The sequence below is a fragment of the Papaver somniferum genome, unplaced genomic scaffold, assembly GCF_003573695.1.
Source record: "Papaver somniferum cultivar HN1 unplaced genomic scaffold, ASM357369v1 unplaced-scaffold_132, whole genome shotgun sequence".
NCBI lineage: Eukaryota > Viridiplantae > Streptophyta > Magnoliopsida > Ranunculales > Papaveraceae > Papaver > Papaver somniferum.
Window position 1 is genome coordinate 23595540 of NW_020622381.1, and position 72089 is coordinate 23667628.

Consider the following 72089-nt stretch of genomic DNA (forward strand, 5'->3'; position numbering starts at 1 on the left):
ATCGCGAGACAAGGTGACCCTCTTTTGCCATATTTATTCATTATTTGTTTTGAAGTCTTCTCATGGAATCTTGTTCAAGATTAAGAAAAGGGTTTAATCAAGGGGATGTAAATTACAAGACAATCTCCTTCTATCTTTCACTTATTCTTTCCAGATAACAACAATATGTTTATCAGCGTGGACAATAAAAAGTTTGCAATCTCATTACTATCTTGAATAAATTTAATTCTTTTTCAGGATACAATCAACTTCGAAAAATTAGGTATCTTTTTCAATAAGCTTCTCCTAAGTAGACACTGCAGAGAGACAATAGAATTATTAAGGGTTAGACGAATTAGCCTACAAGAGAAATATTTGGGAATCTTGTTGTTAAAATAAAAAATGCACTCATTCGAAGAGTTAATCGATATCTATATAAAAAATCAGTTGGGGAAGTGAAAACCTAAATGGCTAGCTCAATCTGGGAGATCGATCCTAGTTTCAACTTCTTTAAAACTGGAAGTGATACGGAGGGATTTATTGTGGGAAAAAGATGAAAGAAAAGGCATTTATTTCAAAGCGTGGGATCCTATTTGCAAAAGCAAAGGGAAAGCAGGCCTGGGTTTCAAAATTTTAAAAGCGCCCAATCAAATCTCTTCAAGAAAAACTGGCATGGAGAATTCTTCATTCCGAAGATCTTCCATAGGATAAGGTTTTAAATTAAAGGTACTTCAAAAATAAGAAATTACTTCAAATTCGGTACATCAAAACGGTACGCTGATTTGGAATTCCAACTCTCAGGGTATTTTTTTAATCAAACCTTACTGCATTTTGGAAATTGGATCAGGTGACTCGGTGTCTATCTAGTTTGATAAGTGGACTCCTGAATTAACGAATCCCTGATCCCAAAAAATGACTTAGTGGGTAGAATTCCTTCTATGGTAATTGAGCTAATTGATCAAGATACAAGAATGTGAAATTTTGTTGTGCTAAACAACCTTTTTTGAGCCGGATATATCTGCAAAAGATCGCTTTGGTTAGACTTTCTTCTCATGTAATCAGGTGGACAGTGGACACTCACAAAAAATGGTGTTTTCTCAGTCAAGTCTGTATACAATGTAATTCGAAATCCACGATCCATCCAATCTCTCCTGAATTATGGGGTTTTCAAGTCTCCGTGGAATCTACTAGTTATCCCGAAAATTAAGCTCTTTATTTCGAAGTGCTTAACTGATTCTCTTCCTACGATGGCGAAGATTGCCGCAATACTTCCAAAGGTTCCCAACATGTTTTGTTTCTATAAACAACACCCTGAACATTTTCTTCATCTTTTCCTTCAATGTCCTTCCTCAAGGGTGGTTTGGTTCAATATCCATGGGAGCTCAAAAAAAAAGAATCGTCCAGAACATAAGGAAGGATCCTAAATTGTAGATGAAATTTTGGTTGTTGAATCAAAATTTCCCTAGTGGAGAGGAATGGAAGTCAACTATTGCCACAATGTTGTCGAAAATATGGATTGCCAGATGCAACCTCAGGTTTTACAATCTAATTCTAGGCCAGGAGACGTGTCTTCAGAAGCTTTAAGCCATATTCAAGCTCATATCAAATTTTCGACCAAGAAATTTTGAAAACCATCGTGAAGTCTTACAACCCTCTTGCATACATCATATCCATGGGGAACCTTATGATAACACAATTTTTGTTGATGCTTCGTTTGATAAAATTAATTGTGATTGTGGTATTGGACTATTTGTAGATGATAAACATGAATGAACAACAAAGGAAAATCAACCTTCACAATCTTCAGAGATGCAGAACAAGGAAAATGCTTAACTTTACTTGAAGCAATTAAATGGCTAAAAGTCTCCAAAAAATTTCAGTAAGATTCATTTATAATTCAGCAAAATCAATTAATTTAAAAAATAAAAATGTTAACCAGATTAGCTGGTATAACAATAGTATTTTAAATGATTGTAAACTCACACTTTCTTCTTGTTTTAATTCGTGAGAATGTTTGAATGTTTAGAAGAGCGGAAATTTTGTGGCTGATAGGATTGTTAAGCATGCCAAACATTCCAAAAATGATGGCTCTTCTTGGCACCTTCCGTTAAACTCCATGTTATCTTTGATGTATCCTTCCCAATCTTTTTATATATTGCGCCGTTCATTTTAGAAAAAGAAAACTATCTCTTTCAAGCATTTTATACTTTTGAACCGATTGAAGTTTAGACTACTAGGATTCTAGAAGATATGATAGGTACATAGATATGTAAACACGATCTGAGTTTAACTGTTTAAGTCAAACGGCTATAGAAAAAACGGCCAGTAATGATAGAGAGTTGACGTCTCTCTAAATGAATATAAAGTTCAACTACGAGTATTTGGGAGTTTAATAACTTAACCCTTACTTGTTACGCATAGTTAATCAAAAGATTATAGTTATAATTTAGTTAATTTTCAATATAAAAGATTATCAGTTCGGAGCTCTTTGAAATTTTAGTATTCAGCTTGAGTTATGAATGCAATGACACAATTATTATTTTTTTGAAAATGAAATGACACAATTATTATTTTTTTGAAAATGAAATGACACAATATTCTTCCAAAATTATAACATTATTCCGCATATTTCCAATTTGTTCATGTCTCAGTGACCCCACATCTTCCACACGGTTCATTTGGGTCAAATTGGTACACGTACGCGGTTGTCATTTGCCATGTAGTTATTATGTAGTGTGTGCATCATATGTGCGTAGCAGTAAGAAACTGAGAGGAAAGAGGAAACTAATGTTAGCTGGCCGGTTAAAGTATATATGCTGACTATTTGTTAGAACTGTTGTGCACTATGATTGTAGATTTGTAAAAGACTACCTAATAATTTATGTCTGGTGGCTGCTCGTTTAGGCGATTAATTTTGAGGAGGATCCATATACATTTTTATATGGAAAAGGTCGGACATGATTTGCGCTATTTTATCCGTAAAATCCAAATGACAATGAATTTAAATATAGTATTTTGATGATATGCTCCTATTATAAGACGTTACATTTCTGCAAAAAAAAAATGAATGCAATACGAGATAGCAAACCTCACCATCTACTGATCTTAATTTCAACCGTTAGTTTTGAACGGCTGATATTCAAAGGGGTAGATGATGGTTTTATACATCTCGAATTGTGTTCATTTTTTTTGTAGAAATGTAGAGTCTTACAGAAAGAACATATCATCAAAATATTATACTTAAATTCATTGTCGTTTGGATTTAGCGGAGAAAATGACGCAAATCATGTCTGACCTTGTCCATCTAAGAGTGTCCATGGACCCTCCCTAATTAATTTTTAACTAAGATCTAATAACTTGTATCTAATAAGTTCCAGTAGTTCTGTGTAAAAGGCCCCGGATCTTTACCCAACTCATATGGGATAGGAATTTGCCGAACTACGTAAATCTACAATGTTAATAAACTAGTCGCACTTTACTTATTACTCCCTCCGTTCCAAATTAGTTGAGCTAATTAGTTTTAAATTTTGTCCCACAAATAAATGAGCTATCTCACTAATCAAGGGGATATTTCTAAAACTACCATTTTAATTGATTATTGTTACTATAAGAAATATGTATAATTTGATAGACATGTTTATATTCGTTACGTAGGTGTTGTAAAATGCTTTTCAATGGTATAAAGTTTATGAAAAACCGTGGTATAGTTTTAAGAGATAAATCATTTCTAAGATTTACTAGTTATTATCCAGAAGGGTATAATTGTAAAAAGTACTTAAACATACTCCCCTTTTCTCCTTGCCTTAATAATTGTGCAAACTACGAAAAGCTCAATTAATTTGGGACGAAGGGAGTATTACTTATTACTCGTGCTATGGTTTAACTTGCTATGCTTATTTGTTAATCTGATCGCAGATCCAATTCGACGCGATCTATAAAAAAAATTAGTTGTTACAACAATAAAGAGAACTATAGTCGAAAATCTCAAAACTCTCATGTGGTAATTTCAAGCCAGTTACCCGAGAAAATAAAAAAAAAATATACTACTTCCGATTTTGGAATAGGGATACTATGACTTTTTCATTTTAGTCTAAATATAGGTCAAATCAAAGACAATATCTCTTTTCTAAAAACGGAGGGAGTATTATTTTAACGCAGGGACTCGATTCCTAGTTCATTGGCGTCATAATTCTAGTCCATCTTTGAATGAATGATCTAAATGCCTTTATAATATGCTAATTGACACAACCAACACAAGTTATTGATTAGGACGTAATAGTATGGGATTTGTAATTATTATAGGATTGGCACGTAAAGATAAAGTCAAAGAACATTGTCTTAAACCCTAATATTAGATTTAGCTAACAACAGAATTCAGACACTAATTTCTCTTAGCACTCCACATTCTAACCCGTAGCTCTTGTACTATGCTCTTTTGGAACGTTGTGAAAGTCAATGTTGAGATTATTAATCACATGTTGTGTGGGTTATCTAAGATCATGCAGTTTATAAGCTTTAGGTAACCCTAACCTAGCAGGACGGTTTTCGAGGTTAGTTAGGCCCATGAACTTCAATATGGTATTAGAGTAGGTTATTTGTTTGACGAGTCATTTGACCGCACCTTCATTCTGCGTCACCCGATTTATTATCCACGTTTTAGACCTGTTAGAGCATTGCTCAGTTGAACCCGTCAAGCGTTGGTATGTCAAGATTGGTTGTCATATTTTAGTATCAAAACTCAAAAGTCACTTGATTAGATTACTAGATTCAGCTTCGTTAGGTTAGAATAGAAAGTATAAAAATGTTGAGACATACAAGTACTACTCTAAAGACGTATCGACATCAGCGAAGACATCATCCTTCTACTTGAGCTTAGTATTATAAGAGTTGAATTGTTTCCATTTCTATATTGTTATTCTCAAGTCGTTTAGATTGAAAACATAACATGCAATGTTATATACATGAAACTCTAGTATTAGAGACTTGATCATTTTATTATGATGAAAGTGTCAAGGAAGAATATGCAAGTTGTTTTACAATCTTGGTATATAGAATTAAAAAGTATAACGTTAATCTTTTGAACTTCGTGTTGCGACAGATAATCTTGGTAACTTATTACTAGATTGTGTAATGAACTTAGCATTGATTACATGCCTAGAAAACTATGTTTCATTACATGAGTTTAAGGAAGCATACTTACGAACTCGTTTCATAGTTGCAAGAAATAAAAAAAGGATTAATGGTTCGGATTTCAATGAAGATCTAAGACATGACTAATTCCTACTTATATTGGGAGTCATGGTAGAACCGATCCCTACCTATATGGGGAACTAAGATAGAATTGATCCCTACCTACATTGGGAACTAAGGTAGGCCGATCCCCATAAGCAAAACTAATTTCTCTTGTCACGTACACTTTAGGGTTTGTGTGACTTTGAAAATTGGGTTTGCAAAATAGGAAAGTTCAATATATCCACATGGTGAGTAATTTGAACATGTGCACAAATCTTATGTTTCATTGTTCAAAGATATTCCTTGATACTCAAGGTGAGATCCCAAACTGAAATGTTTGAGAATCTTTTTAGTTAATTATCTTCTATGCTGCCTAATATTGAGTTGTAATCCAATAGGGATTTCGGTATGACAGTTGGATATTGGTTGGAATTACACAAAACCGAATTTTGGTGCTTATTGCATATCTTGAGAATATTTTCGGTTATGGAAATTCCTTGGTGTTCAAACTACCTTGGTATATAAATAGTGAAGTTTGTTCTTCTTACAAACTTATCCTGAGACATTCACTTCATATTATAGTCATTGTTGTAACCGACTAATAATATTACTTGTAATGCTATCTTGGAGAGCAGGATAGCCTAATTAGGCGAAATCTCTTATGTCTGCTAGTTTAAAGACTTCTTTGGAATCAAGAAGCGTCTACTAGTACCGTTAGTGGGAAACTAGAATATATTATTTTAGTTTTGGATTATTCATTTGATTGACTAACGGTTGTTAAACCTTGATTGCACCTAGTTTGATTATTCCTGAGAGCCCTCTCTTCTAACATAAGGTCATTCAAACTAGATAAAGGGATTATTGGTAGTTCATATCTGTCTTTAGATCCTACGTTGACTTGTTATCATCCAATTAACAGACTTTGTTATGTGTGTGATCGATAATAAGTTGGAATCAATTTTGTTTATGCAGGTACAAAAGACGCTGAAGATTTGAAGACAAAAATATTTCTTATTAGTTCCGTATCTTTGTGATTTACCTTCGTGCACAAACTTGATCTACTGGGATCCTACTATATCTCATTTATCTTTCATAAGCAATTGATTGATACTTGTATTAGATCTGCATGCTATCATTTTGCGGTATTCTTCACTATCCGAATTTGATAGTTTGTAAATCTAGATCTGATTATTCCGGTAATATAGATCTTGATTGATCTTACCCAACAAAAGAGTCTATTAGATTAAACGGAAGAGCCTTTGTTGAACTCCACATATAATCTTTTATTTACTTCTTGAGATTGGAAGAGTGGTTACCGAACAGATTAGTCCTTTACTGTTTCAGAAGACGATCCAAAGAAGTTGAGTGCTTGAAGTCTTCACAGCGGCTGAAGCAACTTAAGATAGTGAACTCTATCTTAGGATTCGCGTGCATTGGCCATATTGGTTGTAGGCGCAAGAATACTGAGGAAACTAGGTAACTAGGGGTATTTACTTGGTACCAACTATACGAAGTTGGTAGTGTTCTTTGTGTAGCGGCTTAACTCTGAGAGTATTCAAAACTGAACTAGGTCCCAAGGTTTTTCTGCATCTGCAGTTTTCTCGTTAACAAAATCTTGCTTTGTCTTTAATGTGAATTTCCGTAATTATAATTATTGTTTTAGTTATAATTAAAAGTAAATACATTATACGTTAATCCAACACTTGGGTTGATCCCTATAGTGGTGTTTTGTTTCGAAATAATACTATATACCAGGTGTATACCTTGTGGTTTGCTCTCTTCTTCATAGTCTCTGTCTATATTTGATCACGCAAGGTATTGGACTTATAGGTTGATATCGAAAAGATTGTGGTGTACTTGGTACCCACGTCATTTCAAGACCCACCGAGGCTACATGTGAGGGGCGTGTTGAGATTATTAGTCCCACGTCGTGTGGGTTATCTAAGATCTTGCGGTTTATAAGCCTTGGGAAACTGCAACCTTGTAAGAAGGTTTTTGAGGTTATCAGAGTAGGATATTTATGTGATGAGTCATTTGAACGCACCTTTACTCCGCGTCACCCGACTTATTGTCCACGTGTTAGACCCAACGAGGCTACATGTGAGGGGGGTGTTGAGATTATTATTCCCATGTTGTGTGGATTATCTAAGATCCTACAGTTTATAAGGCTTGGACAACCCTAATCTTGCAAGCCGGTATTCGAGGTTAGTTAGACGCATGGACTTCGATAGTCAAAATATTTTTTAACTTTCTAAACCCATATATTGTTCTTTTCTTCCTCTTTGTTCTTTGAACAACTAAAGCCTTATCTTTTGCATTTCTTTTTTTTTTGTCTCGGTCTATCCAGGCAGTCATGTGTTTCATTATTTATTGCAACAATGTTCGTTATCAACATTCATCAACATAGCAAAGAGACCGTTGAGCTATGTGGAATTGGCACGTCTATTTTAGGGTCGTGTTTGCAGAAATTGTGCGTCTCCATATCGTATATATCAGTTACAACACGTTTATAAGTCATACATAGTTTAGTATAGTAATAATTTCCAACATCTTGGCATATATGTTATGTTGGAGGCGTAAAATGTGTCGTGCCAGCATGTTTACGGCACAACACATCATGTTAAAGTTCGTGCACAATACAACACATGATCCATCATAGGCACGAGATTGAACGATATAACATTAGCTTTGTATGTTGTGTTGTGATGTGCTAGACTAATATATACATCAGAGCATTATACCATGTGGCAGAGATAAGCACGTTACGCAACACAACACAATATGCTAGAAAGCACGTCATAACATGCATATAGAACTGCACAATTCATGTATATCTCACATAATAGTCTTTATTTCTAATTCATTTTCGACATTTTATGATTGTTATGTTGATTTATTTCTATAAGAATAAAGATAATATCAAAATATCAAATAAACATTTTCTCTGGAAAATATAAAATAAGTGTGTCAACACAGCATAAAGCGGTTATTTTCTGGCACAACACGACCATAATCTGTAACACGACATAACACAACACGCATCATACTAAGTACGTGACTTTGTAGGATGGATTGTGCTGGGACGACATGTTTTACACCTCTAGATTATGTACTAGTATATATATATATATGTGTGTGTGTGTGTGTGTGTGTGTGCATGTGTGTGTGTTTATTCATTTATAATTTTTGTGTTTATCCAAAATGAATTAATATTATTGAGAAGTTACATCCACAATATACAATCAATACTTCTTATATAAAAGAGGATTTTTATCCTGACATGGCGCTACAGATCTAGCGACAAATTTTCTTTAAAATTCAAATGGCATCTGGAATATAAATATGGAGAATTTGTATTTTATAAGAAACGGTAATACTAGAAGATGCGCCATTTTGAAATACCTCTTTGTAAAGATACGTGTATTGAAACGCTCTTTTAGTTACAGATAAATGTTTCTTTTGAAGACCACTTTCGATGAACCTTATATACCAAAATTATTTAAAACACATCTTCTCTCATAAAACTTGTCATCAATATCCTAGATCGTTAAATTGTTTGGAATTATCTTCGCTTCACTGTAGGTAGGTGGGGTTAAATATCTTGTGAATCGTCTTTGCTTGGTTGTTGGTTAATTTGATTCTCTTCCAAACAAAAACAATGAAATCTGTTAATCTACAGAAGAGCGATTAAGAACCGAATAATAGGTTTTCGAAAATAAAGTTAAGCATAAGGAAATGGTTGCACCAGAAGCACGGTATATATTTGTTAGAGAAATTTCTGATTCTGATAGGATGCAACCACTTAGGAATCGTTTTGTTGGTTTTCTAAATTATAGGTTTGCATGGACTAGGGATGATATTTTATTATTTTTCTACAATATCGGTTTGCAATTGTCCTCCCTAGTTTAACATATATTTTTGAATGAAATATCCTCGAGATAAGGTGAAGCATATTTGTTAGATTATTAATATACAATGTCAAAGAATGTTGTCCATTGCCAAAGAAGCAATGCCAATACAGTGCCATTTTTATGATAAAAATTAGTTAAATCATTTTATCATGTTTCCTGCTCAACGAGCCTTCCCGTCCAGACAAAAAATATTTAAATCATTCATCTGTGTATCCTTCATGACAAGCTTTCAAATCCGGAGAAGCAGTATCTAAATAATTTTGACATGTTTCCTCCGAGGTGAACTTCCACGTTCTAAGAATAAACAGTTACCATTTCATCATGTTTTCTCCGCGACGAACTTTCAAGTCCGATCAAGAAGTTGAAAAGGATAAGGTACCTCGTACACCACCAAATTTTTTGTTCACAAGCCTAAGGATCCTTGTACCTAATTGTATATGAATGTCAATCTAATATGTACTCAAGCTGTACAAGATCTAAATTCTAACAAGAACGAGTCTTGTGGTTTGTATTTCAAGACACGAATTCAACAAGAACAAGTCTTGTAGGATCTAGAAAATTTGAGCTAGAAAAACTACCTAGGTTGATGAACGTACTACTTGTGATATACAACCGTAAATATAATACGTAAAAATAACTATATATGACACCATAAATTTTGTTAACGGGGAAACTACAATCTTGTACAAGAATCTCGGGACCTAGTACAGATTGAACACACACCGATTTAAGTTATTACACTTCTTGCCTACTATAATTTGCCTACAAATTATAGTCACCAAATTGTCCTGCTTTAGTTGTATTCAAGCACCTTCAAAACTCCTATAAGAATCTCAGTTCTCTTTAGAAGTTGTTATTGTAAATATTCTAGCAGAACACCAGTTCTCTCTAAAAGATGCTTCATATTTCTTCGTTAATATAAGTGCTACCATGCTTCTAACACGACACCTATTTGATTTTCTACAAACATGTTTCAATCAAGGTATTAAAATCTATTTACAATAAGATGATTTCTAGCAAACCTCAAGGATCTGGAATACTTACACTCTTATTAAAGAAATCCGATATCACTACCACCTCACAAGAACAATATAAATTAATCAAAAAAGAGTTTAAATATATATCTTGTGGAATCACAAATTCTGAGACGAAGAGAACTTTGTGATTCTTATCTATCTCGTTCTTGATCTATAGTTCGTGAACTACAATAACAGTAAGAACAAGATTTGGATACAATTACTATCAGGTAAATATAGTCTGACCCGGCTTCACAAATTCCTAAATGAAGTCTTCAAATTTGTTAAAATTAATATATTTTCACGAAGAAACCTAAGTTCTAAAGGACAATTCCAAATTAGCAACTAGACCAGAGTGTCAGGGATTAAGAATTCCAGTTACAAGAGTCCTTCATTTATTTATATAGATTATCAGTGCTTAGGGTAGCATTGGATTCAAGATAAGGTTGCTTAGAATTTAATATAAATGTTTTTTTCTAATTAAATGAAATTCCAAGTTAGGAAATCACGTAATCATGTGAAATTTTTTCTTGAATCAGATCGAAGAATATGCATACCCATGGTCTGGTTGGTTATGTAACCATATGCACAATAAATGGTTCACTATGAATTAATGAGGTTCTGAACGTTCAATCAATAATATGGTGTCCAAAAACATTAAATACTAAACAATAATCCATATTCCCAACAAGATTTTGTGAAGAAATGTATCTTAGAAGTGTTTATGAGAGATTTAATAAAAGTGCAAAGATACGTTAATAATTAGTGTACAAAAGTACAAGAGCTCCTTAACATTAGTGTACTTTTTTCTTTTGAAAAAGTGTACAGAATCATGTCCAAATTGACATAGTATGTATAACCTTGGAAAGTTCATGACCTTTTTCCTTGACAAGATATGAATACCCGGGTATAAATACTCTGCGGTTCGTGTACTTTTTCTTTTGATAAAAGTTTTCATAACTATGTCAAATATGACATGGTGTTGGAGCTATTAAAGTCAAGTCTGGGACTACGGTTAAATCATGATAGTTGATTATCAGATATCACCGAATACAGTCGACGATTGAAAACTGAAGGAAAAATGAAGACATTTGCGAGAACTTCATCAACAAGAGGTATGTGAAGACTAACTTATCCAATTTACTCAAAGTATCTACTATACTATCTTATGAGACTACGTCGTATGATTTTAGTAGATTTAATATTACAAAGAAGAAATTTTGAGGTCAAGCTTGTCTTGTGTAAACTCTCGAAATATGATTTAAGAAATGTAAATTCATATATTTTTAACAATAGTTAGGAATTATTTATTCTTCACAAACTATTTTTGTTGGAATTGATCTTTGAAATATTTCCCAAGTAAAATAGCCCACGAACTGTTTTAGGTTTGTATACCATGTACGTATACCTTTACCATTGGAAATATTTTTGAAGTTAATATGAGAGTGAAAAGTTCACGAACTTTTTGGGGTATGTATACCATGTACCCATACCATTTCATATTTGAGATAGTTCTTTAGCCTTTTCTTATCAAAGGTAAAGTACACTAACTACCAAGGAGTATATATACCTAGTATGTGTACCATGTTATATTTGACATAATCTGAAATTTTTATTCTAAGACAAAAGTACACGAACTTCTTAGAGTATATATACCTCGTCTTTGGACAAAGGGAAGTTCACGAACTGTCCAAGGGTATGAGAACCCGGTTTGCTTACCATGCCGTTTGCATACCATATCTATTTCGGTATGTTTTGTATAATTTTCGTTTTTACAAAAAGACATTATTTGCAAACGAACCCTCATACTTTTGTACACTAATTATTGAGGCATCCTTGCACTTTTGCTGTGTCCATCATAAACACCTATATTCACAAATTCTTATTAGGATTGTGGGTTATTGTTTAGTCTCTCGGCTTACTCATCTTGTTAGGTCTGGGTTATCCGAAAAAATGACGAAACCGGTAGCCGAACCACCCCATTTTTGGTTAAAGATGCTTCAAATGCTGGTGTTTGTTTCTTGTTGCAAGTGAATGCAATGAAAAAACTCGAAAATAACGAATAATGAGAGAATTTTTTAGTGTTATAAAACACCATTGTTTATTGAAAGTTTATGACCTTACTTAGTCTAGTTGAACAATCATTGTGCACGGTTTTGTAACCAACCAGATCATAGTGCATATTCTTTTTTGTGATTTAAGGTAACCTTTTCACGTGTTTACATGAATCCCATGCAACCTTAGCTTGAATTCAAAGCTATCTCCAAAAATAGAATTTTTAATACCTAACACTCTGGTGACTAGTTGTTAAGTTATAGCCATCCTCTATAACCTAGGTTTTATCTGGTGATAACGTATTAGGTTACAATTTTGAAAACTTCACTCAGGGGTTCGTGAATCCCGGTCAGAATATCTTTTTCCTGACATATTTTTTATTTCAACTGTTATTGTAGTTCTCGAACTGATCATGAACAAGATAGATAGAAATTATGAATTTCTATTCGTCTCAGATTTTGTGATACCACAAGATGGATATCTAAACTATTTTTTGATTTGTTCTTGTGAGGTGGTAGTTATATAGTCTTCTATTTCATAAGAGTGTAAGTGTTCCATATCCTCGAGGTTTGCTAGACTTGTTCTACTGCAAACAAATTTCCAAACCTTGAAAAAATATACTGAAAAGGCGAGGGTACCCAAATATACCTCAAGCTAAAACTTTTCCTACCTATAAGTCCTTTCTCCGAAAGTGATTGTCTATGGACTGAGTCGAGACAATGCAACTAATCGGTTCACACTCCGTGTGATCGTCTATGGATACGAGATCGAGACAATACAACAACGAAGTATGTTTACTTGATAAGAGGTTCGAACTTAACCAAACACAATAGGATTACTATCAAGTAAATGTGAATTAACATTTGTGTAATTTACTTTAAATTATAATAACAACAATTATAACTGCGGAAAATAAAAGTTAATGACACAGCGAGATTTTGTTAACAAGGAAACCGCAAATGCAGAAAAACCCCGGGACCTTGTCCAGAATTGACTACTCTCAGGATTAAGCCGCTATACAAAACAAAACCAACTTCGTATAGTTGAGACCAAGCAACTAAACCTATAGTTCACCTAGTTCCGTCTGTATTCCCACGCCTCCGACTTATGAATAAGTCACGTACTTGGAACAATTCCTTTGGTTCGTATTCCAAACAGTAAAGGAACAACAAATCTATTTGGTAGCAACTCTTTTCAACCAAGTGATGTGAGTTCGACAAAGGCTCTTCTGTATGTCTCAATAAACTCCTTCGTCAGGTTCTTAGATCTATCTTATGATAAACTACCGAAGTAATTGTTAAGATTTTACAATCAATACTTTTAATCACCAAGAATTGTATTGATGCCGATATACACAACTAATCAATCTAATCTACCACAAGGATAAACCGATTTAGTTGGATCCTCTTATACCGAAATAAGTATTGTGCACACCAAAGATTATGAACCCTAAATCAGAAATCTTCAATATCTTCTTTGTCTTCAAATCTTCTTAGATCTTTGGTTCCATATCAAATACTATTTTCTTGATTTATTCTTCCTCAGGAATGGCATCTAATTTTTGTTTATCTTCTTCATTGATGACCTATGGAATCACTTCTAATAACTTATCATCATCTTCAACAAGTTGAAATTCAAATTTCTTCTTAAAATGATTAACTAAAAAATCAGCAATCTTTGTTTGATCTGAATTCACATTACCATCATTGTCTTCCAGCTCACTTATCATATTTGTAGCATTCCTAATCTTCATATTAGTATGAAAAAAACTTGTATTAGTTGCTCCTTCTTTAATCCATTTGACTCTAGATTTTTTCCTCAACAATGTATTAGCTTGAACCTCTCTACTGGCATGTTCATTTTGAGTTGTAACTAGTTCATTAAGAGCTTCATCATCAAATGGATTATTGTCATATATTTGAGTTACTACCTTTACTCTTTCTTCATCTTCTTTTATCTTAACTTGAACATCTCCAAACACTCTTCAATTCCATTCATTTAAGACCTTTTTTAGTTCTTTCAACTTCTGTAAAAACTGAAAAGCAGGATATCCTACTACTGGATTTGCCCAACAATCTGCTACTACATTCAAAAAATTAGGACGACTGAGCCACATTTTCTGAAATTTTCTTGGAACATTCTTGGACTTAGGAATGCTGGCACACCCTACTAGCAATGGAGCATGAACTGAAACTATTCTCATACCAACCTTGTAACCCCAATCATTATATAACTGTAGCCATTTTTGATTGAAAACTACTCTGTTCAATGTACATAGAATTCACACTGATTATTGCAATTTGACCATGAGTATTGCAACCCAGTTTTAGGAGCATGAAGTAATTCACACTGATTAAGACAATCACTGAATTCTAATATAGCATTTCTATTTGGAAGCTTACCACCAATCTTTTCATCTTGAGAAACTATTGCATTAAAATCACCAAGGACAATCCATGGTTTGTTGAGATCACTTATTAACTTCATTTCAGACCACAAGAATCTTCTTTGAACCACCTTAATATGTGCATGTACACCTGATACTAAAACATCACTAACACTGACTGTAATCATCTGACTGGAAACTGAAACAACTTGTGGCTGAGATATACATTTGTTCCAAAATAACCAAATATTCCCCTTCCTCCCAGGACTGGAATTGTGAATTACCATTTTCTCCATTCCTGGAAGATTTGATTTATAACAAAAAGAACTACTGCAATAAACCTTAGGTTCAGCAATCCAAACCAAAAATGGACTAAAATTCTTAACTAAAGACCAAAGTTTGTCATGCGCCCTTCACCTTCTTAGGCCCCTGACATTCCAATACATTATCTTCATTGTTTTAATGGAGGGTTTCTGGTACCTCCTTTACCAGGATTTTTCCTAAAATTATACTTATTTTTCAAAGGTGCTGGATTAGTTACCTTTATATTTGACATTGGACTTTTAGCACCAGATGTGCTAGCTGAAGATGTAATCATTTCTTTCTCCACCACTTTGGCCCATGAAGTCACCTGCACTGGAACATTGATTACTGTTCCATTTGTGCCATCTACAAATTTAACCATGCTATTATTTATATTATCCTATGCAACAGCTTCCACATTTTTAGGAACTTCCATTATTATTGCTTCAGTTATTTATACAGTTTCATCATTCTCCAAAGGACTAAATTTTCTTTGTTGTAAAATACTTCCTCCACTTGTTTTTGTTACTTGAACTGTATCTTGAATAATATCTACTATTGAATCTTCTATACTTGGAGAGTCACAAATATCAAAGGGTACTGGAGTAGGTTGTTCTCTTGGAATAGACTTATCTCTTACTAGAATAGTTGGATGAACATGATCTTCCTTCTGGCCACTAAGCTTCTTATTCTTCTCAAACTTAGATTCTGAATTAAAATGCCCAATAATTCTGCAATGAGAACAAAATTTTGGACAATCTGGAATCAATATATCTTGAAAGAAACCTCTATATTTAGTTCCAATCCATACTTTACTTGGAATATGTTTAGCAAAATCAACTTCAACCAATACATTTGCATAATAACCAACTTCACAATTAGCAGTAGCATTATCAATTTTAATTGGAGTCCCTATCTCTTTATAAATCTTGGAAAGAACTTTTTCACTCCAAAATTCCAGACCTAAACCAGGGAAACGAACCCACACCATTGCTTTAGACGTTCTTTGACTTGCTGGTCTAAAATTTGAAATCCATTTCCGAATCTGTAAAATTTGATTCAACACTTCCCACTTCTGAGATTTGATGTATTGATTATCTTGTTCATTATCCAACTTGATTGTGAAAAACCTCTTCCTAAAGGAATTAGTTTACAGTCCCCTACCAATTTCTATTGTTTCCTTCAAATAACTGAAGCATCAACAAACTTGAGTTTTTGTAAATCAAGTCTCCCAATTAACGAGAACCTCCAAGGATTTAAACTTTCTTCAAATAAAATCGTCAAGTAATTCAATCTAAGGAATTTTATTAAAACTTTTTCCATTACTTAAACTATCCGTTTCAGATTTATTTTGCTCAACCGAAGTGATTTTAGGACTAGAATCCATTAAAAACACTTCAATTAATACTCAACAATCATTGTAAAACTTAAACAAAGAAACAATAAACGAAAATAAGCACCTGAATTAGTGCTATGAAGCACTGGAATCGAGATCTGAGAAGAAAAAATTTCTGAAAAAAGTCGTCGAGTCACGGAACGATTCGCAGAGCTCAACTCAGCCCGAGTAATCCAAACACCATGAGCATCTTGAATAGTGTCAATCTTGTTTCTTCTGGTTATGCATTTAGTAGATTTATGAAATAATTTTGTGTTCTCATCTCCCAGCTTGATGGATTGATTTCTACTTTTAGTTTTCAAGAATTTCTCTTTTATGTCATGTCATTCACTGATCTTGCTTTTTGCATTGTTGAGCACCTGACCTTTGTCTTGTCTGAAGTAGTTGTTATGGAGCCATTCCAAATGATTTTTGTAATCTTGAATATTGGTTTTGATGTTACCATAGACTTCTTTGTTCCAGACTCTGATAATTAGCTTGATGTCCTTCAGTTTTCTGGCAATAAGGAAAGCAGTTGATCCTGAGAGATATTTATTCCAGCATTCTGCAATGATTTTCCTGCATTCCTCATGGTCAAGCCAATGGCCAGAAAACTTGAAGGGGATTTTACCACTTTTCCAGTGGGGGTTGTAGTGGAGAAGAATAGAATAATGATCGGAACCAATGACAAGCATGTTGGAGACCGCGGTGTTGAGAAATAGAAGAAGCCAGCTCTCTGAAGCTAGGCCTCCATCCAATCTTTGCTCAGTAACGTTGAGTCACTTCTCTTGTTAGACCAAGTAAGAAGTTTCTAGTAAAACGAATATCAATAAGATTCGGCTCATCGATTTTGTTGTTGAAGAAGTTAGCCTCAACAACGTCTATAGGACATGTGTTGTTCAGAATCATGCAAGAGAATGTTATTGTCTCATATGATTAGCCAAGAAAGATTATTAGATATTGCATTATTTTTAATCATTTTCCAAGAATTACCATAATAGTCAGTGAATAGCCAAGGAGGCAGGGAGATAATACAAAATATCCAAAAGAAAATAAAAAATGGGAATTAAGTGTTTGACCCTCCCCTCACTCTCTCTTACTCAAATGGCCTTTGGCTTAAAACTCAATTTTAAAAAAACTAACCCATTTTATTGAAATGACCTTAAAAAACCTGGCTTGATTGGGGTATACCCAGATTAATTGGGGTATAGCCAATTTTAAAGGGACTCTTTTTAAGGGTTTTAGGGGGACTCCTAATGGGTAAATTACAAAACTACCCTTTCCCATTATAATCCTAATTATCCTAAATCAGTTTTCATTCTCTTCATTTCATCTTCTTCTCTTCTTCTTCTCCTCCTCAAACACATTACCGGCTCCTCCATCCCCCATCACCGAAACTCGTCGATTCGAAAACTCCGATTAATCTTCATCAATGGATCCACCACGGTAGAAGGGAACTCGTATGAAAGAAGCATGAGTATAACCCTGGAATTGCAAGTTTGGTTCAAAAGAAAGTGAAGAAAAAAACGGTTGAAGAAGAAGAAATCGAAGCCGCTCAAACGGAAGAAATGGTGCGATCAAGAAAGTATGGGCCTACTTAAAATCACTCCAGTACTTCAATTTCATGTTTGCATGTCAAATTAGGTCAGAAAAATCAAATTTGTGAATTTGCAGTTATTTGGCCGGCAGGGTATTATGTTATCGATCATGCTGACATTTCATATTTAGTGCTGGCCAGCAAGCTATTAGGTTGAAGAACTTGCCGGCTGTTTAGTATATGTAACTTCTACTAGCAGGGTCGACAAGATATTCAACCTATGACCCTGCCGGAGTCAGTTTTTTTTTAAGTCGGGTTGGTTATATATTTTTACCTTGCCGGCTATATTTCATTTTTTTTGTGTCTCCCGATGCCTTGAATTTTAAAAGTCGGAATGTTATTTATATAAAACCACGCCGGCTGTTCGTAAGCTGGCAATGTATGGGTAATGGACCTTGCCGACTGGTTTTGTGGAAAATCCTTGTATCTACTGTGTTCATATTTGTTATTAGCCGGCATGTTATGTGAATAATACCCTGCCGTCCTCTTTTCAGCCGGCATGCATTATTTAGTCGACCCTTCTGACTTTTGTGTAGCCGACAGGGTTATATTTGTCGACCCTGCCGACTTATGTATTGTTTTCTTTATCGTTCTTGTTCAGGTTGCAAAAGGCAAAGAAGAAAGATCTGAAAGCTCTTAGCCCTCCTTCAAGACCTCCTCGTGTTGGTGAAAAACTCTTGACTTCAACACATCGAGGGGCATACGTTGTGCCGGGAACGCTCAAGATCCGTGTACCGAATGATTCTGAACCACCATATGAACCCAGTGATTCATACGATACTCCAGATGAAGACCAATCAATTCAATCTGGTAGAAGAGGTGATGATGATGATGATGTTGATGAAAGCACTCTGGCTGCTGGAGGAGGTAACAATGATGATGATGGTGATCAAGAAATGCCTAATGTTGGAGGAGGTGATGATGATGATGATGATGATGATGATGATGATGATGATGATGGTAATGGAGATAAAGATAAGGAAATCGAAGAAGAAATTATTGAAGAGGCAGTGGAAGAAGAAGAAGAAGAAGAAGGCGATGGAAAACAAACTCTAGCTATTGTTCAACAAACTGAAGCTTCAACTGAAACCGGAAAGAAGAAGAGGGTGATCACTAAACCAGCTAATTCCCACATGCCTCCCCCTCACTTGATGATTACACTGAAAAAAGGTGAGCTTCCAAAGGGGACCCCAAGAGATGGTGGAAATGTTCTTTTTGGATACAAAGACTCATGGGCATGTACGATCCATAATACTATCGTAAGTAATCTCAATCCATCTTTGTTCTTTATTCAAGTGTGTAACTATCTTAAATTTGCGTCAAGTGTTTGTATTTCTTTTCATTTTGTTTTTTTTGGTATTTAGGATCACAAGCATGTCGTCCGTCTCATGAGGCGCCAAGCTTCGTGTTCAGTGACTAATACTTGGGATCTTAATCTAGAATGTAATGAGGTGCAAGTGATTGTCAAGAACTCCGGGTTGTGGCCTGCGGTGGAGAGTTCGAATATTGAGCATGATAGAGTTACCGTATCTGCATTCTGTGAGAGGTTCTACGGAGAGACTGATACAATATTATTCCCATTCGATGAGATGACGATAACTCCCGATGATGCTCATCAAATTCTAGGCCTCGAGGTTGAGGGAAAAGCAATCAGTGAGGGATTCGATGATGATTTTTCTTTCAAGAATATTTACAAATTGAGCTAGAAATTGTTCGGTTGGAATCAGATTGAGACGGAGTCTATACTTGAGAAGAAGGATGGTCGTCTAAGCAAGAAGTTTAATCTGAAGAAGTTGAGGGACACATTATTTGACACCAATAAAATCTTTGATAGGGAAGGAAGTGTGAACCCCGTGCGAATCAATGCTACCGCGTCAGGTTATTTGCTATACGTCCTGGGCAAATGTATCTTCCCCGAAAGTTCCGGAAACTTGGTCGACGCCAGTTATATGCAAATATTGGATCCCTTAGATAAGGTGCATGGGTATTCTTGGGGTACTGCGGTGGTCGCCTTCTTGAACAATGAGTTGACAAAGTGTTCTAGGGCACTCACTGCGCAAGTTAACGGAAACACATGTCTCTTCCAGGTAATTTTATTGTCTAAATCATTTATATTTGCAAAATTCTCGTAAGATAAGATTCTTACTAAACTTTTTTTTTTTTTTTTGCATAGGTTTGGATATATGAGCACTTCCCTTCCTTGTTCAAAGCCAACTCCTACGTCAAAGTGGATGCGAATGTTGTGGTTGATAAGCCAAGAGCGCAAAGGTACAGTTTTAAGGGTACTCAGGATAAGGACATGCCACAAAATCTTATCAAACTCTGAATCGCCATCGAAAAATTGACTGTGGATGATGTGTTATTTGATCCATATCGAGATGCTAGAAATCAAGGTTTAATCCAAATGAGAGATGAAGTTGCATTATACTATGGACCCTTAATGGCTACGGATGGTGGATATTCAATGTACGATCCACATCGGGTAATGCGACAATTGGGTTACGTCCAAGAAGAACCTCATTTCGATGAAGAAAAGTCGTTCTTTACTGTGAACAGGGCTGAATGCACCACGTCCCAAAAAACTATTAACGTCTCTTACGCTCCAGCACCAACTAAAGAACATTGGGACGAAAGAAGAGGTACCTGTAAAATCGATGTGAGTCTTTTGGATGAGGTGACCACCGGTCATGAAGCTAGTGAGAAATACATGACGTGGTACTTGGGTTGGGCTCGTCTTACTGTGATTAGGGAACCGACTGCTGAAGATTTGGCTCGTAAGAGGAAGATGGCATCGAAAGACCCAGCAATAAGTCTTAAGTCTTTGTAAGTATTTTAGAGTTTCTCTTACTGTTTTAGGATTACATTATCGAATCATTCTATTAATTGTTTGTTGTTTAATTGAAAATAGAAGGAGCAATTGAAGACCTTTGTGAAGGTGTTGTGTTGCGTGAAAGATAGAGGAGAGCCTTTGTCGATTGAAGAGCAAAGCAAGCATATTGACTATGCTTGCAATATTGACAATGAGGATGCCCATGAATTGTTCAAGCAAGCTGATGCTGAAGTAAAGAGGGAAGAAAAATCCAGGAGGGAAGCACAAGCCAAGATGAATGCTGACAAAAAGAGGGCTCGTAGTGGTCGTGGTGGTGAAGATAGTAGTAGTGGTGGTGCTCCTAAATAGGGTCGTGGTCGTGGTGGTGAATGAATGCAGTCTCTAGTTTATTTCTGGTTAATCGTTGGACAAATGTTTCTTTTTAAGGTTTATGGGACATGTTTTCGTATTTTGGACAATAAGTGTTGGATTTCTAGTTGTTGAATGAATGGTTTTTTTAGCTATGTAAAGTTTCAATACATATGTCAGCATGCTTTTTTAAGTTACAGTGCCGCCCACACCAGGGACGACAAGGTTTTGAACTGTCAGACAGCCGACCCTGACACCAGAAATTATTTGCATACCAGAGTCGGCAGGATAATTAGATCAAAACCTTGTCGGCTGCTACAACGCCGACAGGGTATTATATTATAGACCATGCCGGCTATGTGTTGCAGCAAATAGCTTCTCCTGATGCCTAAAATCATCAAAGGTCGGCATGGTTATAAATTTTGTTCCTTTTCGACCACATCACGGCCGGCACGCTAGTGACCAAATACAGTTCTGACGGTTAAACAGAAAATTGCATGTTCTCGTGATGCCTAAAATCATCAAAGGTCGTCATGGTTATAAATTTCCTACCCTGCCGGCCATACCAAGGCCGGCATGCTAATGACCAAATACAGTTCCGGCGGATACACAAAAGAAACTGATCTCTTGATGCCTAAAATCATCATAAGGTCGGCATGGTAACAAAATTTCGACAATGTCGGCCAGTCTTAGTCGGCATACTAGGTAAATAAAACATCGTCGGCGGTTTTAAATTTCAAATTTTTGCAAGTACAATTGCATTGATTGATTTGTACTTATACACTATAACGGCCAAATTTGGGCACCATCCTATAAATACACTACTTATCTCCACAAAACAACACACAATTATTTGCATATACTCTCCAAAGATCATATTATCATACACTCCATCTAACTCACCCAATAGCTCTATACATATAACAATGGGTTCATTTGATTCTAATGAAGATTTGACAATCACCAAAGCTTGGTACACGGAAAAACGACTTAGACGTCAATCCTCCGAAAGGGTGGATTCCACAACCTTTTGGGCTAAGGTACACAATAAATTTAGCCAAGAGTTTGGGAATCCTAACGCAAGAAGTGTTCAACAAGTGCACGCTAGGCACCAAGTCATCGAAAACGCGATACTTGCTTTTTTATCTCTCAAACCTCAGATTTTTAACACTCGACCCTTCACCTTGTCCATTGAACAATTTGTGAGTATTTTTATGGTTTGTTTTACGTGACCCATGTTGTTTTATCTTCCAATGAAACACCACTAACAAATGTAAGTTTGTTTTTGTGTTTTTGTAGCACGAAGTCGTGAAAGCGCGCTACTTAGAGGAAAAGGGGGAAGCATTCGCTTTCGATGCAAGCTATCACTTCTTGGCAGAAAGAATCCCGGAGGATAACCCAGACTACTTGGATGTTGTATCGTCTTCTTCGGAGGAGGAAGATTAATGGCTTTAGAAGTTTTCGTATAGGTTTTGTGGGTATACCTCTATGTAAACCCTCACGAGACTATAACTCGTCCACTATGGTCACCTAGGGGTTCAAAGGCTTGATGCACATGCTAAGTGCATTCGTTTTTCCGTCGACAATGAGTTGTATTTTATGTTTCAATCAATGTAGTAACCAAAATTGCATGAATAAAGTGAATTGCATCTATTAGAATTCAGTTTTTTTTTTTTGGATAACCAAAGTCGGCAAGGTTATAAGATTACTACAGTGCCGGCTAAATTCTAACCGGCGGGGTAAGAAAGTTAATAAAGGCCGACCACATAAAGACGGTAGGGTAATAAATCAATACCACGCCGACTAACTACGCATTTATAACAGTCTCCTGTGCGTCAAAAATATTACAACCGACATCTTCTTCATTCGTATACCTTGCCGGCCGCACTAAGTCGGCACTTTCTTCAATCGTCGACCTTGCCGGCCTACTATGCTCGGCATGATCTTCACTAGTCGACCCTGCCGACTTTTCATACTTTCAGAACTGAAAGTGTGGATTTTTTCTTTGATTTTGTGTATGATTTCATACAACAGATTTTCAATCACCTTTTAGAAGTGTTTCGGTTGTGTACTTCATTTTCGTTGCAAGAGATATTCTCAAAATTAAAAAAAAATCTCATCAAAAATCATCCCACAAAAGTTCAATCAAAAACAAAATTTCATAACTTCAATTCTTAAGTTTTAATCTATTCAATCAATCTAAATTCAATTAATTAACCTAATCAGAATTTTTAGTGTTGATTAAACAAGGGCATATTAGCCATTTAGAAAATACAAGGTTAAGGGGTGGCTTGGTTTTACTTCACAATGACCAGATTTTGTCTTGTTGGGTATACCCCAATCAAGCCAGGTTAAAAAAGAAGGAGGGTCATTTGGATAAAGATGTTTGATAATGTTATCAAATGATAAATTATATCATTTAAGGGTATAATAGTCATACCAACTTAAACATAACATGTCTCACAAATCATACGTAAGAATTCGACAAATTTTATATATTTGGAAAGCTTTTTGAAAGGGCTACACAACGAGCGTAAATACAACTACCAAATTTTTATTTCATGAAATTTTTTATTCTCTAAATAATTTTTTTAAATTTTCTTCATATTTTGTAGTGTGCAGACAATATGCACACTAATTTTATGTGCAGGAAATATACACACTGATTTCTGTACATAATTTTTTAAATTTTCTTCATATTTTATAGTGTGCAGGTAATATGCACACTGATTTTATGTGCAGGCAATATGCACACCGGTTATAATATTCCAGGACCACTGAAATAATTTGCAAATTTTATTAAACAACCCTGGGACCAAAAGAGTAAAAGACTCATAATTTCCAGGGTCATAAGAATAAATTTCTCAAAAGAAAAAAAAGACATCAAACTAATATTTGGAAACTTGTTTTCCCCTAAATTCTTTAGAATGGTGTTTGTTGGACGGAAAAGATGGAATCTATTCTGGTTGGTACAGAATGAGATAGAAGGTGTTAATAATACCAAATGGATCTAAACATCCAAACCCCGGAGATTTTCTTCTCTTAATATAATGTATCGAAAGATTTGGATTTTGATTCTCACAACTGGAGATCTGAAGTTGTCTCCTAAAATATGTAGATAGTGGCTTACACAATTCATCAAAACTAAACCTTGCTCCTTATGGACATTATAAGTTGTAAGATCACCCCCACTCATGTGCAGGCCCAAAATACTTGGGAATAAACATAAGAAGAAAATGATTGTACAACGAATTGAAACAAGAAAATAAAAAATGTATTAAACGCAGAATCCATGGTAAAGTTGGTGAAGGTTGTTATCACATTATGTACCATACACACATTAGTCCTGGTGCAACGTCAAAATCTGTAACATGTTTATTTTTGATATCCATTTTTTGTAATTCTGTAACATGTTTATTTGATATCCATTTCTTGTAATTCAAGTTTCCAACCCGAATTTCCTGAGAAAACTTTACCCTTTTGCAGCTTCTAACCGGAACAACTTTTTTACTTGCGCTGTTGTCATGAATGCCATCAGCTATGTTGTGATGCCATATTAGATTCTGCAACATGAACTCTATGCCGTAAAATGACTCTACCTTCTCAAGCTATATCACCAATGAGCAACATGTCACTGCACCACCACCACACAGTTTAGTTATACATGTCCCATGGAGAAACGCATTTTAGTGTTTGAAAAAAATACACACAGAAAACAAGAAGCATTTTTCTCGCTAGCGAGCAATTGAGAAGTTACATTCACAAAATTAATAGCCATACTTAGGTGAAACAAAACTCTGTTTCCATTAATCATTATTATTAGAAAAGCGTCGAGGTAGTAAACACTAAACAGTAAACTCTGCAACTACAGTAGGAATCGTTGTAGCTGTTTATGCTTCATCGTACGTATTAATTAGTGTGCAGTATACTAAACGTCTGTTAAATTATATTAAGATCAGAGCAACTATGGTCAGAGAACTTTCCATATCTATCAAAAATTTATATAAATATATTTCTTTATCAACTTGTAACAGAAAATAAAAATGTGAATGGAAAATATTCAACTGCCTATGATTCTAGAGCCTTAATCGACACGACATATATGCAGTTTAGCAGATATCAGGTTACAGTGATACACATAATGTTTGTTGAATATACAAATGTAATACTATACGTAATTTTACATGAATGTTATATTGAACAGACCTTATGAATATGATCAAATCTGAGTACAATTCAATCTTATAATCAAATTGTTCAGCCGTATTGGAATGTGATAGCTACCTAGTCATAAATTAACCTACTTAGCATAATATTTTGTCACTAAAAAACACTTTCAAGAGTTTTGAAAATGTTAAAAGGTTGTAGTGTGAAAGTTCTGGTATTCATATAATTCGCATCTGTCTTATCTAAACAAAAGAAAACCCAAAATAAAATAATGAAAATGATAAGCACTTGCCGCCATCCTCTCGCTGACATAGCCAATGGTGCATAAACTATTAGATCTTGTATTAGATTGTGATCACTATGTAATCTTACAGATAGATTGGTGGTTGCATAAGTGTCCTAGTTTATGGCAAACAAGGTTAGGGTCCACAGTGCTCATTAATCATCTCAATTGTACATGGGGACTGTTTCATATATTCTACACCTAACTTTGTACTTCTTGTTTCATATTGAGGTGGGTAAGGATAATATAGTTGAACTAGCCAGAAAACGAAAGAACACGACTATGATACTCAAATGCAGCTCTAGAAATTATAATTTTTTGATGTGTTCTTACTCAATCTTGCAAGATTTTCCTTTTAGATGCTTCAAAACTTGTGATGACACTTCTTGGGTAACCAGCTATTGCTAGGTCGCTGTCTTAAAAATAAGAAGAATATAATACTTGAGAATCCATAGAGAGTATTCAATAATGTACCCAGCATTCACAAGTAAATTGTGATATCTGGCTACTTAGTTCAGACTTAAGTGTAATGTAGATGTATCTGGATGTTGTGGAAGATACAAAGACTATGTCAAATCTACGTTTAAAACCGTCATCTGGGTTAGACTAGGTAATGAGATATTTTAGAATATGCCATGACTTCACTTTGCAATTAACAGGAGAAGAGTCACAAATTTGTCGTTTCATAGCCCAAATGATTCTTCCTGAAGGTTCAATCATATTAAAATTGCAGAGAAAGCGTGCTTGCCTAAACAAGATTTATTTTATCCGTAGAAGATACAGTGGAGATTTTAATATAGAAATTCCTGAAGATGACACTCATATCCGACACGAAGTTTCGCTGTCGAGTAAAGCTTAAAGCTATATAAATCACAAACTTCAAATTATCATATGCTAATATTATATAAAATGTTTGAATATTGATAAGACAAGCATAAAAAGGTCGATTATGAATCAAGACTTGTAGGTATTATAATGGCCACTTCTTGTGTAATTCTAACGTGGCCATATTGTACTCGGCTAAGAATTAAATTATTCAATAAAAGTCTCCATTTTGTTGGTGTTAAACAGTGATATCCGGGTTTAAACTTTCCATACATGGTTTCTGTCGTTATGCTGATTGAAAAAGTTTAGTAAGTTTGGAGAATCTAATCATTTCTCATTCTCTACCCGAAAGGCGAGACAGATTAGTGGTTATTTGCATAGGGATGTCGGTTTCCTCAAATAAGCTTATTTTTCTTAATCGAAATTTTGTACTTTGTGAATTGAAGTCTCTCTTCTTCCCCTTCATCTCCTCGTCCACTTTCTATCTTTATCTATATTTGAGATGTTGTATAAATGAGGCACAAGGTATTGGGGTTCTCGTTATTCATATTCACTAAGTTTTTCAGTTTTCTCAAGCAAATTCTCCCACCTCATTCAGCTAAACAAACATGGAATAAAGGGAAACCAATATCGAAGAACAAACTAATTTCATTTGAATACTTAAATCATAATATAATACTAAATGAACAAATACATGCTTTCGTTTCTAGTAAATATTTGTAGTCAGGATAAACATACCTCTTCTCCGTTGCAGTCTACTTGAATGAGTGCATTGGCTCTGCAGAGGCTTTCGTACTCCACCAATCTAATTTAGATCAAGTCTTGAATCTTAATGCTTTCTGTGCAACAAGTTTACATCATTAAGAAACATGTTCCAGTACACTAACACATTATTTCAAAATACAAGCGTGCTAATTCCGCAGATTTCTGGTGCCCAAGGTTGAGATGGATCATTTATTGAGAAACCATGTATTTTTGTGTTCTGACTCTAGACAACCTCACAGGCAGATATTTTTATTTCCCTTCTCTCTCATCAAATGTCTAACCTCTGTTACTTCTTCCAGCACACCTGCTTGTGCATAATGCTCGAGAGTGCTATGTATTCACATTCTTGACCTCCAGCATAAAAAGGTGATGTGCTTCTTCCCTCCCAAGTTCTGCTTCATTAATGAACCCTCCAAGGGCCCATGGTGATGCACATACTAACACTTCGAGCACAAGGCATTGTTTAAATTGACTCCTTTGCTTTTCTAAGACGCCCAGTTCGCTCATAAAGATCAATCATGCATGCCAACTGATGTAGTTCAGGGACCAAACCACTTTTTTTTTTTCATTTTGTTAAAATATCATATCCCTTAATCCAAGAAGCCTCTATGGTTGCGAGCTGTTAAAACAGCTGTAAAGCATACATGATCAGATTTCAGATCCTCTTTTTCACAAATTTCTCAAATAGTTCAACCCCATCTTCCTCCCTCGTAAGCTGTCACCAGATGTCCCTAAAACATTAATCTTCTCAATCTTCTCATCACAAATTTCACGAGCGTAATCAATGCTGCCACGCTTCAAATATATATTGTCAAAGTGCAGTCCTTATAAAACGTTGATTTGAAACTAGAGAACTTATCACAGAGCTATAGTGCTCAAACCCAAGATCTATCATATGAACATGAAGCAATGCAATTTTCTCCATTGCATTTTCAAGTTCCATACATGCAGTGATCACACTAGTCAATAAAAAGCAACAAGGTCATATTCATCCCCAACATGGCAACATTTCTTTGACAAACTCAAAGAATCCTTTCAATACCCTTTTATGCAAACCTGTGTAACAGAAGTCCAAGAAACTTGGTCAGGATTTCTCATAAAACGGAGAACATTTCTTGCATCAACCATGAAACTACATTCTGCATATAAATCAATAAAGGCAGTATATTTATCTTTATACCCGATTCAAACAACTCTAGTATGTATTGTTTGTAAACCCAAACACAAAGCTAACAACTTCAAACAAGAGCAAAAAAAAAGATCAGTGAGTACATTTTACGAATTTTAAACAAAATCATTAACACTTTGAAAAGACCTGAATGCATGAGCTTACCAGTAAACATACTTTAACAACTCCTATTTCTGAAAACCTCCGCGAACTCAAATCCGTTGTGACATAGTAATGAATTCAGTTCTTCCGGGAATTTCGTCGAACAAAGGATGTGCAACAAACTAAAGTATGGCCGTTACTGCGAACTAACTTAAAATGGACTTAGCATATCAGAGGATTCTCGCAAATGTTAGTGAATCGGATGAATATATATAATTACTTGCCTACCAGAAAGGACGTGGGAAACCTCTCCGGCCTCTCGGTTGGAATGGGATGTCCATTCCCAACTGCTTGCCTCACTGAACTGACTTGTTTGCCATCAAAGACTGTTATGGGACAGCACCGCCCAAAAAGAGAAAATAAGATCCGAAAGGGTAAATCCGTCAATTTGGTGAAAACGATTACAAAACCCTAATTCAGCCTCCAGTTTCTCCCATAAAAGAAAAGCCTACAGCAACCTAAAAGTCCCATCACTGCTTCGACTGCCGATTCCTCAACTGTTAGTTGAACTTGCATCCTGCTTCTTGTTTAGTTGTTATTTGTTTAGGGTTACTTGGGAGTTCCATTATATTAATGCCTCTCAGAGTAGCCGTATGAGTTTCAGGGAGATTTTTTTCTTCCAAGTTTCAGTTTCATATCTGGTTTAGTGATGAGGCATAAATTGATTCAGTCTTTTTCTAGTTCTTAGAAATTGATTTTTTTTCAGAGCTTTTTGATTTTGGACTTGATAGAAAATTTTAATTGTTTTTCAATCTAGCCCTTCAATCAGCTCTGATACATCTAGTACGCTTACCTTGAACTTCCATGTTCCGATTTATTTCTTTTTGCTTGGGGTTTTAGCTTAATTTTTATTTTGATTTGCCTTCGAATAACTGGATGTGGAAATTTGAGACCACATTCGGTTCAGACAAGGGCATATAACAAATATACGAGGGGAACTGTGTTGGAATTTATTTCTTCACATTTCCATTTCCTCTTGAATCGATCCTGATGGAAAGGAATGATTTTCCTTTCTTAAGATTGTTCTAACATTTGATTTTTGTTCTTTCGAATTTCTGATCCTAGTTTGATTCAGAGACTTCATCAAACAAGACATATTATTCATACTTGCCCCAATCCAAGCTAATCCCTAAGCGAAATGATGATAAGATTCATTGCTCAATAATTCACTGAATTCTGTGATGTTACTTTCGAATCTCGACAGGTTCTGATCGCTTTGGGAATTAGAAAAACACCTAAACCTGAGCCGGTCTTATCTTAAAATGATTGCCATTTATTTGGGTGTTAGAATGAATCGATGGATTAAGCAGTGTATTTAGAAAAACACGGGAAATGCTTACCAATGGTTAAGTGCCAACCACTCTTGCGAGTCATGGCACAGACCAAATTTTCTTTTTTTTTTCTTAAGAAAGCTATTATTGGGGCGTCACACTCCGATAGAGGGATTTCACTTGGATTCTTAATGTCCAAAAAACTAGGTATGGGATGAAAAATTTCTTGTTTGGTCCTAGGCCCATATAGTTATTTATAATAGGGTCCAACCGGAATTTTTTTTTATCCGGAGGTCCAAAATTAATTAAAACATGGAAATGTCCATAATGCCCATTACTACCAAACGTGTGTGTCTACACTGCTTAAAAATTCGAGTACATATTTGCTACACTGCTTACAAATTTGAGTACATATATGTCTGAGTACGTATCTGTCGTATTGCTTACAAATCCGATTATATATCTGAATGCTTACAAATTCGAGTACATATTTGCTGCACTGCTTCCAGGTAGAGTACAAATCTGTAAGAATCAATGATAAATAAATTAGAAAACGTATTACTCACATACATTGTAGGATCATACAATGTAGCAACCCAACCTTCTATGTTCCTCCAAATCCATTTGCAGCACACCTTCTTTCAAACACACGTCACAACCAATTTGTAACTTCATCAAGACCACCACCGATTTCACAAGCTTGCAAATCTGAACCAACAACAACTCATGTTCCTATCATTCAAAATCTGTCATTTCTTGCAATAAGTTCTGAACTGCAGTTCCAGATCATCTCCATATCCAATTCCAGTACTGAATCAAACGTAACAAAGAGCATCTATTTCAGTATTTCATATACGTACTGAATCAAACATAACAAGGAGCACTTCCTATGAGTATGCGATATATGTACTGAAGATTCATGAACTACAAATCAACAGTATGACAACAACAGGTGACAGATCTATGAAAAATAAGAGAATCAAAAGACATATTACAGTATTTCACATAAGTACTGAAGGGTAAGACTAAAAAATGAGCAAAAACACAGCAAATAGCACTTCCTATCAGTATTATACATACATACTCATGGATCGAACCAAAAAAATTGGAAAAACTTCAAATAAAACAAAATTAGAAGAGTTTTGTATCAGTACGCCATATATGTACTGTCAATTCATACACGAAAAACAACTGTAACAAACCTAAAAAATGTTAAAATGTTGAACCAATGATAAATCACAAATAACCGCTACCGTTTTAGTTACCTGTAACCCTGGGAAAACAGTATTGTTAATCGCAGATTCCATATCAACCCAAAGAACAGGATCTTTCTTGAAGAAAATCATGCCACCTCTGGGACCTCGTAATGACTGCAAATTGAAACAGAAGACATAGTAAACAACATGACCCTTGAACCTAAACCAATAAAAACAAATGTTGCTTGTGTTGGTGTCAGTAGTTGCAGTCTTGCAGACTTCATGAATGGGACTAGGTGTACCTTGTGAGTGGTGGTTGTTACAACATCACAGTATTCAAATGGGTCGTCAAGTACAGATGCAGCAACGAGACTACTTATGTGAGCCATATCCATCATGAGAAAAGCCCCAACAGAATCTGCAATCTTCAAGAAACATAGCAGGAAAGGGAATTAGGTGTGCGTAATGGGTTAACTAGTATGATTCTCTGATCACTAAGAATCACAACTGTTGACAATCAAAAGATATGTGTATACCTTTCTCATTCGAGGATAATCGAAATCACGAGGATAAGCACTAGCACCAACAATGATGAGTTTTGGTCGAAAGAGGGTGGCAGTTTTCTCAAGCATATCATAATCAATAAGGCATGCAAGTGAATTTGGTAATGAATGCAAATTATCAACGAATTATAAATGAACAACAATATACCACATAGTCATTACACAATATAAGAATGCAGAGCAGCACCTGTTGATTCATCAAGACGGTAGGGCATCGATTCAAAATAAATCGAAGTCCCAAATACCCGTCTTTTAGGAGTCATAAATCCATGTGACAAGTGACCTCCATGAGGAAGATCCAGACCCTGTGCCAATTACATGAACAAATTAATACAACCCCATATTTTGAAAGGAGAGTTGATTACATCCCTTAGGGGTTCAAAATTGATTTCAAAAAATTGGAGAGAAAGAGAAAGAGGCCTCAACTTACCATAATACGGTCATGTGGGTTGAGAAGTGCAGTGTAAACTTCAAAGTTAGCAGGAGAACCAGACAGAGGTTGGACATTAACTCCCCATTTCTTTGGGTCTAAGTGAAATGCATCCAAAGCCCTTTGTTGACAAAGTGTCTATAGCTCATCAATGTACTCATTGCCACCATAGTACCTACATTGCAGAATGAAATGATCAAATGCATTTCAATACAAATACAGGGAAAATACAACATTAAGCACCATCTTTACCTTTTACCATGAAGCCCTTCTGAATACTTGTTTGTGAGACAAGAACCCACAGCTTCCATCACTGCGCGAGATGTAAAATTCTCTGAAGCAATGAGCTCCAAGCTGTTAAACTGACGATTCTTCTCACTATCAATTATTGAACGTACTTCAGGGTCTGCCTAATTTGAGAAGGTAATCTATCCGCAATAGTAGTACCCAACTTGGGAAAAAAAGTTGAAGAACCTTTAGTAAAAAGATTAGGTTATTGTACAGCAACACCCATTATTGCAGCTCCACTGTATGCCTGCATCTTCTTCACTTCTCCTTAAACATAACAAGGAGCACTTCCTATCAGTATGCGATATATGTACTGAAGATTCATGAACTACAAATCAACAGTATGACAACAACAGGTGACAGATCTATGAAAAATAAGAGAATCGAAAGACATATTACAGTATTTCACATAAGTACTGAAGGGTAAGACTAAAAAAGGAGCAAAAACACAGCAAATAGCACTTCCTATCAGTATTATACATACATACTCATGGATCGAACCAAAAAAAATGGAAAAACTTCAAATAAAAAAAAATTAGAAGAGTTTTGTATCAGTACGCCATATATGTACTGTCAATTCATACACGAAAAACAACTGTAACAAACCTAAAAACCATAAAAGCGTAATCAAATCGATTTGATTATCAGAATACAATCAAAAAAACAAATCAAAAGAAGAAAACCGAACAAAATAATCAAACAAGATGATTAGAAAGCATACCTGGAAACAGAAAACAAATATTCTCCTCGTAAATCATAAGAATTTTATATTAGTACACCAAATATGTACTGTCAATTCATACACAAAAACAAACTGTAAAAAACCTGAAAACATAAAAACGTCAGGAAAATCGATTTCATCTTCATAATACAATCAATAGAAGAAAAACGAAAAAAAATAATCAAAGAAGATGATAAGAAAACATACATGGAAACACAACAAATCTTCTTGTCGTAAGTCATAACGATGCATCTTCTTCTTCTTCATTCAAAATAAGCTAGGTTTCTGTCAATATAGGATATACCGACTGTTGTTTCATACAAAAAAAAAATCTAAAAACAACAAAATGGAACTAGTTAGATCAAATCTAATAACGAAATGAACCAAAAACGTGATTTTTCATCTAGATCTAGTAAATAATCAAGAAATCAAACATGGAACTAGTTAGATCAAATCTAATAACGAAATGAACCAAAAACGTGATTATTCATCTAGATCTAGTAAATAATCAAGAAATCAAACATGGAGATCAAAATCTTAATCAAACACCACAACGATTAGACCATGGATCGAATAAAAAAAACTGGAAAAACTTCGAATAAAACTTGCAAAGCTCGAACAAAAAATCGTTGTGATGATTAAGTAAGAACAAAAAATCCACCTACCGATTACACTTGCAGAGCTCGAACTCATGAATCGAACAAGGACCTCAAATAATCTTCACTTGCAGAGCTCTTCTCTGAAAACATAAATTGAGAGAATGAAAAAGAAACGAACGTGTTTCTTAGCTTAAAAAAACTTGCGGGGTGTTTTGGGAATTATGATAATACGTCACATGTGTCTCGCACGTGTACAGGACCTAGGCTTAAAAAATTAGGTCTAGTTTCATGTTTTCTTTTAATTATGGACCTATGCTTACTGGGCTTTAGTGGGTGGACCTGCCATTAACTGAGACTACCATAATAGTACCTATTGGTAATTCCTAGTTATGGGATATCCTAACACATGTACAAAATGTCTATATTACCCTTTAACTAAAATAAAAACTTAAAAACCGTAGAAGTGATTTTACGTTCAGGTTATGATTAATTCCAACCATAAAATTTTATTTGTATGTAGTTTTACGTCCAGGTTTGGATTAGTTTCCAACCGTAGAAGCTCAATTTACGTCCAGGTTTCTTTTAATTCCAACCGTAAAATCCGATTTTACGTCCAGTTTTCTTTTAATTCCAACCGTACAAGTGATTTTACGTCCAGATTTAGTTGAATTCCAACCGTAATTTTCAACTTTACGTCTAGGTTTAGTTGAATTCCAACCGTAATTTCAATTTTACGTCTAGGTTTAGTTTACTAAATTTTCCTTTCGCCAACCTAGTCGTAAATTTCAATTTTACGTCCAGGTTCCTTTTAATTCCAACCGTAGAAATTGATTTTACGTCCAGGTTTTGATTGATTCCAACCGTAGAAATTGGTTTTACGTCCAGGTTTGGATTGATTCCAACCGTAGAAATTAATTATTATCTAATTAAATTAAATAATATTAAAATTAACTAAAGGGTTATTCAGTCATTACAAAATTATTTGAGATAAGGGGTTTTTGATATTATTTCTGGATGACCCATTTTTATCCTATTAGGTGACGGCCCTCTAATGGAATGTGACATCCCAATAATAACCTTCTTTCTTAACCAATGTCCCAGACCAAAGTTTTTTTTACCTAAATCCTTTGCGGAAAAGTTGATATGTGGTAAAGAGAAAGACCCCTCATGTTCACAGGGCCCATAAATGTTATATACAGGTCGAGGTCGAAAGTTTAAAGACTACGGAAGTTTGCAAAAAGCGGAAAAAAAAAAGTTTTGCCTTCCTGTTTAGTTAGTCGTTTCAGCCACCACTCCTCACCTTCCACCACCATACTGAAACTGAAAGTTGGAGTCTGTGAGATAACCAAATCTAAGAACAACTTAATCCCAATTCCAAGGATATGTGAGATCAAGTTGGCTAGATTCTCAACTAGTAATTCCATTGAACCTATTCTGTAAAAGAACATTAAGAGTGGAGAATTATGACAATAATCGAGTGGAGAATTATGACAATAATTCATAAAATGAAGAGTTTCTTTCCGAGAAACTGAGACTTTCCATTCTTACCCAAAGAATAAAAAAAATATACTATTAAAAACTAAGAAACCGGACCACCCAAAGCTCTGGTGCTCCACCTCTTCTTGCTCAGCTTTTTAATAGCTTTATAGGAAAACAAATTAGAAATAAGACTTTGTTTTTGCTTTAGGGAAAGAGAGAAGAAGTATGTTGGCAGTTGATACATTAGGTTTCTCTAAGATGAGTGTTTGTTATTGATCACATAAGAAGTCCTCGTGAGAAGAAGAGGAGTATTAAAACAGACGATGGTCACTGGTGGTTACTTTTTGTGTACACCGTGGGTTTATCACTTCCAAAAAGAAATTGGCCCTGCGACCCTGTTAATATCCACGACCAAGAGAAAACTGCTTGAGACTCCCCAGAAGCCTTTCACTTCCGCGAAAATTAAGCGCAGGCCCAAAAAAAATAATATTCTCATTGTCAGGCCTACAATTAATTTTAGGTACCGTGACACCCATAATTATTTCCGTGACACCCATAATTATATGAAATTATTAAAAATGTCTGCATGACGGGTTATGCATCCGCATGATGGGTTATGCATCAGAGGTATAATTGGCAACGCAACTTGGATATAACATATCTAAAAATCTGCGCCTTGCAATTTTACAAATTTTATGCCGTTGGAAATCTTTTTAAGAGAGCTATGCAATGAGTACAAACAACAATATCAAATTTTTGTTTTTCACGAAAAAAACAGAGGTGATCATCATTTTAGGCAAAATTTCGAAAATTGAGTACACAACCATTATGCAGCCACAAAAAAATATGCATAACACATTCTGCAGACACATAACGAATTATGCAACCATTTTCTCGACTGCATAACAAATTATGCATCTGCATAACAAAGTTATGCATCTATAACAAGTTATGTAACCATTATTTTGGTTTTTTTTTAGTGTGTACATAAAAAATTGGTGCATAATGCAGTATGCATCCATATTTACGGATGCATATCAGGTTGTGCATCTATTTTCTCGATGCATAAAAGATTGCGCAACAATTTTCTCGATGCATAATGCATTATGCAGTCATATTTTCACGACTGCATAACATGTTATGTAAATATTATTGTAGGTGCATGACAAGTTATGCAACCTTATTTTTTGTTGGTTTCAATACTAACAAAAAAGTAGTTGCACAACGGGTTATGCAACCATTCTCTGGACTGCATAACAAGTTATGCAAACAAAAAAAGACTGCATAACTTATCATGCACCTACAATAATAGTTGCATAACGTATTATGCAATCATTTTCTGCACTGCATAAAAAGTTATTTTGCATTTGCATTATATACCACATACATATTATGAAATTGTTGCAGCATTTATCTACCTCAAGCACCTAATTGGCTAATCACTTAAATATCACGAACCTGCCTATTAAAATACACTATCCTAAAGTAATGCAAATGTACAACATGATATATAATGAATCAAGGTTGATATAAAGATACAGTTATCACGAAGTGTTCCAGTCAAAAAATCAAACCAAAACATCACAACGAAGGTATGTTATTTTACCTATTAAACTGAAATGGTTGTGCAAATGACAGTACATTTGCTACAGATTACTAATAAGTATCAAACATGTCTACGTACTGGCATTATAAAAAAGACCGACTAATAATCCAGATGAGTGTGCAAACACTTACGTACCTCTGCTTCGACAAATAAGGTTAATCCAACAACTAGAAAATGTGCTAGAGCCATGCATCAATAAGCCCTGACCCATCAAAATTTCGAGCTTGAAAAATCCTCAAAAATATAGCCCGAGCATCACTTTTTAAGTTGAAATGAAAGATTCTCCATTGCCTCCCCAAAATACCTCCCTCCATGTTAGATGCAGGTCATTACTCCACAAACTGAAACAAAGATTAATTCTAAATTTGCAATATCACCTTGTGATTTGTGTTTAGGAAGATGAAAATGGACCAGCAATTGCAACTCCTCCTTATATTGTTTGCAAAATGGAATCCAGAACTTGGCGAGATGAAAAGCCTCTAACAGAGCGTAAAACGTCAGCTCTGACCCACCGTCATCGGACAAGTAGAGACTGAAATTCTCAGCTGGGTACTTAAAAGCCATCACTAAAAAAAGTGTTAATCACCATTATTGGTGGCTCTATTGTCCGCAGTACATACAAATACAAATACACACCAGGTAAATTCTCCTCATATCTGCAATGAAACAACGCGAACGCCAAAATTGAATTCTAATTATAACAACAGTGCAAGAGCAATTAAAATATAAGGTTTTAGAGACTGTTGTTCATACAACCACCGACTCCCAACATAACAGTCCACTGCTAATGATTTCGAAGGATTTCTCAAGTATGAAATTGTGTTATGTGATTGTCCGTTTTTCTACATGATTACCTAGGACAAAAATATTTCCTAGGCATACACAATTCGAACCCAATTTCATTCACACAAGTGAAAAGTCAAAACACAACCACATAATTAAACACCCAATTACCAGATCTAATTTATACTTGGAGAAACAAACAACTTCGAACATCTCTAATTCACTCTCTGATTCAGTGATTACCGGTAATTATATCAGATCTTAAATCTTCTGTAGATGATCACTCTCCAGCTAGATCTACGGTGGTTCTCAAGGTCTGTAGATACAGGTAAACCATTAAACCAATACCTAATGGAACAAAAGTGTAATCAATAATTTCTCTCTTCATTGCATCCAGACAAGAAAAGTTCATTCATCGGGGAGAAAGAAGAAAAAGTTTTGAAGAAGAAGAGAAAAACAAAAAAAAAAAGACGAAAACATGATTTTTTAAATAATGGGTTTCGGAGGAATTTTCCTCTATAAAATGGGTGCGCGCGTGAACTTCTCCGTCCTTGGGTTTCACGGTGGAGAGAAACTGAAAAATGAGTCTCCCTGTAGTTTTCACTTCCCAGTTTTCTAACCTTGACTGAAAATAAACCTGACTAAATTGGGGATTATGCCCATTAATTTGGGCCTACGACTGCATGATAAAAAACCTGGCTTGATTGGGGTATATCCAAACAAACTAATTGGGGTATACCCAATAAGACAACATCTGGTCATTATGAAGTAAAACCAAGCCACCCCTTAACCTTGTATTTTATAAATGGCTAAAATGCCCCCACAATGATTAACACTAATTTAATTAAAATGATTAGATTAGTTAAATTAGTTAGATTAGTTAGTTGATTTATAAGTTGGGTTATAGAAATAATTTAGAGATAGAATGAAGAAGTTTTTTTTTTTTTTTTTTTTTTGGGGGGGGGGGGGGGGGGGGGGGGGGGGGGGGGGTTAGCGTTTTTGAGAAATTTGTGATATGAGTGATTCAAATCCTGATTTTGAAGTGGGGGAGTCTTCTAACTTTCCTCCTACATATGAATACTTGTATGATGATCTACCATACCATGATAAAATGGATTACATGCATGAGCCTCACTTTTATTTTCCTTAAACTCATGATGGGTATGGAAGTGATGAATATCTTGAGCCAAACATAGAATCCAATGACCAAGGAGAAGAGAATGGAGCTACAAGTAATCAGGTAGACAACATACGTGGTGAAGATTGTGATTTTTTCATGCAAATGATGGATTTTGGTTTTGTTTTTTCACTTTTGTTGCACAGGGTCGACGCTTGTCGATCATGCCGACCAAACACGCTGGCGTGGTTTGTATTTCAACAACGTGCCGACTTTTAATGAGAAGTATTTGTGTCGGCAGGGTAGAAAATTTACACCATACTGACTTTCAGTTTTACAACACATGAGTCGTTACTTGAAAATGGTTAAGACGGCATTTTCAAGTTTTCGAACCTTGCTGACTCTAGTCTGGTCGGCACTGTTAAATTTTTCTTACGTGCTGGCTGTTTTGTAGTCCGCAGGGTTTTATATGTCGACCTTGCCGACCTTGGTAATACATATCAACTAACTTTTGATGTTTTGTAGATTGTTGCATTGGTACTGATGACGGATCAGCCTCAAGCTCAGAAAATTAGGGGTCCTGATACTTCCGCACATTATCTAATGATTTGGAATGGGAGGATAAAAATGACGCGGTCAAATAGATTATTGAGAAAGCAAAATAGAAGATGTGTGTTCTAGTGAAACACACCCAACAAAAATCTACGCGGTTTGAAATGGTATGCGAGTGTTATGGGTCGCCGGACGAAAGTCACAAGAGAAAGGGTTATGTGTATGATAAGAAGACGACTAGGGTGTACAATACCAAGTCAAAGAAGTGTGGATGACCATTCAAGATTATTTTTTGGAGGAACAAAGAAACCGACAATGTGTGGAGAATGAGTAGAGTTGATGTTGGTTGGCATAACCATAAAGATCCGAAACTCTTATTGGGCATTGTCAAGTTGCCAAGTTGAAACCGCACGAGTTCGAACAAGTAAGAACAAGTTGGGGAATTAAACCAAGCAAGCTCCTTAGTAAGTTCAAGAGGGATGACAAGAATAACCTCTCTTCATTGTTTACAATTTATGCTTCCAAGGCAACTATTAAAAGAATTGAATGGGATGGAAGAAAGGTGATGGAAGAATCAAAATGGTTAATACACAAATACAACTACACGGTGAGACACCATGAGTCATCGGAGGGGAAGGTGGATCGTATTTTTCTTGTGCATCCCGATATGATTCAATGGCGCGTTGTTTTTACCAAGTTTTGTTCATGGATTGTACTTATAAGACGAATAGGTACAACATGCCTTTGTTGAACATTGTTGGACAAATCTCGGATAACAATCGTTCACGGTGGCGTGGTGTTTTATGGATCGTGATAAGGATGATAGCTATATTTGCGCATTGGAAATTTTGAATCTTCTCTACCACGAAGACGAGACTCCCGGGGTCATAGTCACCGACAATGAGCAAGCAATAATGAACGCCGTGAGGATAGTCTTTCCCAATGCACAAAATTTTCTTTGCACTTGGCATATACAATGCAATCTTAGAAATAACTGTAGAAGTCATATCCAAAAACCGAAGGCAAAGAAAGGAACTAAACGTGAAAAAGAGGAAGATGAACGTCTTAGCAAACTAACTAAAGAGGAGCGAGAGAAGGAGAAAGAGAAAGAAGACGAAGAATGGAAAGAAGGTGAGATCAAGTTTGGGTTATTCATGAAAGCGTGGGATAAGGTGGTTTGGTCGATGAGTGTTGCAAGATATGAGATAAACTTGAAGGAGTTCGAGGAAGATTGGGGGACTAATTACCCTAAAGTAGTGGAATACTGCAAGAAACAATGGTTGAGGCCACACAAAGATAGGTTTGTGTATGCTTTTACTTACGACTATCAACATTTCAAACTTGAATCCACAAGTATGGTAGAGCAAGCTCATGGGAGACTAAAAGGTCTACTTTTCACAAATCAAAATGCGATTGTGACGGTGCAACATGCTATCCATGAGTACACTAATAATGATATCAACAAGATAAAAAAGCAATTCCAAGAAAGTAGCTTCCGGAAGTTGAGGGAGTTTAAGGAGGATAATTGGATGCTTGTTGGTATACATTGCAACGTCTCGCATTGGGCAATACGTTTTATGATGAAACATCTCGCTTTGTTTAAAAAGTATAAAAAGTATGACGACCCGAGCACTCCTTGTAAGTATAGGATAATGAAGGCTATCAGACTTCCATGTCGTCATATGCTTGGTAGGTATAAAAATCCCATTCCTCTTGATGATATCGATCCTTATTGGAAGTAATTATCTTTCAAACCGGCTCCAAGAGAAGATCCTGGTGAAGAGTTTGGCGACATGGAACTTAGGAGAATAATCCTTGAAAAGTACCCCAAGTTGAATAGGTTGGACAAACAAACTATGAAGCACAAGTTGATGCCGATTGTTTACCCTTTTATGGAAGAACTTCAAGAACCGGCGAAACAAGATCCTAACGGTAGACCACCTGCCACAAAGACGAGGGCAGAAGAAAGAGAACAAATTAAAGAGTATTTGAGTACAAAGTGCGATCAATCCGAAAGGGAACAAATTAAAGAGTATTTGAGTACAAAGTGCGATCAATCCGAAAGGGAACAAATTAAAGAGCATTTGAGTACAAAGTGCGATCCATCCGGACATGTTTATACCGAGGCGCAATACAAGGAGGAGCCGGCTAAAAAGAATAGAGGTCATCCGCGGAAAGAAACAACTACGCCAACGGTTTCAAACTTGAATCTAAATAGCACTCCACTTATTGAGAGTCAAGCAAGTGTGGAATTTTTTGGAAAGAAAAGGGGTCGGCAAAGGAAGGATTCAACTATACCAACGGTCTCAAACTTGAATCTAAATGGCACTCTACCTCTTGAGAGTCAAGAAAGACAAGGAGATGTTGCGAAGAAAAGAGGTCGTCCAAGGAAGGTAGTACAACCGGTGTTGCAAGAGTATCGCGTACAACTCCCTCCAATTATTCAAGAGTTCGTTATTGGTACCGACGACGTCCCAAAAGATGAAAATTGTGGGTTTCACGTTTTCTCGCAACAATTGGGACACCTAAGTGGAGCGGTTGAGGATAATCTCACCCAATGCCAATATATAAGAAAGAAGATGGCCGCCCGACTAGAAAACCACAAGGAGTTTCATATCTCAATGATGCTAGAAGGTTCCATGGAGGACAAAGAAGCAACTTTTGAACATTTGCTAACTAGTGTTAAAGGCCCGAAGGGAAATTGATGTGATTTTCAATTGAGTTGTAGTAAAAAGGTTCGTAAGACTTGTGACAGAAAAAGATTCTAGATTTAATTTTTAAACTAAAAATATAGCAAACTCAAATAAAGTGATATCAATATATTAGGAACAACCAAGACACTGATTCCACTATTACACACGAATAAATTATGGTAAATAATTCAAAACTCTAATTATCTTTTAAGTCTCTTATTTCTTAATTCATAAATAATCAGGCAAATTCTCAAAAATTAGTTGTATCCCCTAAGCATGGATTATCTAAACAAAGCATAACCTATCTAATTGAATCACAACTAATGAAGAAAATTTTTCAAACAATTAAAAACTATGCAAAAGCAGTGATTGAGTGAATTATAAATTATAAATTAAAGAAAATAAATAATTACCAATTATTCATGCATAAATAGCTTCCTCATTGCCTTGGTTGTGAGAGAATTAGCCGCTCATCATGTTGGAAACACGCTCAAAAATCATTATTATTGCTCAAAGGTGGTGTACAAATGATGGAATGGAGAGAAAATATTAAAAATCGGGTTTGTAACACTTATTTCTGTTACAAACCAGCTGTTACAGAGAACAATAAATGAGAACTGTCGCTGTCACTGTAGCTATACGACCCACGGCTAAGTGTCGTTGTCACTGTTGGAAAACGACTGTCCTGGTAAGTCTGTTCTTCGTGTTCTTCAGCTTTGCAGCAGCAAAAATGGAGTTTCTGCAATTTGATCTTCTCGACTCTCTGGTGCTCTGTAATTCTCCCAAACTCTCTGTCCCCCTTCAATGATACCCTAATAGGCTATTTATACTCAACAGGATCAAGAATCTTTGCTCATTACTCCGGAAAATCCTTCCAATATTCGGCAGTAAAAGAAAGTACTTTGGAGATATTTTCTTTCCTTTCTTTCACAATCATGCATCTGCAGCTGTCCGACCTTCCTTGTTAATCTCAGTCATGCTCCAAACACGCTTAGAATGAGTCCCTGGTGAAGTAAAACTCATGCAAGAACATTATCTTCACGTTATTTCCCGTGAATGTCTTCTCGGCCAAACAAACCACCCTGTTTTCTTCTATCCACAATTACAGCCCAGTTTCACCGGTTCTGATGGACTTACCAGTCCTGTTTAGATGTAACAGGCCCATATCAATCAATTTGAGTGATTGAATCACTCCATAAGTCTCAAAGATCAAAAACAACAACTCTTGGGTTTTCTCATGCAAAACCCGTAACTCCCTGATTTCTTCTAACTCGAGTTCTAGCCAAAATCCATCGAACCAAAGACCCAAAACAATCTTGTTAGGCTCAAAGGAAGGTACCCAAACTGTTCCAGCTCTTTAGTCTCACTGAAAGTCTTCCAAAACTCGAACCCTAGTTCTAGCATTTTCAAACACATTTTTCCCGCCAATTTCGAATTCAAATGGGGAAGAAAAAGGTCGCCCCTTAACAAGCTGCTTGGGTGCGAATATCAAATGGGTACCCCTTATCATATGAGGTGCCCCTTATCCGAAATAGAGAGTCCGAATAACACGTTCCTCTGGGTTGCCTTTAACAACTTTTTGAGTCGAATTTTCCATCAATATTTATTTTCAAAAAATACCTACAAACACACAAAACAACATAATAAGGACGAAAAAAAAGTACTAACAATACGAAACATTGAGGACAAATTAGACACATAAATGCATCTATCAAATACCCCCAAACTTATTATTTGCTAGTCCTCGAGCAAAACGAAAAAATTAAATAAATCCGAGTTAATCTCGGGAGGGTTTACCAAAGGTGTACCCACAAAACCATTACTCCAGACCCTAGCTATCTACGCGGAACCTTGGAAGGCACTAAAGAATATCCTTTGTTGGCATACAATCACTGACTACAGGAGGAAGTACCCTGATGCGAAATTCCAATTGTTGTACACGAGTTTGCACTCAAGCATACTAAAATTCATATAAAGTGACAGAGCTCTACTCAGATAGTTTCTGGACATCATAAACCGGAGTCAACCAATCACATGGAAAAATTAAGAAGATGGATAAAGAGAAAAAATCGATGGTTTAAAGTGAACGGTGTTTCCCATATCTGTCTGAAAGCCTCTGCCAAGATGAACCTATCCTAATGGACAGAGATACCGGTCTGACTAATATCAACACAACTGGCGTATACAAGGGGACCAATGGTCGACTTTATTGAATTTATTCCGGTTGGTCTGATGGTCTGGTCTTAATTCTCTTTTTTTTTTCCTCTCTTTTTTTATATAAAAAAAAATTCCTCTTCTTTCGCTCCTTTTGCTTTTCCTTGTACTCCAAGTCTTTAAGTATTCACCAAAAGCTTTGGCAAATTTTTCTTTCGCTCCAAATTCCAAATTCTGTAAGGAAAAGACAAAAACCCAAAAACGTAAAGAAGAACAAAAAAAAACCTAAAAAAGAAAAAAAAATCTAAAAACTCTAGCCTAAAGACAAGTCCGCGTCGGCGGCGCCAAAAATTGATGTGATTTTCAATTGAGTTGTAGTAAAAAAGTTCGTAAGACTTGTGAAAGCAAAAGATTCTAGATTTAATTTTTAAACTAAAAATATAGCAAACTCAAATAAAGTGATATCAAGATATTAGGAACAACCAAGACACTGATTCCACCATTACACATGAATAAATTATGGTAAATAATTCAAAACTCTAATTATCTTTTAAGTCTCTTATTTCTTAATTTACAAATAATCAGGCAAATTCTCGAAAATTAATTGTATCCCCTAAGCATGAATTATCTAAACAAAGCATGAATTATCTAATTGAATCACAATTAATGAAGAAAATTTTGCAAACAATTAAAAACTCTGCAAAAGCAGTGATTGAGTGAATTATAAATTAAAGAAAATAAATAATTGCCAATTATTCATGCGTAAATAGCTTCCTCATTGCCTTGGTTGTGAGAGAATTAGCCGCTCATCATGTTGGAAACACGCTCAAAAATCATTATTATTGCTCAAAGGTGGTGTCCAAATGATGGAATGGAGAGAAAATATTAAAAATCGGGTTTGTAACACTTATTTCTGTTACAAACCAGCTGTTACAGAGAACGATAAATGAGAACTGTCGTTGTCACTGTAGCTATACGACCCACGGCTAAGTGTCGTTGTCAGTGTTGGAAAACGAATGTCTTGGTAAGTCTGTTCTTCGTGTTCTTCAGCTTTTCAGCAACAAAAATGGAGTTTCTGCAATTTGATCTTCTCGACTCTCTGGTGCTCTGTAATTCTCCCAAACTCTTTGTCCCCCTTCAGTGATACCCTAATAGGCTATTTATACTCAACTGGGACAAGAATCTTCGCTCATTACTCCGGAAAATCCTTCCAATATTTGGCAGTAAAAGAAAATATTTTGGAGATATTTTCTTTCCTTTATTTCACAATCATGCATCTGCAGCTGTCCGACCTTCCTTGTTAATCTCAGTCATGCTCCAAACACGCTTAGAATGAGTCCCTGGTGAAGTAAAACTCTTGCAAGAACATTATCTTCAGGTTATTTCCCGTGAATGTCTTCTCGGCCAAACAAACCTCCCTGTTTTCTTCTATCCACAATTACAGCCCAGTTTCACCGGTTCTGATGGACTTACCAGTCATGTTTAGATGTAACAGGCCCATATCAATCCATTTGAGTGATTGAATCACTCCATAAGTCTCCAAGATCAAAAACAGCAACTCTCTGGTTTTCTCATGCAAAACCCGTAACTCCCTGATTTCTTCTAACTCGAGTTCTAGCCAAAATCCATCGAACCAAAGACCCAAAACAATCCTGTTAGGCTCAAAGGAAGATACCCAAACTGTTCCAGCTCTTTAGTCTCACTGAAAGGCTTCCAAAACTCGAACCCTAGTTCTGGCAGTTTCAAACACATTTTTCCCGCCAATTTCGAATTCAAATGGGGAAGAAAAGGTCGCCCCTTAACAAGCTGCTTGGGTGCCAACATCAAATGGGTACCCCTTATCATCTGAGGTGCCCCTTATCCGAAATAGAGAGTCAGAATAACACGTTCCTCCGGGTTGCCTTTAACAACTTTTTGAGCCGAATTTTCCATCAATATTTATTTCTAGAAAATACCTACAAACACACAAAACACCATAATAAGGACGAAAACAAGTACTAACAATACGAAACATTGAGGACAGATTAGACACATAAATGCGTCTATCAAATGCACCGGTCAAATGGGAGCATTGGATGAGAAAGCCGGAGTGTGGCCATCTATTGGCGGATACGTGGAATTGTGTGGTACATATTTTTAGTAAGGGACTATCTATAGCATTTGCACCGAAACATGCGGTTTGCGTGGAAAAACTCAAGCATAGAAGAATTGTCATGGCTTTGGTGGATAAAAATCATTTTATTGGTCTACAACTTAACAAGGAATGTCCATTACCTCCTCTTTGTAGGTTTAGTTTTTGGGAGAAGTTCACAAACAACAAGAGAAATGAATGGATGAAACTTTATGAGGACAACATGGACCTTTGGAATGTTTTAGATGAGTCTAAGGAATGTCCCATAGATTTGACTAAAGGAGGTTTAATAGATTTTAATGAACTCTCTCCAATAGATTTGAGTGACGATTGATTATGGTAGGAACTAAAGAATCTTTTTGGAGTACTTTTGTAATTACATTCATGTTTTGTGTAATGTACTTTGGCGTACTACAAATGAATGAAATGGATGTGGTTTTTTTTTGTGTATACTCCTTTGGTCGGCATTGTATTTGTCACACGACCCTGCCGACCGTAACAGGGTCGGCATGTTATAAATTCGTTAGGTTGCCGGCTGCACTGCATGAAAACACAGGAAAATAGGCTTGGGACGGTCGGCAAGGTTTTTCCCTCTTACAATCCTGATCGTCCCAGGGTCAGCAGGTTCTTGGTTTCGTCATCTTGCCGACGTTTATGTGGTCGGCATTGTTTTTGAGGATAACCATGCCAATCAAAACAGGAAAAAAAAACTTGTTTCTGGATGTTCTCATGCATTAAGTCAGCAGGGTTTATGAGGAGAACACTGCCGGCTTTACAACATGCGGCATGGTTTATAAGGATAACCAGGCCGATCAAAACAGAAAAAAAAACTTGTTTCTGGATGTTCTCATACATTATAGTCGGTAGGGTTTATCAGGAGAACACTGCCGGCTTTACGACCACCGCCATGGTTTGTAAACTGTTAAGTGTCGGCTGCTTAACAGCCGACACGCTTTTAATTTAGTACCATGCCGACTTTACATCGAATACAAACCTTAATTAAAGCATACAAACGTTAAAAACTTAACCCTAACACATTTGGGACATAGATAATATCTTTTTCCGGTACACAATTTCTTAGGAGAGGTAATTAGCTTCATCTTACCGTCGCAACATGGATTTGTGCATGGTAGAAGGTTGATTTTAGCAACTTCATCTTCATACGGAGCTAGGCGCTCATCTATCCAATAGAAAAACCCACAACAAGTGCATTTTGAAGCATACGGCTGATATACATCTCCTACTGCAACTTTCATGAGAAATAAGAATCCCTTACAACCTTCAATAGTGCATTTGCTTCCTTCAAAGGGACAATTGTTTGCAAAATGACCACTTAGTGTACAAAGACTACAAATATCTGGTTGTGTTGCACTTGAAACTTCCATTCTTTATGCAAGGTTGAAGATGAAGTTCAGAATGCTTTTATAATAACAACACACCTTATATCTTGATTTTGAAATTTCTAGCCGTTAAGCATTCAATGGGTTGTACTTTGTACCTAAAAAGTACAACTAACATATAAGTCGGCAAGGTCGAGATTTAAAACCATGCCGACCACCACTCCATGACAGCATTGTGGCATATAAAGCCTAGTATGGTCGGCAGGGTATAGTTTACACACCATGCCGACTCAGTAAAACATGAAAATTTATCTAAAACTGCAAAAAAAAAAAAAAAAACTTCTAAAGCAACTGAAACTGAAAATTAACATAAGTTTACAAGTCTAAAACCATAATCTAAGAGTTCAAAACATTAGGTAATAGTTCAAACCACAAACTAAGTTTTGGTAGAGCAAGTAAAACATAATAAAGTTTAAAATTTCATGGATCCTTCTCATTGTTTTTATCTTCCTCCCCATCACTAGATTTTTCACCATCACTAGCCTTTTCACCAGCATCAGCTTTTGCTTTTCCCTTATCTGGACCTGTGTAGTCACCGACCTCATTGTAATAGGGGTTCACTCCAGAAAAGTCACATTCCCTGAAAAAGTTCTTGGATCAACCTCCTCCTCTTCCTCCTCTGATGATCTTCATTCAACATAGTTGAGGGGATTGATAGGAATGTGCATAAACCTTAGGAATTCTTCAGGATCTTTCTTACCCATCAGAAGTAACTTCCTTACAGGACAATTCTCTTCAGTTTCATCTTTAGGATCTTCTACATTGGGATAAATTTCGTCAATAAATTCTAATAGCTCTTCTGCAGTAACCGAACAAGGTAGATGAAAAGGCGGGAGTCTAACAACACCACCCAATATTTCGCTTAGCAATCTGTATGGACTAACTCCGAGACACTTTCTAGAGAACCCACTAGACAGTAAAACTCAATCTAGGTAAAAGTATCTCAAGGAGTTAATATATCTCTCTTGTTTTGATTTACTCAAGTTAATAGAAATCAGCGAGTCCTAATCAAACACAAGGAATAACTTGGACGGTACCAAAGACCAATGTCCAAGGATCAATCAATGATAATCAACAACCAAAGGTTGGATTAATCTAATTGATGATCTAAATGCAAAACCTGTATTATTTCAATTATAAAGATAAACAATATAATGCGGAAACTGAAATAACACAGACACCAGAAATTTTGTTAACGAGGAAACCGCAAATGTAGAAAAACCCCGGGACCTAGTCCAGATTGAATACACACTGTATTAAGCCGCTATAGACACTATCCTAGTCCAAGATAACTTCGGACTGGACTATAGTTGAACCCCAATCAGTCTCCCGCTGATCCAAGGTAATGTTGTACTCCATATGCCTCTGATCCCAGCAGGATACTGCGCACTTGATTTCCTTAGCTGATCTCACCCACAACTAAGAGTTGCTACGACCCAAAATCGCAGGCTTTGACAATAAACAAATCTGTCTCACACAGACAAGTCTATCAAAGGATCAATCTGTCTCCCACAGAAAAACCCTAAAGTTTTTGTTCCATCTTTTGATAATAATCAAGGTGAACAGGAACCAATTGATAATCCAGTCTTATATCCCGAAGAACAACCTATATTAATCAATCACCTCACAACAATCTTAATCGTATGGTAGCGAAACAAGATGTCGTGGAATCACAAAAAATGAGACGAAGATGTTTGTGATTACTTTTTATATCTTGCCTATCGGAGAAATCAAACAATCTCAAGCCAATCAATATGATTTGTACTATTACGATAGAAGATGCAAGATCAGATCACACAACTACGATAAAAGTAGTATCGGTCTGGCTTCACAATCCCAATGAAGTCTTTAAGTCGTTAACCTGGTTTTTGAAGAAGAAAACCAAAGGTTAAAGGAGAACCGACTCTAGCACGCAAACTAGTAGCACACGTAAGGTGTAGGAATTAGTTTGCAGAGTTGCTAGATGTCCCCTTATATAGTGCCTTAGTTACAAAGCAATCAATATCCACCGTTAGATGAAAACCTGATTTAGATTCAAGCTAATATTTCTCAACCGTTAGATCGAAAACTTAGCTTGTTATATACAAATGATTGTACGCTTCTAGGTTTGTTAACCGCACCCAAACGTGTACATTGTTGGTTCAACAATAGTTTACCAAAAGGTTAACCTTATGAGTATTTAATACCAACCATGTTCTTCTCCACCATAACTAGTTCAAGTGACTCAAATGAACTAGTTAAGAGAGTTGTTCAATTGCAAGGAAATCTTATGTAACTACACAAGACACAATTGAAGCAAAGATGATTTGATTCACTCGAATCGGTTCATGAACTTTAATAGTCACGGTTTGTAAAAGCATTCCTTAGTATTTTAAGATTAAGTTCAGAAATCATCTTTAGATATATAACCTTCTCAAGTTCGCAGACTAGGTTCGCGGACTTAAGACACCGGACAATTTTTACAAACTCCAACATAAATTCTCGGGATGAGAACTTCGCCGGTTCGCAGACTGGGTTCGCGGACTTGGCTCACGCAAGTAGTTTGTCAACTCCAGCAGAAATTTTCGGGTTTGAGAACTTCGGCAGTTCGCGGACTGAGTTCGCGGACTTGGCACTCGCCATACTTCCGGTTCTCTTGATCAACAAAGTTCGAGAACTTCGGTTCAAGGAATACATTGGTTATGTAATATAAACTCTCATTCCAATCATTGAAACATTCTTAGAGGACGTTATATAGTTGTTATTCACAAACCATTTTTCGTCAAAGCAATTTCCAAAGTGATTGAAACATTCATGACTTTCGTAAAGATAAACTTGGTCGAAGCGAAAAGTTTACCAACACATATTTCGAGATATAGATAGGCGAGGTGTACTCGGCTCGAAATACCAAATGTGTATAATCTAGTCTATATATTTAGTATACGACTTTTTGTCTCAAAGAGTAGGAGATAGCATAGATAAACTTTTGAGTGATAGATAAGTTCAAGTCTCCACATACCTTTTTTTCGAGAAGTTCCACCGGTTCCTTGAGTAGTCCTTCTACTTGTATGATGAATCACCATGAAGTCCTTGATCTCAACTACACTTACTATCCTAGTCCGAAACTTAGTTATAAGAGACTAGAAATCAAGACTTATAGTTTTGATCACTAATATTGACAAACATGGTTGAGATAGCAACGCATGCGAGTTTGACCGAGCAGTGCTCTAACAGTACATCTTCTTCTTTTTTTTCCCTCTGGGAACCTAAACAATGCACAAATAAGAGATATGAAAAAAAACGACACAATTGAACATACGATATTGGTCGGTACATTCATGAATTTGGATAACAATTTTCTTCTCCCTTCCACTTTACGTGTATGGGGAAATGGCGAAGAATTAATTACTGTTCTCCTTGTTTCTCAGAGAAAATAATCAATTCCTGACCACTTACCCATACACATAAAGCGAGAGAGAGATAAAAATTGTTACACATTTTCATATGATTTTGGTCATCTACTGTTCGGCAAGGTCGATAAACTAAACAGTGCCGACTACCAACTAGTCGGCATGGTTGTATTCATCTACAATGCCGACTAATAAACAGTCGGAATGGTCCTATTTAAGAAAGATGTCGACTATTAACTAAGGAAAATCAAGTTTATGTGACCTAAAGTCGGCATGGTACAAGTCTAAGACAATGCCGACCAGATGTAAGTCGACAGGGTTTGTTATTATACCATGCCGACCCTGGTAATTGCACAACAGTCGTGTCGTGTCCGCGTCACCGCGTCCGTGTCCGTGCAACCCAGAGGATGCTATGAAAATCCGGCAGGTTATTCATCCTAATACCATGCCGGCGCTTACAAAATATCAATAGTCGGCATGGTTTTAAACTATCGACCTTCCCGACCAAAAACCCTGAAAATCAAAAATTTTGATTTCTAACTTAATATAATAATCATATAACACATCAGAATAATGGGTTGATTTTAAAATCACTTACAGTCTTCTTTTCACCGGTGGAGGGTTTTTTTCAACATTCTCAAGGATTGGATTTTCGGGTTTGCTAGTTCCAACTTTTTCCTTACCTTTTCCATCTGATTTGGATCTTCTCATGTTACCTGTTGAATCTCTCTTGCTACTGGATCGAACCATTTTTGGTAGAATATCAAAATTGAAATTTTTGGTTGATTTTTGGTTAATAAAATAAGATGAAGGAAAGAGGAGAGGGATTAGAGAAGATAGATTAGAAGAAGATTAAAAGTTTTTTAGTTTTTAATTTTAGGTTAGTTAGTGCAGGGGTACTAAAGTAACTTCATCCGGTTTTGAGGACCTCCCACTAGTAAGGGCACATGTCCATTTAAATTTGGGTATACCCCAATTAGTTTGGGTATACCCCCATCTCGCCGGGATAAAAAAGGTCATTGAAAAGTAAAAAACACCACCCCTATCCAATTATTTTAGAAAATGACTAATTTATCCCTTGATTAATTAGTGTTAAAATCAGAATCGGCTTTTACAAATGTACACAAAAAACCAATTATGGGAAATAAAAAAAATCAAACATAATTTAAATCATAGTCGATCTGAAAATGAGTATGATTTCATACTCGATTTCAGTTCGCGTATAAATTTCATACTCATTTTGAGATCGAGTATGAAATCATATTCATTTTGAAATTGTGTAAAATCATACTAATACTCATTTTGAAATTGTGTAAAACCATACTAATACTCAATTTTTAATTTGGGTAGAAGCAGAATCGGTTTACACGATGCACACATAAAAGCCGATTATTGACATTGCATAACAGGATCGGTTTATAAAAGTGCTCATATAATCCGATTATAACAAAAAAAAGATACAATAAAATTGAGAATTTTTTCTTACAACAATCGGTTTACTCGACACACATCTAAAATCCGATTCTAGCATTATACATCAACAATCGGTTTTTCAAATTTCTCGAACCAGAAAACAAATCAAGGACAATGGGTCTTTGTGGGCATGAACATAAACTATTTCTATGTGCAATCGGATCACGTATACATTAACGTTAACCGATTCTGATAAACCAGGAAAAATCTGATTTCAAAATTTTCAATTTTTGAGCGATTTTATGTTACTAAAACCTAGTTGATAGGATTGGATTGAGAAGAAAAGAAGAAGAATCAGTTGAAGTGGAGATGAAAATGAATTTGATTTTAATTTGATTTTTTAATTTTATGATTTTAGTTTTATGATTTTGATTTTAGTTTTTAATTTTATGATTTTGATTTTGATTTTGATTTTGATTTTATGGTTAGGATTTGATGGAGACAAAATAGTAGTATTAATATTTGATAGAGGGTAAATTGATAGTTTTGAATTTTTTTGTCATGTAGTCATAGGCCCAAATTAATGGGCATAAGCCCCAATTTAGTCAGGAAAATAAATGGTCATTTATACGAGTGAGGTGAAAAGTTGGCGGAGGATCGTTGGGGATGGGAAGCATTTTGACAATCGTATTTCCCCACATTCACACAACCCAAAATAGTGTCCCCTTTCAGGAATAAGGACACAAATCAAAATCTAAGGTGAGAAATATAGGGATGATGCCACCTATTTCGGGAAGAAAATTAGGGAAGGCAGCCTAGATAAATTCGTATTGGTGAACTATTTTGGATTATCAGATAATCAGCATGAAAGTGTCAGTTTAGATAGTATTGGCTTAATATAACTGAGTACTCGTTCAACGATATGGAGTTATGCTAAGCCAAATTATAGGAAAATTATGTTCATTAATTTTTTATTTTAAAACTCCAAACTGTATTTCAAGATTTAACAGTTGTAAACACAGCTCAAGCGATATAGATGATAGTTCATGAATTGTTCCTAAAGATGTTTTGGGTTTTTGACTATTTGATAGATCAGGAATCGCTTCTGAAGAGATGTTCCGATTTTTGAGCATATGATTATGGTCCGGGAATTCTCATATGGAAAAAATATCGTTTGGTCCTTTTTTAGGTGGGTCCATGTCTGTTTGGTCCTTTTGCAAAACGCCTTTACTGTTTGGTCCATAATTATTTAAAAATATAAAACAGACAAAAATACCCTTTTTATTAATTTTTACTTATTTTTTTGTGGCAGTTCATTCTATGTGATGAACCATCAAAGTTCATTCTTACAAATGAAAACCTAATAAAAACCAAATTAAATCACATATGAACGAACTTCATTATTTCATTAAAATTCAACAAAAATTTCATTATTAAGAACAAATCAGAGTTCACTTATGGAATGAACTCCTCATAAAACCTATATAAACCAGAGTTCATTTCTGGAATGAAACCCTCATAAAACCTATATAAAGCAGAGTTCATTTCTGGAATGAACTCCTCATAAAACCTATATAAACCAGAGTTTATTTCTGGAATGAACTCCTGATAAAAACCTATATAAATGATTATGTTCATCAACAACAGAGTTCATTCCAAAAATGAAGTTCATTTCAGTAATGAAGTTCATTCCAGGAATGAAGTTCATCTTAAGCAGAAGCAACAACAAAAAAACGCATAAAACTTCATCTTCAACAGCAACAGCAAATTTCTTGGGTTTGACGAGTTCATCTTCATCATCATCTCCAATCGCAGCAACATCAAGAAAACCAAAAAACCTAATTAAATCTTCAACAACAGCAGATCTATCTTGAGTTCGTCTTCATCTTCATCACCAATCGCAGCAAACATCAAGAAAAACAAAAACCTAATTAAATCTTCAACAACATCATATCTATCTTTGACAACAACAACAGTAGTAGAAGATGAGTTCGTTCCATCAAGAAAACACATCAAAATCTTCATCACAAACCAGAGTTCATTCCTAAAATGAACTCCGTCATCTTCATCTTCTTCATCAGCAGCAGCAACTCATCTTCATCATCTTCATCCTCTCCATCATCAGCAGCAACAACAGACGAAAAAACATCAAAATCTTCATCACAAACCAGAGTTCATTCCAGAAATGAACTCCGTCATCTTCATCTTCTTTTGTAGATCCGAAACTTACCCAAGCATGTGAAGATGATAAAGGTTCGTCATCATCATAAATAGCATCAGAATCTTCATCTTCATCATCTTCAACACAAACAGAGTTCATTTATTACATGAACACAAACCTTCAACAACAGCAGGAACAAATCAAAAAAGAAAAGAACAACAATAGCAGAGAAAAAATAAAAAGAAAACATCATCTAGGGTTAATCTTCTTCAACAACAACACCAGCAGAGAATGAAAAACAGATTTGAGTTCATCGTCGTCGTCTTCATCAAACAGAAACACCACGAGTTCATCATCGTCGTCTTTAACAACCAGATTTTTTTCATCATCGTCTTCATCAAAACAGATGCAGCAGCAAATTAAAATCAAGAAAAACTCGTTTTCATCATCGTCGTCTTCATCAAACAAAAACAGAAACAACACGAGTTCATCATCGTTGTCTTTATCAAACAGATCTGTTTACATCGTCCATGGCATCATCTCAGGACCAAACCATTATTTCTAGGACCAAACTATAATATATTTTCCCAAATAGGACCAAACAGACACATGACTGGGTCAACTGGACTAGACTCATCCTAATATATTATTTCTAGGACCTAATGGTATTTCCTACTTCTCATATTATACTTGTAGCTTATAGGAATTACTCGCGTTACTAGCAAATAAGAAATGGAGATTTAGGTGATGTCTTGGAATATCTACAAAATAAAAGGAATGCAATTAAGTGGTCATATATTCTATCCCTCAGTCCCAAATTAGATGACCTAATCGTTGTTCGCACAATTCTTAAATAAGGAGGAGAAAGGATAATTTTTAAGTATTTTTTTACGATTATATCCCTAAAGATACTAGTTTAATTTAGAAATGATTTATCTTTCAAACTATACAACGGATATTCGTAAACTTTATACCATTAGAATGCATTTTAAAACACCTACATAACGAATATACTAAAACATTTCTCATACTAATAATAATCAATTAGAAATATCCCATTGTTTGATGATATAGATCATCTATTGTGGGACAAAATCTAAAACTAACTAGGTCATCTAATTTGGGACGAACGGATTATCTTTTTATGACCTATAAGTTGATGTGGATAATTCAATAACCAATAATTTATGGAGGATACAACGATGATGTAAAAACAAAATGATTATTTTGGTGACATGTATATTTTGATATTTGGCGATGAATTATCAACACATACTACATCACCAAAGTAATCATGATATAACATTTAACATCATCCTTGCATCAGACCACAAAATATTAATTATCTGTTCATCTTTATCGACTTTTATAACATAAATTTTATTGGGATCAACTGAATGCATTTTTAGATATTCCAAGGCATTACATGTATCTCCAGAACGTAAATAGTTTTTATAATCTACATATATAAATCCGATATTTCCACGGTTATCCATTAATAAACCCAAAAGTCCCTTTAAGAGCAATTTCCATACAAATACCCATATCGGCTTGAGTTGTATTTGGAATACTTATATTCCTGTGTACTTTAGAATGATTAGACTTATTAAGACTCGTGGTCATTTGTATCCGATAAGGAAAACAATTTTAGTAACCTTTTTCGTTATTGTTAGGCACCAAATATTATAGACAAGAATGCAATGTGAAAACTACAGCCACCCCCATTATTCAGATTTTTCTCATTCAAAAACCCACTAGCGCAAAAACCTCATGCGCGCCCCCACTTTTCCTGGAAAACTTTCGCGCAGGCCCATAGTTTAGGAAAAAATAGTTTTTGCTTTTCTGGTTCCCCAAACTGACCTTCCCGATTACTCTTCTCTTTTTAGTTTTTTTCCTCGTACAATTATTTTCAGAGAGAGAGAGTCAAGATAATATTGTAGGGTTATCTTGAAGATCAGTAACTGAGAGATCATATCTTTCTAAAATTTTTTTCATCGTTTCAAAAAAAAATTCTATCTTGTTCTATTTTTCCTTTCTGTTATCGATTTGGTTTTGGTGTTTTTCAATTTTAACTTTTTTTTAAGGTTTTTTTTTTTAATGCGATCTGATAAGGTATTCGAAATTCTTTTAGAAATTGACAGAGAAAATGTTCAACAATCATCAATTAAGTGAATCCAATCAGATCTAAGTATTGATTGTTTCATTAAGTAAATCAATATTCAATTCTGTAGTTGGTTTTCGTTTCCGGGGCCTAATCATGGAGCAGGCGGAGAAGGAGTCCTCAACCTTCTAAAATGGAAAACGAAAAGGTATTTTAGTTTTCTTTTTTAAAGCTTTGATATTGGTTTTAACTTCTTAGTTTAAATAAATATTAGGTAAATTTCTGATTTAGTACTTATTAAGAAGTATTTTGTACTAATTGGTCTTTAATTTGATGTCAACGTATAAGTAAGTTTGTGAAATTTCACAAATTTAAGCTTTTGAGTGGGATTTGTGGATTTGTTTTTTTTTAATTTGGTGTGGTTTAAGTTGAATATGTTTTTATGTAGTAGTACTCCTATTATGTGTGCTTTTGGACCTTCAAATTCGTGATGCGAATTAGTTAATTAGACCATAAAATGATATTACTATACAAGGGCTGTCTGTTACTGTAATATTCGCTTTACTGAGCTGAAACTCTTGCGGATATTGAGTTTGTGATTCTGCAATTTCGCTTAAAAGAGTATGATTCTTTGTACATCTAATGCATTAGTTGGTAAGTCATAATCTAAATCAAAAAAAGAAAAAGCAAGTTCATGTGATCTTGTTAATTGACAACTTGTAATAGTCAAAGGATCACAATCGAAAAGAGTTCTGGCTACTGTACGAAACAAGATAAGGAATGAGTTGAATGCATGTGTTCAATATGGATTGACTACTTGTACCTATCTTGATGGTTTGCCTATTTAGCAATGGATTTTTCTGACACTACTATTAGATTCTTGTTTTTTTTTTATTTTACTATTCATATAAATGCTCTTAAAAAAATGGTGCTTGTTTAGGCTGGTATACTTTAAGGTCGAAGAAGAAAGATGGTCGAGCGGGTCAGTATACATTCTTGAGCATTTGAGGTGAACTTGTTTTTGCGTTAATCATCGTAAATCGGGCAATAAACAAATCACGACTAAACAATAAAAGGTCGATGGTATAAACTATAAACCGACGAGTTGAATTCTTGTTTGTAAGTTCTTAAAATTTAATTTCTATAACCTGTGCTTGGAACCTGTACATTGCAAAACTCAATATGATAGACAGGAGAATATGATAAGGCGAGTTATTTATCATTCTCCTACATAATTGACTACACACTTGAATGTATGATCTAATGGTCACTTTAATGTGGTGTGTTGCCGTTCATGTGTAAACTTTATTTTATTGAATGCTTAATGTAATTGTGTCAACGCTGACCATGTAATTTTACTAGTTGTAATTTCAGTTTTTTCTTACGAAAACAGTGTTGTTAGAAGTTGTTGGTTAATTAGTTTATAGCCTGGGAAAGTATGTTCATCCACATAAGAGAAATTTGAAAACTATGCGCCAAAAACTCATAACCTCACCGTAAGTGAGTCATCCACTTGTTAAACTCTGTTTTATGGACTTTTATGGCTGCTAATATGTTTTATTGGTGATTAGTGAAATGTATTTATAATGCGCAGGTTGGAATATTCTTTCTGAGTTTTGGTTTAGTGGTCGGACAGAGGTGCTTGCTCATACTGATTTCGTCTGTTATTGATGTTCTGTTGGCTATCTTTAGATTGTTCAAGCTGGTGATTAATTAGTGTTTGGTTCAACTGTTGTTGTCTTGCTTGAGTATGCTAGTTGATGCTTCACTTCGGCGATATGAGTGTTTGGTCTTTTTTTTTTGTTCATTTTTATTTATCATGTACTGATGGTGAACAGGTTACGCAATAAACTGAAAGGGTGTATAACAACTTATACAGCCATATTTAAAGGGTGCATAACCTGTTATGAAGATTAAAGTATCTGCATAACTTGTTATGCAACAAACTGAAAAGGCGCATAACAGGTTATGTATCCATCTTTAAAGGGTGCATAACATGTTATGCATACCAAATTAAATGCATAACTAGTTATGCGGCTGCATAACCGTGATAAATAAATATATATTTCTTAACTAAGTTATGCAGCCATTTTGACAGTGGCGGTGGTGCTGGTGGGGGTAGTAGAGGTGGGGGTGTAGATAATGGTGGAGGTGCTGGCGGTGAAGCTGGGAGAGGTCAAAAGGCAACAAGAGGTGATAAGAACGGTCGAGGAATCCGCCAGTTTAGTATGAAAGGTGAGTCTTATTTGCTGATCTTGGGGCTGAAAAAATTGATTGTGAAATGAAAATCTTCAGGAGTTTTATATTAAACTTTGCTGGGATTAGCAACGAAACAAAGATAGAGGGATTTGTTAACTCGCCAATATAAATTTGAGATTAAGATTATGCCCCCTTGATTATTGTAATATTAATGTTAGTCAGTAGGCTTTATTATATTTGTAACTTGGGTATTATGTTCAAGAATAAATAGTTTGTTGTTGGAAAACAGAATTGGACTTTTTTTTGAAACTATAAGTGTAATGTGTAACTGTATAATCAGATATGCAACTAGAGAAATGGCCGCATAACTTGTTACGCAGTCATGAAAATGATGCATAATGCATCATGCAGTCATTTTTTTCTTCATTGGCACTGAAATCAACTGAAAAACGACTGCATAATCTGTTATGCAGCTATAAAAATGTATGCATAACTTGTTATGCAGTGAAAAATGGTTGCATGATGCATCATGCATAACCTGGATGTATAATCTATATAGAGCTACAAATATGGCTGCATAACCTGTCATGCATCCGAGAAAATAGATGCATAACTTGTTATGCATTCGAGAAAATGGCAGCATAACCCATTTATGCAACAATGTTTTTGTTAGCATTAAAATTGATCAGAAAACGGCTGCATAACATGTTACGCAACTTCAAATTTTGTTGCATAACTTGTTATCCAATCCAGAAAATGATCGCATACTTTATTGTTCATTTTTTTTTGTGGTGAAAATGTTACTTTTTAGGTTTATACCGCGTTTTAGCGGGTGCAAAATTAAATAAATGGATGCATGCACCAAAATATGGTTGCACAATTTGTTATGCATCCTTTGTGGTGGTTGCATAATGTGTCATACATCATCTTTCTTTGATTATTTTTAGGCATATCATTCGTTTTAGTGGTTACATAACCAACTAGTGGATGCATAAACCAAAAATACGGTTGCATGATTTGTTATGCATCCTTTGTGGTGTTTGCATAATGTGTATCCTTTATGGTGGCTGCATAATGGTAATCTATCAAGTTTTCGAAATTTCTCCCTAAAATAACCGTTTTTTCGTAAAAAATTTAAATTTGATATTGTTGTTTGTACTCGTTTTGTAGAGTGCTTTAAAAGCTTTCCAACGAGATAAAATTTGTAAAATTCTAAGGCACGGTTTTTTAGATGTGTTATATTCAAGTTTGCATGCTAATTATACCCCTGAAAAAATAGGACGCATAACTCGTCATGCAAATTTTTTACTGGACAGATAGAAAATCCAAAATTTCTTCCTTTTACAAGTAATATATTAAGGGTAACTTTGTCTTGTTACTATCTATTTATAATTTTGAATAATTATGGGTGTCACGGTAGGTGAAAATTATTTTGGACCTACCAATAAGATTAATATTTTTTTGGGACCTTAGCCTAAGTTTCCCGAATGCAATCCCAGTTAGAGTACTGCTAACCTTCAATGACGTAAATTACTTAGAGCGGAAAACTGATATGGGTTCCTTCTTATAAGCTCGTGACTTTCGGACATGGGTTCTTGCTGTAAGAGGATACATTACTCTAATGGTTGGAGAAGTAGTTGCTGTTGTTTCTAAAGAACGCGCGATTGGGGGATACAAAAAACAATTGGGGGATATAGGAAAAGGAAAAATGGGATCCAAATATCAAATCAGGGTCACCCCTTATCTAAGTATTTTGTGTAATTCCTAATCTACCCCTCACTAATCAGGATTAGTGATTAATAATAATTAGTAAAATCTTAAGATTTTTTATAAATGATTAGTGTGTGTTATTATTTGTGTTTGTGTGAGTGAGGTGAGAGTAGAAGGAGGGAAATTAAATTTGAGAGGGAATTGTGAAAATGGAGGATGATTGTGAAGAGAGAATTGCTGCGGCTGAATGTTTAGCTTAACTACAACAAGGAACGTATCTTGAATCTATCCAATGACAAGAACTCACAATTGCAAGTTTTTGTGGAACCAACACCTTTGGAACATGAATTTTATGAGCAAGAAGTGTTTCGTGAAGAACCAACCCAAGAGAGTAAACTAGCTCAACATATAAGCACTCCCAATACACAGGTAAAGCTGCGAATAGGTTGCAAAATTGATTTTTTTTGTTTGAATCCACCATTGATGCTGGTGTAAAAGCTCGGTACCGGCATAGTCAAAGTATGAATACCATGCCGGAACGATGAATACCGGCATAGTATTCATACTACGACCATGTCGGAACCTTGATATCCTCCATTTTGAAACTAAAAGCGGCATAGTTTGCAACCCAAAAACTATGTCGGTACAAAAGCTACTTTTTACCTACTACGGAATATTTTATCGAATATGCTACCGACATGGTTGAATTCTAAGGTTACCATGCCGGTACTGCATGAAAAACATACAGGAAGCAGTGTCTTCCGAAGCTAAATACCGGCATGTAAAATTAATTAACTACCACGCAGGAACTGTGTACCGGCGTGGGACCATAGATAACGGAATGCCGAAACTATGTACCGGCGTTGTTCAGTTTTAACGTTACCATGCCGGTACCTACAAAAAAACATATAGGGAGGAGTGTCTTCCGAAGCTAAATACCGGCATGGTATACTAACTATGGTCCACGATGCGGCTGAAGGTAGTTTGCACTAATCCTGAAGGTAGTTTGCACTAACCCTGTTGCCATTAGTGTCAGGGAATACCTTAGTGCCCAAGATGTATAACAGGTACGCCGCGGATGTATAACAAATTTGTTTAGGGTCTAATCCATCCTCCAAACTTCTTTCCTTTGTTTTTTCAAACTTCTTCTTAAGAAGCGTTAGCTTGAATGTCTTTTTCCTACAAGACTTGGATACATAGAAGCTCTCCACAGAAGTTTTGCAGTCCCAACCAAACAGCTTGTTAGTCAAAGCATGCAACTTCGATCATTCTAGGTCCATACACTCAACTCCTTCTGCAATTGATTTGCCGATAACATTCAAGCCTAGAATTTTCTGAGCATCTTCAGGGATGAAGGTCATCTCCCAAAAAGGGAAGTGCATGGTATCAGTTTCACCATGATACCTTTCGACGAAGCAATTGACAGTCACAAAATCAGGATTCACATAATTTTGAACCAAAGCATATACACCAAAATCCTTTACTATTGTTTGGACCTCTTCACATTCCTCGGACAAATTCCAACCATCCGCGGCTTGGTTTCGGCAAACACGCACAACCTTCTTATGATCCTACAATTAGGAGACAACACAATTAAGAGATTTTACATAAATACACAACAATACATATGCACAAGATAAAAAATGCTTACATAGTTTTGATAGATAGTACGAGCCCACGAGTCCTTGTATCCAATTAGTTTTTTCGGTTCCGGAGGTTCACCGCAAATTCTACCACGTTCAAGGTCAGGTATCATGTCATCAATGTGAGGAAGGTGAGAACCTTTAACTTTTACTTTGACTATGCCCTTGCCCTTCTTGCCCTTGCCTTGTGTTGGTTGTTGACTTGGCCCACCAGCTTCGCTTTGGCTTGCTAATTGACTTGGATGAACCTCATCATCTTCCTCCTCACTTTCCTCTTCATCATGCTCATCGTCCTCAACAGTTCCAGTACATTAACGGATTACAAGTTGACTGCGGTCACCACCACTCTCCCAAATTATCCCTCTTATATCCTCCCCCAAACGCATCTTGCGACCTTTATTTTTTCCTCGAGGAGGCAGATACTGAGGAGTATCAATACCGTCCTTCCTTCTTCTCTTAGTGACATCATCTTTAGTTTTTATTTTGTTAGATTCCTTGGCTTTTGACCTATATCATAAGCACACGAAATTAATATAAGACAACTCATTTTCTGTTTTAGTACCGTCATAGACTCACTTACACAAACCACGCCGGTACGTAGCTCCCGACATAGAAACTTAGCAAATAACTCTTGTCGGTACACTGTTCCGGCAGTGAACATTAACTATCTACAATGCCGGTAGTCATATGTAATTCTCTTGGATACCAAAAGATCACTATCGGCACTCTCGAAATAAATTAATTCCATGCCGTAACTGGGTATCGGCATACAATGCAACCTAAAACCTATGCCGGTACTGGTGACAAATTCATAAGTGTTCCTTTAAGTTTTAAGTCCACTACCGGCATACTCGAATTATTATTAAGGAATGTCGTAACCTAAAACCGACATAGTATTCAACCCAATTTCTATGCCTGTACATATCATTCAGTCTCAGGCGACTCTGGGTTTGGAAACGACATTGCATTCATGCTAACATCTAAGCCATGACTTAATACCGGCACTGTATTCATTCTAGATTGAATGTCGTAACCCAATACCGGCATTGTATTCATACATATTTCAGTGCCGGTATTCTCTGTAACTCAACTGTTTGAGTTAGGGTTCGCGATTCTAACCTAAACCCATTTTTATAAATCGATTTAAACACTCATAAAGTAGTTTGAAATCACCTTCTCACATAAGCCATGTTTGCGAGAGGTTGATTGTCCGAGTTCGTTGCTTCATCTTCTTCTTGCTCTTGAGCAATCTTAGCAAGTCTTTGTTTTAATTTATGTTCACCAATCGATTTTGAGTTCGATTGGGCATTTGGTTTCTTTTGTGGAGGCATTGCTATGATTCGGATAGGTTAATCGACGAAGAATTTTTGAATCGACGATTAATCGTCGATGAAGAAGAAGATGGAAGAAAAAATAATTCAAAACCTAACCCTAAGAGTGCCGGTACTGATTTGTGGAGAATGGGGATAAATGAATTTAGTTTTTAGATTTTAAGTTTTAGGGGAAAGGGTAGTATAGTCTTTTCATAATGTTTTTTTATTAACCAAAGGGTAATTTAGTATTTTGATACCCAAAAATCACCCCTTAACAGATACTACTGGTTGTGGGAAGTAATGCATATTCCCCAATTGTTTTTTTTATCCCCCAATCGCGTGTTCTTTCTAAAGGCATAGAGGTGTATGACGATGATGAAATCAAAGATGCTAAACAGAACTCTGATGGATTGAATGCCATTATACATGCCATAAGCCAAGATCTTCAACATCATGTGTGGACGTGCATTAGATCAAATGATGCTTGCAATATCTTAGAAATTGTATTTTAAGGTAATTATGAACCCACCCTCAAAGCGATTCAGTTACAGTTGCGGTCTTTATGTCTTTTGAACCTCGCAAGGCTCTACGCACTTGATCCCCTTAGATGACATCCTTTACAGCCTAAGATTTGCTTCAGCCGAAATGAAGACTATTAATACATATCTGCCTCTAACAGATAAGCCTATTTGGTTTCCGTTTAGATCAAAGATCAAGGTGCGGAGATCTGTTTGCAATAGACAAAGCTAGCAAACCTAATAAATATGGATCTTACGACTCCCGAAAAGCAGGCTAGATTTTTCACCACATCTCAAAAACAAATATGTTTCTCAGAGCAAACTTAGGTCAATAGAGGATGATCTAGAATCTCTAAAGCGAAGTCTTTTAGTTTTAGATCTAATTATGTTTCTCAGAGTAAACCTAGGTCAATAGAGGATGAATCTAGAATCAACTTGGACACAAGGTGTCATGGATTGATTTTCCCATTTGACAAAGGGTCTCTGTTTATAGTTTTTCCAAGACCAGAGGTTGCTTAAAATTCAAGTTAAGATAACTTGAGAATCAAGCAAACTTTATTCTTGAAAAATACAATAGAAGAATATACACTTAGGTCCGGTTACAGAACCGAGTATAATGACCGTTCGATTCAGCAAGCTAGCCAAAGAAGTAAAAGAAATTTGATATTCATTCAAATACTTAAGAGTTTAATCTAGCAAACCTAATAAATCCGGATCTTACGACTCCCTAAGAGCAGCCTAGATTTTTTACCACATTTCAAGAACAATTATGTTTCTCAGAGCAAACCTAGGTCAATTGAGGATGAATCTAAAATCCCTAAAGCGAAGTCTTTTAGTCGTAGACTTAATTATGTTTCTCAGAGCAAACCGAGGTCAATAGAGGATGAATCTAAAATCAACTTGGACACAAAGTGTCAGGGATTGATTTTCCCAGTTGACAAAAGATCTCTATTTATAGTTTTTCTAAGACCAGGGGTTGTTTAAAATTCAAGCTAAGATAACTTGAGAATCAAGCAAACACTATTCTTGAAAAATACAATAAAAGAATATACACTTAGGTCCGGTTAGGGAACCATGTATAATGACCGTTCAATTTGGCAAGATATCCAAAGAACTAAAATCAATTTGATATTCATTCAAATACTTAAGAGTTTAATCATAACGCACACACATTAAGAGATCAATGAAGTCTTAGAAATGTTTAAGAAAGTTATAGTAATGTTAAACATATTATAGAAATAAGTCTTTGAGCATATACTAAAATATAAACAGGGACAGTTGGTACAACGGTTCGCCGACCATAGGGCTTGTTCACGAGTCAGGATGCTACGGTTCGTGAACCAGGTTCGCCAACCCTACAAGACTACGGAACTCAGTTGACAACGGTTCGTGAACCAGGTTCGCCAACTACTAGCCTATTATTCAAAATTTGAAAATTCAATTCACCAGGCTTTGATAAACGGGTTCGTGAACTGTTCCTAACTGAACTTGCACGCGGTTTGCGAGCTGGTTGGCCAACCTTCTTGTATTTCTGAAACTCAGATATCTATGGTTTGCAAACTGGTTTGGAAATCTACCGTGAGTAGAAATATCAGTAAGTTCAATATTTCTCTCATGATTTTTGAAATATTCCCAAATGATAAAATCATTTGCATGGGCGATTTTCAATTTATCCACAAATTAATTCATAGAACTAATATTGTTAAGGACCTTTGAACATCTTTGCTTGGAATAATATTTCGAGATTTTTCGCAAGACAAGCTTGACCCGAAACTTCTTCTTTGTAAATCTACTAGAATTCATATGACATAGTCTCAACAGATAGAATGGAAAGATGTTGAGTAAAATAGAATGGTTCAGTATTCACATACCCGATACAGAAGTTCTCTAAATATTTTCATCGATCTTCAGTCTTCATGGGCGATGTCTGATAAACAACTACAAATTATAAACTAGTCCGAGACTTGACTTACTAGACTAGGAAACAAGATATAGTTTTTATCACCTAATATTAACAACAAGTATGAGATATTAAAACTTGTGGATTAAACCGAGCAATGCTCTACATTAAGAATCTAGGATGCTCTTTGGGAGTCATAAGTTCCATATTTTTGAGGTTTATTAGTGTTAGAGCACTGTTGGGTCGAACTTACAAGCGTTGCTATCTCAAGCTTGTTTGTCAAGTTTAGTTGATCAAAACTATATACTTAATTTCTAGTTTACTTATAGAGATGTCTCAGATTAGGATAGAAGTGTGTAGTTGAGCTTTTGACTTCACGGCGTTCACCAATTGAAGAAGAAGAAGAAGATCTACTGAAGAGCTTGGAGGAACTTCATCAACAAAAGGTATGTAAAAACAAAAACTTATCTATCACTCAAAAGTCTATTCTATTATATCTTCTAAAGAGACTAAGTCGTATAGCTATATAGACTCTTTCATTATACAGAATTGAAATTTCGAGCCGAGTTTGTCTCGTTTATATATTTCTCTAAATATGTGTTGGAAGATTTTAGCTTTAGCTAAAGTTCATCATCTACTTGACAAGTTTAGTTGTAGACAATTCATTTGTTGGAAACTAAATATTAAGTCAAGATGATCATATGAAAATTTCCTTGAACATCTTACATGATTTTTGTGACACAATCATTTGATGTTAACTTGGGAAGTTTTGTATTGATCGATTAATCACTTGAAAACTACTTGAAGCTAGTGGTATGTGTAAGATTAATATTGTTGTCTTCTAAGGATGTTGCAATGATTAAATGATAGTTTACAACGACTACTAATGCCTGGATATAACACAGTATGTATACTTTGTATGTCCACTGTGAAGTTCTAGTTCAGGTCCGGAACTCTTATTTGCGAACTATGTTTGTGAACGGGTTTACCTGTGAAAAGGTCCGGAGCTGTCGTTCGTGTACTCTATTTACAAATGGATAGACAAGGCTGAATCCAAAACTATTGTCCGCGTACTCGGTTTTCGAACGACATAGGAAGGCCAAAGTCCGAAACTGTGGTTCGTGTACTCTATTTGCGAACACAGTGGTTAGGTTCTAAAATCGTTAAGTATGAAATACATACTCATGAACTCAGGTTCGTTTGCGAACTCAGTTTGCGAACTAAAGTCCCTGGATCTTTAATGAAATAAGGTACGTGAACTAGTTTTATGGCATTATGTTCATGAATAAATTCATATATAAGTACTTTGTACAATTACAAATGGTTCATGTATATTTCTATGAGATAGTGAACATTTGAACAACTCTCTTGAAACACATTTATATTCATTTGATTATCTATCATGATTGATTGATCATCATATTTGATCTTGAAGTGTTAGATGAATGTGGATAAACTATAAGTATTCATGTAGCTAACTTCGGTTAACTATTATTGAGCCAACAAGATATACACATTTGGGTACGGTTCATCTGTACCTAAATATAGGTATATTTCATTTGTGTATATCAATCTAATACCATCTAACTATGGAGATTGATTGCTTAGTTTTTAAGCAGACTTAGCTTGAATCTTAAATCAGGAGTTCATCTAACGGTGAATATCAATTGCTTTGTTACTAAGTTTTCTTAGCTTTGATTGTAAACAACCTTGATTTGAAAGACTATATGAGGGAGAACTCTAGCATCTGGGAAACCTAATCTCGAAACTCTCATGCGTCCTAGTTGCAAACTAGAGTTGATTCTCCTTTAACCTAGGTTTTCCAAACCCATTATTAGGTTAAGGACTTGAAGACTTCATTTGGGATTCGTGAAGCCAGATCCAACTATTTTCTCTGTAGTTGCGTATTTGGTCTTACTTTTTTTTTATCGTATTGAGTTTTATCTTCTCTAATATTTACTCGAGATTCATCTCCGATAGGTAAGATATAAAAATTAATCACAACAGTTCTTCGTCTCAGAATCTTGTGATTCCGCAATAACTTCTTCTGTTAACCAGTTAGGTTATTGTGAGGTGACTAATATTTCTAGGTTTCTCTTTGGGAGTATAAGACCGGGATTATTAGTTGAGTTTCCTGGTCACTATGGTATATCTAAAGACGGAAAAAAAACCAGAATAGACATATCTGTGGGAGACAAATTTGTTTATAAGTCTTCTACTTTGTGTCGTAGCAACTCTTAAGTTGTGGGTGAGATCATCTAAGGGAATCAAGTGCGCAGAGTCCTACTGGGATTCAAGAGGCGTAAGGAGCGCGACTATACCTTAATCGGTGTGAGATTTAATTAGGGATCAACTACATTCCAGTCCGAAGTTAACTTGTAGTAGGCTAGAGTCTGTAGCGGCTTAATACAACGTGGTGTTCAAATTTGGACTAGGTCCCGGGGTTTTTCTGCATTTGCGGTTTCCTCGTTGACAAAATTCTGGTGTCTGTGTTATTTCTTTTTCGCATTATATTTGTTTATATCATTGAAATATCACAGGTTGTGCGTAGTTCAGTCGGTTGATAAATCCGACCTTGTTTGTTGGATAGAACTTGATTGACACTTGGCCATTGGTCTTTGGTACCTTCCGAGTTATTCTCATATCAATCAGTCTCACGGATTCTATCTAGTTGATTTATTGATTGTATTGAGAAAGAGATAAAGCTCTTTGATATATTTCTGGATTGAGTCTCACTTTCATGTTGGTGCTCTCGAAATTATATTGGAGTTTAGTCCATACAAATTTCCGAACGAAATATTGGGTGTGGTTGTTATACCCCCTCCCCCGTTTTCAATTGGTATCAGAGCAGGAAAACATGCTAAGACCTCATAATTCTGCGTTTGTCACAATCTGACTATATGGAAAGAAGTGTTATCTCTGACAAACGCATCACCAAGAATAAAAGTATCGTTTGTATGAAATCTATGAAAGAGAAAGACTTATTTGCCTCGCATATAGGTGAACATTATGTTCCCATGAAACAGAAAAATATTGATAAGTGTTATCCTTTTTATCTTACTGATGAGTCGGATTCTGAAGTAGAAAGGGAAGCAGCCAAGAAAAGTGCAGAAATTCTAAGACAAGCTAGAATTCAGTTTATTGAAGTTATTAGGATGAAACACAAATTCAATATGCTTATTGGTATGGTTAATGATCGTGACTCTTAATTAAATATTCTTCGTGAAGAAAAACTCAAAGTAAGTTTGTCAAGAAATACTCGAGGCCAAACTTGAGGACAACATTTAAGAAATTAAATGTCTATTGAGTAAATCCTTTATTCAATGCAAGGTTTGTTCTAAAGAGTCCACTATACCAATTTCCTCTGAAAAACTGAGATGTTAGAAAATGTGACTACTTGTAATCACATTTCTCTAACGAAATCGGTTTCAGAAGCTAAAGTACAAACCCTTCCGAATAATAAAGATGTGCTTATATCTTCCTCTAATCAAGGAATTATTGCATCTCACGGAAGGAATAAAACTTCTGATGATTATGTTAAACCTGCTCACTCTAATCACTCGATTGATCAGAAAGTGTGTTTATATTGTGACACGAAGCGACATGTTCAACGGAAGTGCAGATTAAGGTTGGATGATAATTATATTGTTCGACTTCAATACACCTTAGATTTAATTCTCAAAGGTGTAACTGATATTCGTATGTATAAACCATTTGGTTTTATGACTCACCCTATGAAACCTTCCAGGAAGATCAGTTCAAATTGCTCTTCTAATGTTCGAACCTGTAGTAGTAGCTGTTAGAGCACTGCTCAGTCGAACTCGCATGCGTTGCTATCTCAAGCATATTTGTCAATGTTAGTGATCAAAACTATAAGTCTTGATTTCTAGTCTACTTATAGCTAAGTCTCGGACTAGGATATAAAGTGTAGTTGAGCACTAGACTCCATGGCGATCATCATACAAAGACGAAGAACTACTCAAGGAACTGGTGGAACTTCATTGACTAAAAGGTATGTGGAGACTTGAACTTATCTATCACTCAAAAGTTTATCTACTCTATCTCCTATCTTGAGACAAAAGTCGTATTGCTATATATACTATGATTATACACATTTGCTATTACGAGCTGAGTTTATCTCGCTTATATATTTCTCGAAATATGTGTTGGTAAGCTTTCGCTTTGGACAAGTTCATCTTTACTAGTGACGAAAGTCATATGAAGTTTCAATTACTCGAAAATTGCTTTGACCAAAAATGGTTTGTGAATAACAACTATATAACGTCCTCTAAGAATGTTTCAATGATTGAAATGAGAGTTTAGAATATATAACCATTGTTGGATATAAACATTATGTAATAACTCATACGCGTGTAAGTCCTTATTCCTTGAACCAAAGTATGCGTACTTTGCTTCTCAAGAAAACCGGAACTAAAGTCCGCATACCAGTACGTGCACCATCGGAAGTTCACGTCCCGTGAAAATCTGCTGGAGTTTGTGAACTGAAAACAAACTTATTTCGGGTACTTAAGTCCCTGTACCAGTCCGCGTACTTAGGTTGGTTATTTTCTAAAAACGATTATTCGTGAACTTAAACTTATATAAACTAAGGAATGCACAATTGCAAACCGTGGATATAAATTTCATGAGTCGATTCGAGTGAATCAAATCGTTTTTGCTTCGATTGTGGCTTGTATACTTCTATAAGATCTAAGCAATTGAACAACTCTCTAACTAGTTCATTTGATTCATTTGAACTAGTTATGGTAAACAAAAATATGGTTAATATGAAAGTGCTCATATGACTAACCATTTGGTTAACTATTGTTGAACCAACTAAATGTACATGTTTGGGTACTGTTACACAAACCTAAAACGTGCATTTCATTTGTGTGTAACAAGCTAAGTTTCGATCTAACGGTTGTAAGATATTAGCTTGAATCTAATCATGTTTTCATCTAACGGTAAATGTTGAATGCTTTGTTACCAAGGTAACTTAGATTGCAAGCCCTGATTTGAAAGACTATATAAAGGAGAACTCTAGAAACTGGGAAACCTAATCCCCACACCTCCTGTGTGATACTAGTTGTATAAGCTACAGTCGATTCTCCGTTAACCTTAGGTTTCTACCGAGACCCTGTAGGTTAACGACTTGAAGACTTCATTGGGATTGTGAAGCCATACCCAACTATTTTCTTTGTAGTTGCGTGATCTGATCTTGCTGTTTCTATCGTACTAAGTACAATCGTAAGATTGGATTGAGATTGATTTCTCCAATAGGAAATATATAAAAGAAGTCACAAACATCTTCGCCTCATCGTTTGTGATTCCGCAATATCTTCTTTCGCTAGTCGATTAAGATTATTATGAGGTGGTTAATAATTCTAGGCTGTTTTTCGGGAATATAAGTCCGGGTTATCAATTGTTTCATGTTCACCTTGATTTATCAAAAGACGGAACAAAAACTCGTAGGTATTTCTGTGGGAGACAGATTTGTCTATTACCGTAGAATTTTCTGCGTGATACAAATTTGTTTATTAAAGTCTTCGACTTTGGGTCGTAGCAACTCTTAGTTGTGGGTGAGATCAGCTAAGGGAATCAAGTGCGTAGTATCCTGCTGGGATCAGAGACGTAAGGAGCGCAACTGTACCTTGGATCAGTGTGATATTGATTGGGGTTCAACTACAGTCCAGACCGAAGTTAGTTTGTAGTAGGCTAGTGTCTGTAGCGGCTTAATACAGTGTGTGTTCAATCTGAACTAAGTCCCGGGGTTCTTCTGCATTTGCGGTTTCCTCGTTAACAAAACTTCTGGTGTTTGTGTTATTTCTTTTCCACATTATATTGTGTTATATAATTGAAATATCACAGGTTGTGCGTTGAATCGATCAATTGGGAAATCCAACCTTTGGTTGTTATTGAAATTGATTGATCCTTGAACATTGGTCTTTGGTACCGTTCAAGTGTTTTCTCTTGTATTCAATTTGACTCGTAGATTTCTATTTGCTTGAGTAACTATTGAATCGAGAAAAGTGAGATATAACTCTTTGATATACTTTTATTAAGATGGAGTCTGACTGTCCAGTCGATTCTCTTAAAGTATATTGGAGTTAGTCCATACAGATTGCTAAGCGAAATATTGGGTGTGGTTGTTGTACCCCCGCTTTTTCAGTATCTTTAACACAATTATGTCAAGGAATCTTCGAAAGAATCCTTCTCAAACTGGGGTTCGAGATGATTTTCAAGGTGTGAAAAAGGTACCAGAAGAGGCCAATTACAATGGAGCTACGGAAGATAATCTAAATCTAATAATTATAGGATATAAAGATCTCATTGACAGGCTGTCAAGCTCCACCAGAC

General features: G+C 35.6%; 1 long non-coding RNA gene, 1 other non-coding gene and 1 pseudogene across 2 annotated transcripts; 2 read left to right on the forward strand and 1 right to left on the reverse strand.

Annotated features, from left to right (window-relative positions):
• Window positions 1-24285: 24285 nt before the first annotated feature.
• LOC113332739 lies at window positions 24286-29633 on the reverse strand. Its single transcript, XR_003351701.1, has 3 exons — window positions 28406-29633; window positions 27046-28128; window positions 24286-24666 (listed from the first exon to the last, which is right to left on the reverse strand). It is a non-coding gene; the product is annotated as an uncharacterized LOC113332739 (long non-coding RNA).
• On the forward strand, window positions 29260-29388 carry LOC113333402 (annotated as a pseudogene).
• Window positions 29536-29617, forward strand: LOC113333399. Its single transcript, XR_003351973.1, has one exon. It is a non-coding gene; the product is annotated as a small nucleolar RNA snoR14 (small nucleolar RNA).
• Window positions 29634-72089: the final 42456 nt, after the last annotated feature.